This window comes from Triticum urartu, chromosome 3 (assembly GCF_003073215.2).
Source record: "Triticum urartu cultivar G1812 chromosome 3, Tu2.1, whole genome shotgun sequence".
Lineage (NCBI taxonomy): Eukaryota > Viridiplantae > Streptophyta > Magnoliopsida > Poales > Poaceae > Triticum > Triticum urartu.
Window position 1 is genome coordinate 711,750,782 of NC_053024.1, and position 72,089 is coordinate 711,822,870.

The following is a 72,089-nucleotide window of genomic DNA, read 5'->3' on the forward strand; positions in this document are numbered from 1 at the left end:
GGCAAGAAGGTCTACCAGTGTGGTGGTACGAAGCTCCCCCCCGTGCTGCCGACCCGCGATCAGAGGTGGTTGATTCAGCCTAACGGGGAGAAGTAAGTGCGTTTACCTGTTTAACCTTTGTCCTTCATGTTTCTTCAAATTAATATCTAATGTGTTGGCCTTGTCATACTGCAGGGGTTGGATACACCCCGATGGTGTCCGCAGGCCCAACCAGGTCCTTGGTACTCTAATCCAGCACCAATTCCCGGGGTGGGTCACGTTGCCCGGTGAGGGTCAGGCTCCACAGCTAGCAATGAGTTGGGAGCTGTACGTGGCTGCCCCGGCCCCGCCAGAGGAGAGCGTCGACTGTGTCATGTGCGAGACGGTGGCCGACATTGTGAGGTGACGGTTTTGTGTAATTTCTACTTTACGGAATTAAAAAACAACATTACCTAGTGATTGTACTAATCAGTCTTTTCTTGTTCGATTGCAGACCCTCTACAGGGTTGCTGAGGAACACGAGGCAGAGGCGGCTAGGGTTCTCGAAGCCGAGTGCAAGCGCCTACTTCAGAACTTATGGCACGAGGCTAGGGTGCTGTTGGGTAACGCAGTAATTTCAAAATATTTGCTACGCACACGCAAGATCATGGTGATGCATAGCAACGAGAGGGGAGAGTGTCGTCCTTGTACCCTCGTAGACCGTAAGCGGAAGCATTATGACAACGCGGTTGATGTAATCGTACGTCTTCACGATCGACCGATCCTAGTACCGAACGTACGGCACCTCCGCGATCTGCACACGTTCATCTCGGTGACGTCCCACGAACTCACGATCCAGTAGAGCTTCGAGGAAGAGTTCCATCAGCACGACGGTGTGATGATGGTGTTGATGAAGCTACCGACGCAGGGCTTCGCCTAAGCACCGCTACGATATGACAGAGGTGGATTATGGTGGAGGGGGGCACCGCACATGGCTAAAAGGTAAATGATCAATTTGTGTGTCTATGGGGTGCCCCCTGCCCCCGTATATAAAGGAGCACGGGGGGAGGCCGGCCGGCCCTAGGAGGGTGCGCCAAGAGAAGGAGTCCTCCACTATAAGAAATATGTCAACTTGTGACCTTAACTATTGGTCACTGAATGGTCATTATTTTTCATTTGTGACCTTTTTATGACCAAAAATAGATGGTCAAAAGCTGGCAGTCGTAAACTGAAATTAACGAACTTCTCTGTGAGAATGTCGTAGACGTTTACGACCAAAATATGCCTACTGTTTTGTTTTGGTCACTAGCAGCCTCCCCAGGCCACGTAGCATCCGACGTGGCAATCTGATGTGGCACAAGAATCAGCCCGGTCCAATTCGGTGTTTATATGGGCCGAGCCCATTAATTCGGCCTTTTTAATATTTATTTTTCCTATTAATTTTTGCTAGCTACATGGGCTGCCCCAGCAATTCGACCTTTTTATTTCTAGATGCGGCCTTTTTACAGCGTATGATCTTTTATTTTTTGCCATTTTATTTTCCACTGTTTTACATTTGTCCCAAGAGTTTCAGTTTTTCTTTTTCTTAGAAGATTGGTCCCAATTGTCAGTTTCTAGTAATAGGACCCGGTTGTCAGGATCAATTTCTTTAGATTTCATTTCATAGTAAATAAGTAACAAATATCTAAATCAGCACTGGCAAAATACACTGCTTGAAATAGTAGCCAGAATGGCAATCACAGTATTACAACGTGAATACATTTTTTTGTGGGTAAACGCGGATACATCATACAACACAAATACAATGGCAATGACAGTATTACAAGCTCTACTGCTTCTGTCGACCTTCTTCAACATGGACCTCCTTCAGTCCTTCTCCTTCTCCTTTCAACCTTCTTTTGCATGGAGCTATTGTGAGAGGAAATCTACAGTTAAGAACAAAATACGTATATAAGCAGTTGGGTACATATCACTTTCGAAAGCACAATATATCATTTGGCTGGACATGAATATCACTTGTGCATGGGACAGTAAAATGAATTACAACTAAACAACAATTCAACATGAATTGGTAAAATGAACTGGTAAAGAATGCACTGTCCAACTGATTCAGCATGAGAGTCCGACGGCGACAGCACCAAGCAAAATTCAGTAAAGCGTATAAATAGATTCAGACCAATTGGTAAAATGAAATCTACTCCATGAGATTTAGTCAACTTTAGGGAGCATCGCAGATTCAGACCAATATTTGCAAGCATGTAAATACTGATTCAACACTAGGGAGTACTGACTTTTTCTGGCAGCGAGAAAGCAACTCAATTTTGCAAGCAGTGCAATACCAAGTGAATTTAGTCAAACATTCAAGTGAATTTGGAGCAGTAGCACTAGGGACTAAGGACTGACAGCAGTAGCACTAGATTCAGTCAAGTGAAAGTGAATTTAGAGCAGCAGCAAAATCAGGGAACGTGAGAGAGGTAGATGGAGGCTCAACCATGAATTGTTGCTGCCCCATGGTTGGGTATGTAATTGTCGCCGCTCCTCCTTGTGGATGCCAAGGTCGGAGACGCCGGATCTGTGCGGGCATCCACCTCCTATCCGCACGAGCTGAAGCAAACCGTAGCAGGTAGTCCACCAGAACCTTCTTCCTCTTTGGTTGCACCAGCGGCGTCTGCAGATCCGCCATGGCCGGAGGCTGACTTCTGAAATGAAAAAGAGCACAATGAGATGTTAGCTTTGCCATGATGATATAGTAGTAACAGGGAAGCATACCAGGGACAAACTGTACACAGGGAAGACGATAAATAACAAAAGCAGTAGTAACATATTCTCATGACAACCAGGACATAACCATCCCAATTCCATTTTACCATGTACTGTACAGTTTAAAAGTGAAGCATATCAAGAAGAAATTGTACACAGGCAAGGCTGAAAAGAAGAACAGGACATTGTATCTTGCGGGCATGCAACAAGCTGTGCGGGCATATATAGTAAATCAACATTGTATCTTGCAAGTCAACAATTATCACAGAGAACAAGATACCATAAGATGAATGATGGCACTCAAATTCTAATCTCACATAGATAAAATTCACTGCCATAGTAACAGTACATCTTCACTTGGATATATCTGAAGTCCAGTTGGTTCTCATAAGCAAGTGTTCTCAGGTTTGCCTTAACATGATAGGTTAACTTATACTTAAATGTGAGCAAACAGTACATAACAAAATCATGGATTTGACTTCAAATAACCAAGAGACTAATTAATGTGTTACTGCCTGATACTGTCGACCAGAAAAGCATAAGCAACAAACAATATCCTGCATATCAGTGGATTCACTCAGTGGAAACAAGGTGACAAACTAATGTTCCAGGGAGGTAGTTTTACATAATAAAAACAAACTAGGCACCTGCATAATCACACGGCGGTAGTTTGAGATAATAAAAACTAATGTTCCCCGCATAGTCTGATTCAATGGCAAAACAAGCTAAGCTACTTATGATGCAGCAGCAGGTGACCATCCAATCAATGATACAGCAGGTGCAAATACAATATGATGTGAAGAAGAAGAAGCTAGATGGAGTGGTGGGGGATGACACCAAAATTACAAAGCATAGTCAGACCTCACATCAACACAGTTTTATGGTTTTATAACCAACTAGAAACTATGCAGAGCAGAGCAAGTCAGACAGTAAAAGAATTATCAAGCAGAGCAAAGCTGCAGCGGGACCATCAAGTCGTAGCCCTGAAGAAAGAAAGAACCAATAGTGTCAGCTGCTTATTTATTCAGAGTTGAGAGTTGAATAATCATCAGAAAACTAAAGATACTGCTCAGCCTACTAAATAACACATGATTCAGTCACACGGTATAATTCTGACTATAATATAACAAGAGAACTAAAGATACTACATACTTAGAACTCAACTAACAAGTGAGAATGATCCAATCCGATGCAAACAACTGATTTTATTTGTTGATATTACATAAGGAAGTGAATAAAACAATCTGCAGCAAACAAGCTTTGATTTGCTTCTCCAAATAAAGGACCCTGGGATTGGGGTGCTGATCACATAAGTAAATAATAGTGAATGACAAACAATCTGCATTTAAGATCGCACACACACCAACCAGCACCAAAAAAGTAAAGGGTAAAGAACAATCTCACACTATTATCACTAGTGCACAATTCTTCATAGAAGAAACACTGCCTAATACAGACCTACCTAGGAAATCAAAACATTGTAGGAATAGGTATATCCATATATTTTGAAGATGAACAACAACAAATTCATATACTTACATGCACACATGCAGTTTTAATTAATTAAATGAGCAGGCAACAAAGGAAATAAAAGATAATAAGTTATGCTAGACTATTGTTTCAAAGAAATATATTAGAATGTTAAATTTAACATGCTAGAAAATTAAAGGAGAGTGCCCCACACATACAGTGTAAGTAAGACTAGCATATAGTAGTTTGTCTTGTATAGAATGCTTCTAATCTAAGTAAGCATGAGAGTGTATGTGTTGGAGCTTTGTCATGCATGCAAATATTTTATGAGGAGAACTAGATACATGTATGCGACCATTAGAATGCATACGTGTGTAGGGGAGCTCCCCCGGCATCGCTGCTATCGTGATTGACCAATGAAACAAATGTTACATGGAGCTTTTAAGTAAAATCTGTTTGTGCACACAACAAATCTGAAAATGTGATCTCGGTATGCTCTCTACTAGTCTCCGGTGAGCTGATCCTGCTAATATATCTACGCAATGGTGGTTAGAGATGGGGATGACAGTCCAGAATATGATTCACAAAAAAGAAAAGAGCAATCTGTCCAAAAAATCATGTGCTAGATTATGAAGCAAGTGACCATAGTGGGGTTGTCGGGGTTGAAAACTTAACACGCACAAATCATCAGTTTACAAAGTAGGCTACTGCATTACTGCTTGAAATAAAGAGCAGCAACTGCTAATAAGCTATGCAATATGACAAACAAACTACAATTCATTGTGTAGGTAAGACTAAGTACCTATAAATTAAATGGCTAAGTACCAAGCTTCAGTTCTACATCTCTACATCTTCTATATTTACCAACCCACTTGCCCACAGACCGATTTAAAGTTTTTTTAGCTTAGGTGTAAACCAAGGTCAGCTCAGCACAACACAGCACACCACAGAGCAATAGCCATAGCCAGCAGCAATGGAGATAGAGTCAATCAAGTGTGGGTGTTGTGGCCTGAGGGAGGACTGCACCCAGGACTACATTCCGGCGATGATGTATCCCTCGACGGATCTGCATCCACAAGGCGAGGGGAGAGAAGGGGTTAGTTGCAGAGAGAGGAAATTTAGATAGGTAAATCAAAACAGAGAGATAGTGGGGGAATAGAGAGAAAGAGAGAGAGAGAGAGAGGAGGCCGACGGACCCTGACCAGGAGCTGGAGTGAGAGCACCTCGTTGATGTTGGTGGCTTCCAAGACACCTCTGTCGCCCGCTCCGCCATGCCACAACCGAACCACATCAGAACCCTAGCCGTCACCGGAGCAAGCAGCAAACCTGGACATCGAGATCTGTAAGGGAGGCAAGAAGAGGTGAGGAAGAGAGGGAGGTATGTGACGAAGAGGAGTGGAGAGACTCACTTGAGTCATCGGAGCCACGACGACAACATGCTAGCCACAACCCTAGCCGCTGGGAAGGGTTGCGCTTGGCCACTGGAGGAAGCGCGCGCCTGATCTGGCCCGATGGGAGGAAGGAGCGTATGCAGGAGGTCACGGTGGTGTGTTGGGCGCGCCAGAGAATGCCGGGGTGGGCTTGCCGGCCTCGACGACGACCCAGAGCACGGGCGGGCGGACGACGCACAACATCTGGCCCATTCGGCTGAGGTGAGACGAGGGAGAGATGGTGAGGGGAGGGAGGGACGAGGTCGGCGGTGGTGGGTGAGGAGGACGGCGAGGTCGGCGGTGAGTGAGAAGGACGACGAGGTCGACGGTGAGTGAGGAGGACGGCGAGGTCGGTGGTGGATCGGGAGGCGGTAGGGTGAGATTGGATCGGGAGGTGGCGGCGGCGAGCAGATGGGGGGAGAAGGGTGCGATGGGGGAAGGGGTGTGATGTGAGCTAGGGTTTGTGCTGCGGTGGGGTATCTCTTTTTCATTTTTTTATTTTTTTCTATAGATAGATGGACGGATGGATGTGGGATGGTGAGATGGATGGATGGATGGATGGGCGCCATGTCATCAATCCGTGGGAAGAGTCCCGATTGGTTCGGAAAACCAGTGATTTAAAAAAGTATCTAAGTACTAAAAATAGAGGCATTTTGTGAAGTGTCTATCAAAAATATTTTGCAAAATGGCACTACACAAATTTTCACTAGAGTTAGACCACATTTTATGGATAAGGACCAATTTCTATGCAGTTCTAATCTTTCTAGCTATTTTTAATCATTTTCCGAGTGCCCAAAATGAGTTTTTTTGTGAAGGACCTACCATATATTTGTTTCAAAATTGTACCAAATCAATTTTCTAAAATACTAGGAAATATTTAATTCACAATTGACCAAATGGTCGGGTGTCAAAAGTTTTGATCCACCTCTCGTGAAAAAGACAAATTTCCGCTGATTCGGTAGGAAGCGGGTAAAATTTGAACTGCAGCTGCCTCATAGTTTGCTCTTTATTTTTTTCAAAAATCATTTCTAGGTACACAAGTATCTATTTAATCACAGAAATATCAAAAGTTTTCCAAGATTCAACCTCTAGCTAGGAACGGTCAAGCCCGCCGATTTGACCGCATTTTGAAACAGGCATAAAAAATTTAAAAAAATAAAAAATTTGGAAAACCTTCGCATTGTGTCATTATATGTGACCAAGTTTCTAGGAAAAATAATAAACTTGTAATACGGCAATTATTTTAAAAAAGTGTTCTCAGAAATGAGCTATCACGCGTGAAGATTCAAGGTTTTCAAGCCAAATGATCAATCTTATGGCCACATTCATGGCATAATTTGTTCAAATGATCTCATATTGTGCACAAGGGTGCATCTTGGAATTCCAAACAATGTTTCCTAAGGGAGTTTTCATTTTCTTTGCACGGAAAATTCATTTTCCATTTTCTGAGTGCCCGAATTCAGTTTTTTTTGTGAAGGACCTACCATATATTTGTTGCAAAATTGGACCAAATCATTTTTCTAAAATACTAGGCCATATTTGATTCAGAATTGACAAAATGGTTCGGTGTGAAAAGGTTTGATCCACCTCTGGTGAAAAAGACAAATTCCTGCCGATTCAGCAGGAAGCGGGTCAAATTTGAACTGGAGCTGCCTCATAGTTTGCTCTTTATTTTTTTTTCCAAAAATCATTTCTAGGTACATAAGTATCTATTTAATCAGAGAAACACAAAAAAATTCCAAGATTTAGCCACTAGCTAGGAACGGTCATGCCCGCCGTTTTGATCGCGTTTTGAAACGGGCATAAAAAATTCAAAAAAAACAAAAAAAATTGGGAAACCTTCGCATTGTGTCATTTTATGTGGCCAAGTTTCCAAGAAAAATAATAAACTTGTAATACATCAATTGTTTTAAAAAAGTGTTCTCAGAAACGAGCTATCACGTGTGGAGATCAATGGCTTTCAAGCCAAATGATCAATCTTATGGCCACATTCATGGCATAGTTTGTTCAAATGATCTCATATTGTGCACAAGGGTGCATATTGGAATGTCAAACAATGTTGCCTAAGGAAGTTTTCATTTTCTTTGGACGAAAAAACCATTTTCCATTTTTCGAGTGCCTAAAAGGAGGTTTTTTTGTGAAGGACCTACCAAATAATTGTTGCAAAATTGGACCAAATCAATTTTATAAAATACTAGGACATATTTAATGCACAATTGAAAAAATGGTTGGGTGTAAAAAGTTTTGATCCACCTGTCGTGAAAAAGACAAATTTCCATCGATTCAGCTGGAAGCGGGTCAAATTTGAACTGCAGCTGCCTTATAGTTTGCTATTTTTTTTTCCAAAAATCATTTCTAGTTACATAAGTACCTATTTAATCATAAATACATGGTTTGGTGGCAATACGTCATGGTTTGGATGGTGGCCGAGGGCCCCAACTCTAGAGCGCGTAAACTCGCATGCCCGCCGCGTGGTCACCGCGTGACCGTGGCGTTGCCATGTGTTCTGGGCTGCCTAGGCATGTCTAGTGGGTTGGGCACTCCCTAGGTAGGTGCTAGGAATAAAATCACAATAGAAGATTCTCACGAGGAGACCGATCGATGCTCAAACATGAATAAGCAGCCAAGTGTTTGATTAGCGGTATGGGAAATCCACATGGCTAATGGGTTTGAGTTTTGACTGAGGATGATCAATTATTGAGAAGACCGTCTTCACAAATTTTCACCTCAAAAGGAGGAGCCTAGATGGTACTTGCTTTGCAAAGTACCACACTGGACATAAGTACGAATGTTGAAGCCGGGCTCAAAATAATGAATGGACTGAGCTGGCATTTGGTGGAGGATGGTTATTTGGGTAGAGGAAAGCACTGTAGAAAATGGATACCATTTGGACATGCTAAAATGGTACTTCCTTCACAAAGTGTTTCTCTAAACAGAATAGGAAAACGAATATTTTTGAATTATTTTTGAACTACGCAAGGAAGGTTTTTTTTACATATTTGACGAAGATATGACCCAAGGAATTTATGAGATTTTTTTGGGAATTTTGGGAATGATAGAAATATAGGTTGCTTCACAACCTAGGGCAAAAACTTCCACATGGACATGACACATAGGCAAAACTGATGAGGTGGCGCCTAGTCATAGCAACCCACCACAATTTACAAGGTTATGACCATCTATATTGGTCATGATCAGCTAGAAATAAGGCAGCGGACTAGTGCTATCTGCTTTATGACCATTTCGTGTAAGCAAATTACGACCTTTCTGACCAAAATGGTCGTTATAGTTTAGGGTTTGGAGCCCCCCGAACAACTTTTGACCAATTGGTATAAAATGGTCATATTTCTAAGACCAATTCTTACAGGGTCACTGACAGAAGGTCACTAGTTTACATATTTCTTGTAGTGCTCCTCCTAATGGGATTAGGACTCCCCTTTCCTAGTCCCAGTAGGAGGGGGAAGGAAGGAGTGGGAGAGGGGAAAGGCAAGGTGGGCGCCGCCCCCCTTCCTTGTCCTATTCGGACTCAAGGGGAGGGGACGCGCGGCTTGCCATGGACGGCTCCTCTCTCTCTCTCTCCACTAGGGCCCATCAAGGCCCATTAGCCCCGGGGGGGTTCTGGTAACCCCTCTGACACTCCGGTTTTCTCCGAGATCACCAGAAACCCTTCCGGTGTACTAATATAGCCGTCCTATATACCAATCTTTATGTCTCGACCATTTCGAGACTCCTCGTCATGTACGTGATCACATCCGGGACTCCGAACTACCTTCGGTACATCACAACACATAAACTCATAATACCGATCGTCACCGAACGTTAAGCATGCGGACCCTATGGGTTCGAGAACTATGTAGACATGACCGAGACTCATCTCCGGTCAATAACCAATAGCGGAACCTGGATGCTCATATTGGTTCCTACATATTCTACGAAGATCTTTATCGGTCAAACCGCATAACAACATACGTTGTTCCCTTTGTCATCGGTATGTTACTTGCCCGAGATTCGATCGTCGGTATCTCAATACCTAGTTCCATCTCGTTACCGGCAAGTCTCTTTACTCGTTCCGTAATACATCATCCCGCAACTAACTCATTAGTTGCATTGCTTGCAAGGCTTATAGTGATGTGCATTACCGAGAGGGCCCAAAGATACCTCTCCGACAATCGGAGTGACAAATCCTAATCTCGATCTATGCCAACTCAATAAGTACCATCGGAGACACATGTAGAGCACCTTTATAATCACCCAGTTACGTTGTGACGTTTGGTAGCACACAAAGTGTTCCCCCGGTATTCGGGAGTTGCATAATCTCATAGTCATAGGAACATGTATAAGTCATGAAGAAAGCAATAGCAATATACTAAACGATCAAATGCTAAGCTAACAGAATGGGTCAAGTCAATCACATCATTCTCTAATGATGTGATCCCGTTAATCAAATGACAACTCATGTCTATGGTTAGGAAACTTAACCATCTTTGATTCAACGAGCTAGTCAAGTAGAGGCATACTAGTGACACTTTCACTAGTAGAAAACAGGGCTTTGGTTCGGGCAGGGCAAGCCCATTAGTCCCAGTTCAGTCACAAACTGGGACCCATGGGGGAATTCGTCCCGGTTCTTTAGCCCAGGGGGCCGGCCGAGGCCTCGTGGGCATTGGTCCTGGTTCGTATGGACCCATTTGTCCCAGTTCTAGGCACGAACCGGGACCAATGGGCCTCGCTCCTGGCCCACAAACATTGATCCCGGTTCTTGGCTCGAACCGGGACAGAAGGCTGGGCTTTAGTCCCGGTTCCAGCCACGAACCGGGACAAATGAGTTGCCTATATATACCCCGTCGCCGCAGCAGAGCACTCCACCGTGCTCTGTTTTTTCTGGCCGGCGAGGAGAGGGCTTTTGGGTGCTCTAGCTCACCTCCTATGCACATGAGGTGTTTGATGCAATGCCCGAGCCACGCTAGTTAAGCTTTCTCCTCTCAAAGCTCGACCTCCAAGCTCCATTTTTCCCGAGATTTGTCTAGGTTTAGCAGTCCGTCACGTCCCGTCCCCGTCTTCACCGCCATCGATCGCCCGCGCCGATTTCGCCGTCTGCACCACCGTGGTGAGCCTCTCGTTCTTATCTTCTTCTGAAAGAAAAAAAATCTTACTTTAGATAGATACTTGCCTAATTTGCTTACTTTTATTATTGCTTGTTATTATATAGTGCGATGGTTTTGGTATCCGCCCACGCCGGCCCTCGTCCTGGCTATGATTCGGATGTGGTATATATATATATATTATCTTTTATAACTATTTGGTTCATTTATTGTTTATGATAATTATGCCCATCAAGTTGACATAGATTTTATTTATGTAGGAGGTAGTTGAACCGGAAATTCCAACCGACCCTATTGTCTTAGAGGTTAAATTTAGTTGAAGAAGAAAACAATTACTTGAAGGAAAAAATAAAAAAATTGAAGAGGAGAAGATGATATTGGAGTTGCATGTTGCAGATGTCGTCGATGATCACAAGATCAAGATGGATGCAATGCGGTTGAAGATTAGAAAATATGCCATTCATACCGAGGCTTGGTATCATTATGCCGTTGGATCAATTTTTACCTTCGTTGTGATTATGATCGCATTTGTTGTTGCATTGAAAGGTTTTACATAGTTTCAATGTATGGTTTAACTAGATGCTCTGGAGAGCTATATGTTGTTCAGTGAGAACTATGTATGTACTTTGTTTTTAATGTGATGAAGAACTTCTATTAATTTGGTCACTTATCTATTCATGAGAGCTATATGTACTAAATTGATGATGTGGCTTTGAATGGTGCATTTTAAACACAAAAAAACTATGGCATTCAAACAAGTTAAAAAAATGAAATCCCTTTGTAACAGACGAGTTTCCGTATGAAACCCTCATACTTCGAAAGAGATTGTCCATTTTGTACACGAAGTGCATCCAGTTTTTGCCGTAACCCTCTCTACTTTCTTGCACATGCTATGTGGGTGAAATGATGATACCATGCCAACTTTCAACCTTTTCAGAGTTCATTTGAAATGCTTTTCAATTTCAGGGTCTTATAGCTCAAAATAATCAGTAAATGCATGAAAAGTAACAAATTAAGTCAGAAAGGGTTGAAAATTGATGATGTGGATTTGAATGGTGCATTTTAAACACAGAAAAAGTCTGGAGTTCAAATAAGTTCAAAAAAATGAAATCCCTTTGTAACAGACGAGTTTCCGTATGAAACCCTCATACTTCGAAAGAGATTGTCTGTTTTGTACACGAAGTGCATCCAGTTTTTGCCGTAACCCTCTCTACTTTTTTGCACATGCTGTGGGTGAAATGATGATACCATGCCAACTTTCAACCTTTTCAGAGTTCATTTAAAATGCTTTTCAATTTCAGGGTCTTATAGCTCAAAATAATCAGTAAATGCATGAAAAATAACAAATGAAGTCAGAAAGGGTTGAAAATTGATGATCTGGCTTTGAATGGTGCATTTTGAACACAAAAAACTATGGAGTTCAAACGAGTTCAAAAAAAATGAAATCACTTTGTAACAGACGAGTTTCCGTATGAAACCCTCATACTTCGAAAGAGATTGTCCGTTTTGTACACGAAGTGCATCCGGTTTTTGCTATAACCCTTTCTACTTTCTTGCACATGCTATGTGGGTGAAATGATGATACCATGCCAAGTTTCAACCTTTTCAGAGTTCTGCTACCTCTTGAGCACTGCGTTGGATTTCCCCGAAGAGGAAAGGATGATGCAGCAAAGTAGCGTAAGTATTTCCCTCAGTTTTTGAGAACCAAGGTATCAATCCAGTAGGAGGTTGCGCGCGCGTCCCTAGTACCTGCACAAAACAAATAACTCCTCGCAACCAACGCGATAAGGGGTTGTCAATCCCTTCACGGTCACTTATGAGAGTGAGATATGATAGAAATGATAAGATAATATTTTTGGTATTTTTGTGATAAAGATGCAAAGTAAAATAAAGGCAAAGTAAAGAAGGAAAGGAAATAACTAAGTATTGGAAGATTAATATGATGGAGATAGACCCGGGGGCCATAGGTTTCACTAGTAGCTTCTCTCAAGAGCATAAGTATTTTACGGTGGGTGAACGAATTACTATTGAGCAATTGGCAGAATTGAGCATAGTTATGAGAATATCTAGGTATGATCATGTATATAGGCATCACGTCCAAGACAAGTAGACCGACTCCTGCCTGCATCTACTACTATTACTCCACTCATCGACCGCTATCCATCATGCATCTAGAGTATTAAGTTCATGAAAACAGAGTAACGCCTTAAGCAAGATGACATGATGTATAGGGATAAATTCATGCAATATGATAAAAACCCCATCTTGTTATCCTCGATGGCAACAATACAATACGTGCCTTGCTGCCCCTACTGTCACTGGGAAAGGACACCGCAAGATTGAACCCAAAGCTAAGCACTTCTCCCATTGCAAGAAAGATCAGTCTAGTAGGCCAAACCAAACTGATAATTCAAAGAGACATGCAAAGATAACCAATCATACATAAAAGAATTCAGAGAAGATTCAAATATTGTTCATAGATAATCTTGATCATAGACCCACAATTCATCGGTCTCAACAAACACACCGCAAAAAGAAGATTACATCGGATAGATCTCCACAAGCGAGGGGGAGAACATTGTATTGAGATCCAAAAAGAGAGAAGAAGCCATCTAGCTAATAACTATGGACCCGAAGGTCTGAGGTAAACTACTCACACATCATCGGAGAGGCTATGGTGTTGATGTAGAAGCCCTCCGTGATGGATGCCCCCTCCAGCGGAGCTCCGGAACAGACCCCAAGATGGGATCTCGTGGATACATGAAGTTACAGCAGTGGAATTAGGGTTTTGGCTCCGTCTCTGATCGTTTGGGGGTACATAGGTATATATAGGAGGAAGGAGTATGTCGGTGGAGCAACAGGGGGCCCACGAGGGTGGAGGGCGCCTGGGGGGTAGGCGCGCCCCTACCTCATGGCCTCCTCCTTTGTTTCTTGACGTAGGGTCCAAGTCTCCTAGATCATGTTCGGCGAGAAAATCACGTCCCCGAAGGTTTCATTCTGTTTGGACTCCGTTTGATATTCCTTTTCTTCAAAACCCTAAAATAGGCAAAAAACAGCAATTCTGGGCTGGGCCTCCGGTTAATAGGTTAGAACAAAAAATAATATAAAAGTGGATAAGAAAGCCCAATAATGTCCAAAACATTAGATAATATAGCATGGAGCAATCAAAAATTATAGATACGTTGGAGACGTATCAAGCATCCCCAAGCTTAATTCCTGCTCGTCCTCGAGTAGGTAAATGATAAAAACAGAATTTTTGATGTGGAATGCTACTTGGCATAATTTCAATGTAATTCTTCTTAATTGTGGCATGAATATTCAGATCCGAAAGATTCAAGATAAAAGTTCATATTGACATAAAAATAGTAATACTTCAAGCATACTAACTAAGCAATTATGTCTTGTCAAAATAACATGGCCAAAGAAAGTTCATCCCTACAAAATCATATAGTTTAGTCATGCTCCATTTTCATCACACAAAAATGCTCTCATCATGCACAACCCCGATGACAAGCCAAGCAATTGTTTCATACTTTAGTAATCTCAAACCTATAAACTTTCACACAATATATGAGCGCGAGGCACAGACATAACACTATGGGTGGAATAGAATATGATGATGGGGGTTATGTGGAGAAGACAAAAAGGAGAAAGTCTCACATCAATGAGGCTAATCAATGGGCTATGGACAGCCCATCGATTGATGTTAATGCAAGGAGTAGGGATTGCCATGCAACGGATGCTCTAGAGCTATAAATGTATGAAAGCTCAACAAAAGAAACTAAGTGGGTGTGCATCCAACTTGCTTGCTCACAAAGACCAAGGGCACTTGAGGGGGCCCATTGTTGGAATATACAAGCCAAGTTCTATAATGAAAATTCCCACTACTATATGAAAGTGACAAAACAAAAGACTCTCTATCATGAAGATTATGGTGCTACTTTGAAGCACAAGTGTGGCAAAGGATAGTAGCATTGTCCCTTCTCTCTTTTTCTCTCATTTTTTTGGGCCTTCTCTTTTTTTGTATGGCCTTTCTTTTTTTCTTTTTTTATATATTCCTCACTTGGGACAATGCTCTAGAAAATGATGATCATCACACTTCTATTTATTTACAACTCAATGATTACAACTCGATACTAGAATAAGAGATGACTCTATATGATTGCTTCCGGCGGTGTACCGGGATATGCAATGAATCAAGCATGACATGTATGAAAATTATGAACGGTGACATGTACCGGGATATGCAATGAATCAAGAATCTATGAAAAACAGAACAGTCTGTAGTAATCTGGATCAAACATATACGTCTGGAACTCATAAAATTCTCGAATAAATTTGTGGACCCGAGGAATTTATCTATTAATCATCTGCAAAAAGAATTAACTAAATAGCACTCTCCAATAAAAAATGGCAGCAATTCTCGTGAGCGTTAAAGTTTCTGTTTTTTACAGCATGATCATAAAGACTTCACCTAAGTCTTCCCAAAGGTTCTACTCGGCACAAACACTAATTAAAACATAAAACCACATCTAAACAGAGTCTATATGAATTATTTATTACTAAACAGGAGCAAAAAGCAAGGAACAAAAATAAAGTTGGGTTGCCTCCCAACAAGCGCTATCATCGTTTAACGCCCCTAGCTAGGCATGATGATTTCAATGATGCTCATATAGTAGATAAGAATTGTAACATAAAGAGAGCATCATGAAGAATATTACTAGCACATTTAAGTCTATCCCACTTCCTATGCATAGGGATTTTGAGAGCAAACAACTTATGGGAACAAGAATCAACTTGCATAGGAAGGCAAAACAAGTATAACTTCAAAACTTTAAGCACATAGAGAGGAAACTTGATATTATTGCAATTCCTACAAGAATATGTTCCTCCCTCATAATAATTTTCAGTAGCATCATGAATGAATTCAACAATATAACCAGCACCTAAAGCATTCTTTTCATGATCTACAAGCATAGAAATTTTATTACTCTCCACATAAGCAAAATTCTTCTCATTCAGAATAGTGGGAGTATCATAAGATACTCGAATACAATAAATTGTTTCCACATTAAAAGAGTAATGTTCAGAAAAGGGGTAACCATAATCATGACAAGTTTTATAAATATAATCACTACTTTTTATAGCATAAGTATCTTCACAATAATCATCATAAGTAGGAGGCATGCTATCATCATTATAAATTTTCAAATCAAAACTTGGGAGACTAAAAATATCATCTTCATTAAACGTAGCATCCCCAAGCTTGGGACAAACATTAATTGCAGCAAATTTATTCTCGAAAACATCATCTTCATCAAACATAGCATCCCCAAGCTTGGGCCTTTTCATATCATAAGCATAATCACTCTCATCATTAATAGTATGGATAGCACCAATAGTATAGCAATTATCATATTCTTCCAAACAAGTGCCAAAAAGATTTCCAAGATCATAAGAAGTATCATTATCTTCCACAATTATATTTTCATCAGGCACAATAGTAACAGGAGCAGCATTATTTGGGAGAGATATCTTTTTACCTCTCTTCCTTTTTCTTTTCTTCTTCTTCACCTCATCATGTGTGGGTTTAATCCTCTTTTTGGAGCTCCTTATTAATGAGATTGGTTGAATAGGAGGCTTCTCCTCATTACCCGATTCATCATAAGAAATAATAGGAGGATATTGGGAAGTCTCTTCCCTTTCATTAGTATTATCTTCATCTTCTATTTGTTTTCTTTTCTTTATGTAATTGGCAATATAAAGATTTTCAATGCAATTCACTGCACAATACATATAAATTTCCTCTAGATCAAAATGAAGAACTCTATCAAGGGCAAAATTTGGAATATCCTTAGTTATACGTTTCATTTCTTCATCACCCAAGAGGAAATTAAATTCATTATGATGTGCAAGGGAAATCAAGTCATCACAATTTTTGGACACGATACGATCATGAAACAATTTGCATTGGGTACTGAAATGATCATGTTCATTGCAAATTCAGAAGTATGTCTAAGAAAGTTTAAATTTTCAGCGCACACATCTAGCATTTCTTGCAACCATTTAGTTTCTAAATGCTTATGCCTCTTGCAATATCTATCTTCCCTATTTGGTGTGTACTTGCAAACCCAATGTACTCCACAAAAATTGACATGTTTATAGGAGACATTATCGTCATGACTTGTGCAATCATCATCAGTACCATGGATATTCAAGGAGTTCATACTAACAACATTGCAATCATGCTCATCACTCAAAGATTTAGTGCCAAACATTTTAATGTATTCTTCTTCTAACACTTCGGCACAATTTTCCTTTCCATCATACTCACGAAAGATATTACAAAGATGAAGCGTATGAGACAAACTTAATTCCATTTTTTTGTAATTTTCTTTTATAGACTAAACTAGTGATAAAACAAGAAACAAAAAGATTCGATTGCAAGATCTAAAGATATACCTTCAAGCACTCACCTCCCCGGCAACGGCGCCAGAAAAGAGCTTGATGTCTACTACACAACCTTCTTCTTGTAGACGTTGTTGGGCCTCCAAGTGCAGAGGTTTGTAGGACAGTAGAAAATTTCCCTCAAGTGGATGACCTAAGGTTTATCAATCCGTAGGAGGCGTAGGATGAAGATGGTCTCTCTCAAGCAACCCTGCAACCAAATAACAAAGAGTCTCTTGTGTCCCCAACACACCCAATACAATGGTAAATTGTATAGGTGCACTAGTTCGGCGAAGAGATGGTGATACAAGTGGTATACGGATAGTAGATAAAGGTTTTTGTAATCTGAAAATATAAAAACAGCAAGGTAACTAATGATAAAAAATGAGCGTAAACGGTATTGCAATGCTAGGAAACAAGGCCTAGGGTTCATACTTTCACTAGTGCAAGTCCTCTCAACAATAATAACATAATTGGATCACATAACTATCCCTCAACATGCAACAAAGAGTCACTCCAAAGTCACTAATAGCGGAGAAGAAACGAAGAGATTATGGTAGGGTACGAAACCACCTCAAAGTTATTCTTTCCAATCAATCCGTTGGGCTATTCCTATAGGTGTCACAAACAACCCTAGAGTTCGTACTAGAATAACACCTTAAGACACAAATCAACCAAAACCCTAATGTTACCTAGATACTCCAATGTCACCTCAAGTATCCGTGGGCATGATTATATGATATGCAGCACACAATCTCGGATTCATCTATTCAAGCAACACATAGAACCTCAAAGAGTGCCCAAGGTTCCTACCGGAGAATCACGACGAAAACGTGTGCCAACCCCTATGCATAGGTTCATGGGCGGAACCCGCAAGTTGATCACCAAAACATACATCAAGTGAATCACGTGATATCCCATTGTCACCACATATACGCACGGCAAGACATACATGAAGTGTTCTCAAATCTTTAAAGACTCAATCCGATAAGATAACTTTAAAGGGGAAACTCAATCCATTAGAAGAGAGTAGAGGGGGATGAGAAACATCATTGGATCCAAATATAATAGTAAAGCTCGCGATACATCAAGATCGTATCACCTCAAAAGAACACGAGAGAGAGAGATCAAACACATAGCTACTGGTACATACGCTCAGCCCCGAGGGAGAACTACTCCCTCCTCGTCATGGAGAGCACAGGGATGATGAAGATGTCCACCGGAGAAGGATTGCCCCCCTCCAGCAAGGTGCCGGAACAGGTCTAGATTGATTTCGGTGGCTACGGAGGCTTCTGGTGGCGGAACTCCCGATCTATTGTGTTCACCGATCGTTTTAGGGTATATGGAGATATATAGGCGGAAGAAGTACGTCAGGGGGGCCACGAAGGGCCCACGAGGGTAGAGGGCGCGCCCAGGGGGGTGGGCGCGCCCCCTACCTCGTGGCTTCCTCGAAGCTTCCTTGACGTGGAATCCAAGTCTCCCGGTTTGCTTTCCTTCCAAAAATAAGTTCCGTGAAGTTTCAAGTGAATTGGACTCCGTTTGATTTCCCTTTTCTGCGATACTCTAAAACAAGGAAAAAACAGAAACTGACACTGGGCTCTGGGTTAATAGGTTAGTCCCAAAAATAATATAAAAGTGTACAATAAAGCCCATAAACATCCAAAACAGAAGATAATATAGCATGGAGCAATCAAAAATTATAGATACATTGGAGACGTATCAGCATCCCCATGCTTAATTCCTGCTCGTCCTCGAGTAGGTAAATGATAAAAACAGAATTTTTGATGCCGAGTGCTACTTGGCATAATTTCAATGTAATTCTTCTTAATTGTGGTATGAATATTCAGATCCAAAAGATTCGAGATAAAAGTTCATATTGACATAAAAATAGTAATACTTCAAGCACACTAACTAAGCAATTATGTCTTCTTAAAATAACATGGCCAAAGAAAGTTTATCCCTACAAAATCATATAGTTTAGTCATGCTCCATTTTCGTCACACAAGAATGCACTCATCATGCACAACCCCGATGACAAGCCAAGCAATTGTTTCATACTTTAGTAATCTCAAACCTATAAACTTTCACGCAATATATGAGCGCGAGGCATGGACATAGCACTATGGGTGGAATAGAATATGATGATGGGGGTTATGTGGAGAAGACAAAAAGGAGAAAGTCTCACATCAAGGAGGCTAATCAATGGGCTATGGATAGCTCTAATGCAAGGAGTAGGGATTGCCATGCAACGGATGCACTAGAGCTATAAATGTATGAAAGCTCAACAAAAGAAACTAAGTGGGTGTGCATCCAACTTGCTTGCTCACAAAGACCTAGGGCACTTGAGGAGGCACATTGTTGGAATATACAAGCCAAGTTCTATAATGAAAATTCCCACTACTATAACAAAGTGACAAAACAAAAGACTCTCTATCATGAAGATTATGGTGCTACCTTGAAGCACAAGTGTGGCAAAGGATAGTAGCATTGTCCCTTCTCTCTTTTTCTCTCATTTTTTGGGCCTTCTCTTTTTTGTATGGCCTTTCTTTTTTTCTTTTTTTATATATTCCTCACTTGGGACAATGCTCTAGAAAATGATGATCATCACACTTCTATTTATTTACAACTCAATGATTACAACTCGATACTAGAACAAAAGATGACTCTATATGATTGCTTACGGCGGTGTACCGGGATATGCAATGAATCAAGAGTGACATGTATGAAAATTATGAACGGTGACATGTACCGGGATATGCAATGAATCAAGAATCTATGAAAAACAGAACAGTCTGTAGTAATCTGGATCAAACATATACGTCTGGAACTCATAAAATTCTCAAATAAATTTGTGGACCTGAGGAATTTATCTATTGATCAGCTGCAAAAAGAATTAACTAAATAGCACTCTCCAATAAAAAATGGCAGCAATTCTCGTGAGCGCTAAAGTTTCTGTTTTTTATAGCATGATCATAAAGACTTCACCTAAGTCTTCCCAAAGGTTCTACTTGGCACAAACACTAATTAAAAAATAAAACCACATCTAAACAGAGGCTAGATGAATTATCTATTACTAAACAGGAGCAAAAAGCAAGGAACAAAAATAAAGTTGGGTTGCCTCCCAACAAGCGCTATCATCATTTAACGCCCCTAGCTAGGCATGATGATTTCAATGATGCTCATATAGTAGATAAGAATTGTAACATAAAGAGAGCATCATGAAGAATATGACTAGCACATTTAAGTCTATCCCACTTCCTATGCATAGGGATTTTGAGAGCAAACAACTTATGGGAACAAGAATCAACTTGCATAGGAAGGTAAAACAAGTATAACTTCAAAACTTTACGCACATAGAGAGGAAACTTGATATTATTGCAATTCCTACAAGCATATGTTCCTCCCTCATAATAATTTTCAGTAGCATCATGAATGAATTCAACAATATAACCAGCACCTAAAGCATTCTTTTCATGACCTACAAGCATAGAAATTTTATTACTCTCCACATAAGCAAAATTCTTCTCATTCAGAATAATGGGAGTATCATAAGATACTCGAATACTATAAATTGTTTCCACATTAAAAGAGTAATGTTTAGAAAAGGGGTAACCATAATCATGACAAGTTTTATAAATATAATCACTACTTTTTATAGCATAAGTATCTTCACAATAATCATCATAAGTAGGAGGCATGCTATCATCATTATAAATTTTCAAATTAAAACTTGGGAGACTAAAAATATCATCTTCATTAAACGTAGCATCCACAAGCTTGGGAGAAACATTAATTGCAGCAAATTTATTCTCAAAAACATCATCTTCATCAAACATAGCATCCCCAAGCTTGGGCCTTTTCATATCATAAGCATAATCACTCTCATCATTAATAGTATGGATAGCACCAATAGTATAGCAATTATCATATTCTTCTAAGCAAGTGCCAAAAAGATTTTCAAGATCATAAGAAGTATCATTATCTTCCACAATTATATTTTCATGAGGCACAATAGTAATAGGAGCAGCATTATTTGGGAGAGATATCTTTTTACCTCTCTTCCTTTTTCTTTTATTCTTCTTCACCTCATCATGTGTGGGTTTAATCCTCTTTTTGGAGCTCCTCATTAATGAGATTGGTTGAATAGGAGGCTCCTCCTCATTACCTGATTCATCATAAGAAATAATAGGAGGATATTGGGAAGTCTCTTCCCTTTCATTAGTATTATCTTCATCTTCTATTTGTTTTCTTTTCTTTATGTAATTGGCAATATAAGGATTTTCAATGTAATTCACCGCACAACACATATAAATTTCCTCTACATCAAAATGAAGAACTCTATCAAGGGCAAAAATTGGAATATCCTTAGTTATACATTTCATTTCTTCATAACCCAAGAGCAAATTAAATTCATTATTATGTGCAAGGGAAATCAAGTCATCACAATTTTTGGACATGATACGATCATGAAACAATTTGCATTGGGTACTGAAATGATCATGTTCATTGCAAAGTTCACAAGTATGTCTAAGAAAGTTCAAATTTTCAGCACACACATCTAGCGTTTCTTATAACCATTTAGTTTCTAAATGCTTATGCCTCTTGCAATATCTATCTTCCCTATTTGGTGTGTACTTGCAAACCCAATGTACTCCACAAAAATTGACATGTTTATAGGAGACATTATCATCATGACTAGTGCAATCATCATCAGTACCATGGATATTCAAGGAGTTCATACTAACAACATTGCAATCATGCTCATCACTCAAAGATTTAGTGCCAAACATTTTAATGCATTCTTCTTCTAACACTTCGGCACAATTTTCCTTTCCATCATACTCACGAAAGATATTAAAAAGATGAATCGTATGAGACAAACTTAATTCCATTTTTTTGTAATTTTCTTGAAAATGACGAAAATAGTGATAAAACAAGAAACAAAAAGATTCGATTGCAAGATCTAAAGATATACCTTCAAGCACTCACCTCCCCGGCAACGGCGCCATAAAAGAGCTTGATGTCTACTACACAACCTTCTTCTTGTAGACGTTGTTGGGCCTCCAAGTGCAGAGGTTTGTAGGACAGTAGCAAATTTCCCTCAAGTGGATGACCTAAGGTTTATCAATCCGCAGGAGGCATAGGATGAAGATGGTCTCTCTCAAGCAACCCTGCAACCAAATAACAAAGAGTCTCTTGTCGCCGCAACACACCCAATACAATGGTAAATTGTATAGGTGCACTAGTTCGGCGAAGAGATGGTGATACAAGTGGTATATGGATAATAGATAAAAGTTTTTGTAATCTGAAAATATAAAAACAGCAAGGTAACTAATGAGAAAAAATGAGCGTAAACGGCATTGCAATGCTAGGAAACAAGGCCTAGGGTTCATAGTTTCACTAGTGCAAGTCCTCTCAACAATAATAACATAATTGGATCACATAACTATCCCTCAACATGCAACAAAGAGTCACTCCAAAGTCATTAATAGCGGAGAACAAACGAAGAGATTATGGTAGGGTACGAAACCACCTCAAAGTTATTCTTTTCAATCAATCCGTTGGGCTATTCCTATAGGTGTCACAAACAACCCTAGAGTTCGTACAAGAATAACACCTTAAGACACAAATCAACCAAAACCCTAATGTTACCTAGATACTCTAGTGTCACCTCAAGTATCCGTGGGTATGATTATACGATATGCATCACACAATCTCAGATTCATCTATTCAACCAGCACATAGAACCTCAAAGAGTGCCTGTAACGCCCTCGATGCGGCTATATCTCCCACGTGTCGAAGCACGACTTAGAGGCATAACCGCATTGAAAGCAATGTCGCAAGAGAGGTAATCTTCACACAACCCATGTAATACACAAGGGAAAGAGATACACAGTTGGCTTACAATCGCCACTTCACACAATTACATGAATAAAGCATTACAACATCCAAATACAATCAAGGTCCGACTACGGAACCAAAATAAAAGAAGAACCCCAAATGCGACAAAGGTCCCCGATCGACCCCAACTGGGCTCCACTACTGATCAACTAGAATGGAACAACACAAAGGACAAGATCTTCATCGAGCTCCTCCTGAGCTGGGTTGCGTCATCTGCACGGACTCATCGGCACCTGCAAACTGATTTTGGAAGTATATGTGAGCCACAGGGACTCAGCAATCCCGCACCCTCGCGATCAAGACTATTTAAGCTTATGAGTAAGGTAAAAGTATGAGGTGGAGCTGCAGCAAGCGACTAGCATATATGGTGGCTAACATACGCAAATGAGAGCGAGAAGAGAAGGCAAAGCACGGTCGACAAAAGTATGATCAAGAAGTGATCCTATAGCAACCTACGTCAAGCATAACTCCAACAACCGTGTTCACTTCCCGGACTCCGCCGGAAAGAGACCATCACGGTTACACACGCGGTTGATCCATTTTAATTAAGGTCAACTTCAGGTTTTCTACAACCGGACGTTAACAAATTCCCATCTGCCCATAACCGCGGGCACGGCTTTCGAAAGTTCAAATCCCTGCAGGGGTGTCCCAACTTAGCCCATCACAAGCTCTCACGGTCAACGAAGGAATATTCCTTCTCCCGAAGAACCCGATCAGACTCGGAATCCCGGTATCAAGACATCTCGACAATGGTAAAACAAGCCAGCAAGACCACCGATGCCGACAAATCCCGATAGGAGTTGCACATATCTCGTTCTCAGGGACACCGGATAAGTAAGCTACGAGACCAGACGTAACCCAAGTTGCAAGGATGGCCCGCACGGTGCTCTGGTTGGACCAACACTTAGACAAGCACTGGCCCGGGGGGGTTAAAATAAGATGACCCTCGGATGCGCGACTCCAAAGGGAAAAAGGCTAGGTGGCGAATGGTAAAACCAAGGTTGGGCCTTGCCGGAGGAGTTTTATTCAAAGCGAACTGTCAAGGGGTTCCCATTATAACCCAACCGCGTAAGGAACGCAAAATCCGGGAACATAACACCGATTTGACGGAAACTAGGGCGGCAAGAGTGGAACAAAACACCAGGCATAAGGCCGAGCCTTCCACCCTTTACCAAGTATATAGATGCATTAATTAAATAAGAGATATTGTGATATCCCAACAAGTAAACATGTTCCAACAAGGAACAACAACTCCATGTTCCAACAAGGAACATACTTCAATCTTCACCTGCAACTAACAACGCTATAAGAGGGGCTGAGCAACACGGTAGCATAGCCAAACAACGGTTTGCTAGGACAAGGTGGGTTAGAGGCTTGGTTCAACAATATGGGTGGCATGATAAGCAAGTGGTAGGTATCGCAGCATAGGCATAGTAAAGAGCGAGCAACTAAACAAAGCAAAGATAGAAGTGATTTCGAGGGTATGATCATCTTGCCTAAGATCCCGCAAGGAAGAAGAACGAGTCCATGAAGAAGACAAACGGACGTAGTCGAATGGTTCCTCACAAACGTGACGTTATCGGAACCAACCCGAAGAAGCAACACCGGAAAGAAGCACAACAACAAAGTAAACAACCATCACATAAGCATGGCACGATGCGCAAACAAGTATGATGCATGTCCGGTTTAATGAAGCATGGCATGGCAAAATGCACAAACAATCCTACAAATTAAGTGGAGCTCCACATGCAACGCCGTTGCATATTGACGAAACACCGCATTCGAGTTATTTAGTTCGATCTCGTTTATGTACCCCATAATATTAAATGTTGTTAAACATGGCAAGAGGGTGAAGAAAAGTAAAACTACCTATCTAGTCAAGTTTAAATGAGGCCGGAAACAACGAACAACAATTCCGGAAACTCCTCATATGCATATATTAGGTTTGGTACTGTTCTGTCCTAAACCATATTTTAGAGTTGTTAAACATGCAAAGTGAGCCCACCATGTTAAACTAGGCAAAATTCTACCCCATTTACATATAAAGATTATTTAATTCGGAGCTACGGTTATTTAGTTATGAATTAAATCATTTTAGCATGGCATAGGAGCAAATTTAAACAAACATCATTTTAAACATTTCAAACATGGATGAAAGTTACATATTATTAAACTAGACAAAATTCTGAGCAAGTTTCATATATTAAGTTTTTACATTTGATGCATGGTGGGTGAGTTATTAAATGCATGAAGAATAGGGACTTTTCTGTAAAACAGTCATCTCTGGAATAATTAGGAAATTCATAGGTCTGGAAAAAAAACATGGATGGGCCAAAATAGAGGCCGGCCCAACAAGCAACAGGGCGGGGGCTGCTCACTTCGGGCTGAGGCCCAGATCTGTTGAGAGGGAGGCCGGTTGAAGGGGAGGCAGAGGTGGGCGCTGGGCCTGAGGCTGAGCGAGGCCCACCAGGGTGAGGGGGCGGCCTGGACGTCGTCCTCGTCTCGCGCCCGTACGAGCAGAGGACCATGGCGGCGGCGTAGCAAAGCTCCGGCGAGGGAGGGTCCGGTGGCGCTCGCGAGGACTGGAACGGGTTGTTGGGCGGCGTATCCGGCCTCGGGGTGTCTGATGTGGTCGGTGGCGAGGCGAGACGGCGGGGAGGCGCGGATCTCCACCGACGACGACGACCTGCGGGAGAGAGAGGATGAAACAGGGAGGAGAGGGACAGGTCAGGGAGGAGGGAGAGGGCGACGGGGCTCCTGCCTGGGGTTCGCCGGCGAGGGTGGTGGCTTTCGAGGACTTGGCCGGCAAGGAGGGATCGAGGAGCTCGGGCTCCTACCTCCTGGACGCGAGGTCCCTTGCTCGGCTGCTGCACGCACGGGAACGAGGAGGCAAGGGGATCAGTCGTCGGGGCCGGAACCGATGCAGAGGAGGTCACAGGCGAGGCGGGGGAAGACGACGGCAGCTGCTGCTTGCGAACACAGCGCCCATGGTTGTTCCCGTTGCAAGAAGAGAACGAGGGAGATGAGCACCAGAGAGAGAACCAGGGAAGAACGGAGAGATGGAGCGGGGACACGGGGTCCTGCTGGAGCGGCGGCTTGCTGCGGTGGTGGATCGGGCAGAGCGAATCGGGGAGGAGCAGTGGGGAGCGTTGGTTAGTGGGTGGAGGAAAACGAGGAGAATGGATCCCGAGGTGGATCGAGACCGGGTGGCGGCGGCTGAAAGGAATGATGGGACAGTTCCCCTAGATTTTAGGGTTTGTCCAAAATAGTCTAGGAGTGGACTATATATATGGCAAAGAGGGAAGTTTAGGGGCTAATCCGTCCCTTCAATTAAAATCGAGCGGTCGAGAATAAAACACTAGGAAGTCCAAATAGAAAAACGATGACGTTTTGTAGATGTTTGGGGTTGATCCGGACACAGCGGTAACGACTGTCCGGGTCGAGTTCGGGACAACTTTCGGATGCGCGCGCGAGGAGCTGCGGGCTGACGAGAGAGGTTAGGTTGGAACTGGCGGTAGGTAGTGAGCTGTGTAGACAGTCTCGAGCTGAGAGAAGAGAAGAGAGGGAGGCCCGGCAACAGTTTTCGGAGGCCGAAAACATCCGATGTTAGACCGGCTATACTGCTGCTATAGTTATTCGTTGGGGCGTCAAACGGACTCCGAACGCGATGAAACTTGGCAGGCGGCCTACCTACAACAAAACAACACCGCACGCCAACTTTCATCCCATTCCGAGAACATTTTCCGGCCACTTATAAAATACTATTTCGGACATGCCTCGGGCGCGTGCAAGTGTGTCTGGGCTCAGAATGGACAACGAAAAGAACTGGGGGAAACCCGGATGTATGCATGTTTTGAAAACATGATGCTGCAATGCACATGATGACATGACAAGATGCAACACGCAAGCAAATGACATGGCAACAGCAGCGAATAACTCGAAGACACCTGGCACATCGGTCTCTGGGCGTTACAACACTCCACCACTACGAGAGGATCTCGTCCCGAGATCTAGAATGGCACCGGAGGGAAAAATGGAAGAGAAAGAGAAGAGGTAAACTAAGTTGCTTCTTGACAAAAGAGTGAAAACAAAGAACCTTGCGAGGTTGAGCAAAAGACAGAAAGAAAGCAACGGAGATGAACGAAGTTGAAAACACTCCGTTAGGAAAGAGGAACGAGGAAGAACAAAGTCGGACAACACTCCGGTTGAAAAGTGATACAAGACTTGATAAGATGAAAAGAACTGAGCAGAGGGCACAACTCTCCGGTTAAATGGATAGGCATGAAAAGAACATGATCTTTAACAAAACGAGATGATGGGTGAAAATAACAACATCGCAATACCTCCGGAACGAAAGAATAGAAGATAGATAATAGAAATAGGAGAATGGAGAAGAAAATGCCAACTTCTGCCACAAAAGATTTTGATAAGGCATCTTTAGGAGAAGGGTTGAATGGGGTTGTTGGAAAAACCTCCAACGAAAAGAATAAGGTTGATATGGTCTTATGGAATACATCTCAAATTATGAGGTGACAACCTGCCACTCACGGGAAGAAGAATTGGATTGACAAGAACAAGGAGACAAGAAACTATTTTACCGGGAGGATAAAGAAGAGCTTGGATCATTTATGAGCACCATAGATAGCAACAGTCCTTAGGGATGGCTTTAGGTGAAATATAACCCAAGATAGCTCCAATGACGAGATTGGTGGATTTAAAATATCCCAATCTTGACAGCATGTGAATCATTAAAACATGAACTCAAATTATCAAGAATGACATAATACCACCTCCAATGATACAGTAGACAGAAATGCACTCCGGATTGCAAGATGAAGAATGCTTGAGCTCCTCTGAAAAGAATCTCGATGAACACTTCGAGAAAGAATTAAATCCTTGATGAACCATCATGTAGAACCTTCATGAAGAAACTCCGGTAATAAAAGAATGATCCAAAATAATTGACTGGTGGAAAGAATAAGATTGAAGCCTCGCAATGATTTAGATGGATCTCTGTGGTGATAAAATTGCGAGAGCTAGGAACTCCGGGAAAGAAAAGATGAGAATCTCGAACTGAGAATGTGATACGATGAACCACTCCGGAAAAGAAATTGAATAAACTTGATGAAACAAGAATAAGAATTATGTTATGCGTATCCTTCACCAATTTAATTGATGACGAGCAAATGGATTTGGCACACAACTTATTCTCGTAGCAAGGATAGCGCAAACTTGAGAAGGTCTTCAACGAACCACCGGTAGAATTTGAAAAGCACAAATGCATAGATATGATACATTAAGGGATATGATACACGAAGGAAGAAAAACTCTTGAACGAACCACCGGTAGAATTGAAAATGAACGTAGTAGGGGTGAATCACCGGTAAGAATTAACAAATGAACGAAGGTGCTTGAGACAAACTAGATGCATGAGAACAAAGAGATCAAGAACTGATTAGAGGATATTTGATTGATGCACCGGCAAGATAGGAGAATGATAACTGACAGCTGAGAATGAATAAACCTGAATAGATGGACTCCGGATAACAAACTGAGAAGACTCTTGAATTGCTCCGGATGGATAAAAAGGATTCTCACAATCAAACAATTATGAGAGGATGGCAGAGAATGGGGTAAGATTTGAAAGAAACTCTTCTTCGGTCTTCAAATGATGAGAAAGACAACGAGAAACACCACCAAGAATTATTGAGGCACACCGGAAGAATCAAAAGCGAAGAGGTTGAGCCAACTATGAAAAGAATTTGACAGATCTTGGAGAAAAGCATTTGACTGATGATAACTCATTCTTACGTCAAACTTGGAGAAGAATTTAGGATAGCTCCGGGAAAATAGAAGAGTCAGGTAAGATCCTGGGAAAAGACCTGTGGGTTAGGACCCACTCAAAATAAGCACCGTTGGAATGATTACTTGAAAGATATTGCACCGGTTGAATTAAATGACTTGAAAGAGATAACAACCTCGAAATAGGTTGAACTGATCTTGAATGAAAAAAAACGAGCCTTCTGAGATATCTTGAGCACTCCGGGACAATAGAATAGCGAGAGGTGAACGATTAAGAATTGCACCGGCATGAGAAAGTATTTGAAACAAGGAAAAGAATATGAGATCAACACCAAAAGCTTGATTTGAATCCATCGGGGGAGAAAACGAGTGAAGAGTGACGAACTTGAAGCTTCGTTGGCATCTTCTTGAGAATCAACGGATAAGAACATTGACGGAAAAGAATGGGGAGACTTCACATGAATAAAAGGATACTTGAATAAGAAATATGGTTCCTCGAAGAAACAAGGGTGGGCGGGAGGGAAAAACAAAGGCAGCTTGGGACGAATTAAACAAACACCATTGAGAAGAAGTGATAATTGATCTTGCGGGAGTTGAAATGATCGGATCCACTTGAAGAGAAACACGCCGGTTTAAAAGAAATTGGCATGACAATCTCGATTATCCAGAAGGATTAGTATTCACATAGGAATATGAGAACACCATTTAGGAAAGGTATGGAATCAACACTTGACATTGAAGCAACTCGAATACCACAACTCAAAACAAAACAAAGGATTGGCTTGCAGAATAAGCCGGAACAAACATATGATAGAGATTTCGTCCGAAGTTTTTGTGGTGGGGCCTACACGGGCTCGATCGTACAGCACCATCATGTACAAGGCAGTGCACATGACATACGAAGCGTCCCCGAGTCGGCATAGCCAAGGACTCTTTAAGACACAACGAGACCACTGTAAAATTGACCGTGAATAGGCGGACCACTAGACGTCGAACCCCAATTTCATATCATACATTTGTCGGAAAGATATCCTAAGAGCTACTTGAATTCCCACCTATGAAACTCCCGAAATTTTCCGGTTATGCAATCAGGTGTTGGGGATACAGGGGAAGCATAATATCTCAGCCAAACTAGCAAATCCTACATCCAGCTGTATCCATCCTTCAACACATAACCAAGAAACCTTCGGAAACCATCTACCTCAACCTTCGAAAAGCATCCGTTATACAAGTTATGGCGATACTCCCGAACTCCCGCCCCAGTACTGGGTGGCGTCGAGGTTATCTCACCAACGAACTGCATAAAAGAGATTTTCGATGTCGGCGAAAATATCTCAAGTATTCCAGAAGTGGAACGATAAAAATTATGATGACAACACCTCAGAGCTCAACTCCCCGGGACACTTCCACAAAACCCCTGATAGGAGGCACCAAGACAATGTTCTCATCATAAAACCATCGAAACGATTCCAAGATACCCGCGTGATCCTAAATTTTTTTAGTGAAATTTGAGAAGAGAAGAGTCAAAACTCTACGTCAGGATGCCTTACGAGAGCGATGAGGAGACTGGGAAGTAAAAATAATTCCTAAGCTCTCCGATATATAATTCCTAGATGACTCAAAACATTTTTCTAGACACAACTCGGCCACTAAAAACGATCAAGCAATGGGGCTCCTAAGGTCGGGGAAGGCTCTGATACCAACTTGTAACGCCCTTGATGCGGCTATATCTCCCACGTGTCGAAGCACGACTTAGAGGCATAACCGCATTGAAAGAAATGTCGCAAGAGAGGTAATCTTCACACAACCCATGTAATACACAAGGGAAAGAGATACATAGTTGGCTTACAATCGCCACTTCACACAATTACATGAATAAAGCATTACAACATCCAAATACAATCAAGGTCCGACTATGGAACCAAAATAAAAGAAGAACCCCAAATGCGACAAAGGTCCCCGATCGACCCCAACTGGGCTCCACTACTGATCAACTAGAACGGAACAACACAAAGGACAAGATCTTCATCGAGCTCCTCCTGAGCTGGGTTGCGTCATCTGCATGGACTCATCGGCACCTGCAAACTGGTTTTGGAAGTATCTGTGAGCCACAGGGACTCAGCAATCTCGCACCCTCGCGATCAAGACTATTTAAGCTTATGGGTAAGGTAAAAGTATGAGGTGGAGCTGCAGCAAGCGACTAGCATATATGGTGGCTAACATACGCAAATGAGAGCGAGAAGAGAAGGAAAAGTACGGTCGACAAAAGTATGATCAAGAAGTGATCCTATAGCAACCTACGTCAAGCATAACTCCAACAACCGTGTTCACTTCCCGGACTCCGCCGGAAAGAGACCATCACGGTTACACACGCGGTTGATTCATTTTAATTAAGGTCAACTTCAGGTTTTCTACAACCGGACGTTAACAAATTCCCATCTGCCCATAACCGCGGGCATGGCTTTCGGAAGTTCAAATCCCTGCAGGGGTGTCCCAACTTAGCCCATCACAAGCTCTCACGGTCAACGAAGGAATAGACCTCCTCCCGAGACATTCCGATCAGACTCGGTATCCCGGTACTCCAAGACATCCTCGACAATGGTAAAACAAGTCCAGCAAGACCACCCGATGCACCGACATCCCGATAGGAGTTGCACATATCTCGTTCTCAGGGCACACCGGATAAGCTAAGCGTACGGGAGCCAACGTAACCCAAGTTGCCAAGGGACGGCCCCGCACGGTGCTCTGGGTTGGACCAACACTTAGACAAGCACTGGCCCGGGGGGGTTAAAATAAAGATGACCCTCGGGATGCGCGACTCCCAAGGGAAAAAGGCTAGGTGGCGAATGGTAAAACCAAGGTTGGGCCTTGCCGGAGGAGTTTTATTCAAAGCGAACTGTCAAGGGGTTCCCATTATAACCCAACCGCGTAAGGAACGCAAAATCCGGGAACATAACACCGATATGACGGAAACTAGGGCGGCAAGAGTGGAACAAAACACCAGGCATAAGGCCGAGCCTTCCACCCTTTACCAAGTATATAGATGCATTAATTAAATAAGAGATATTGTGATATCCCAACAAGTAAACATGTTCCAACAAGGAACAACAACTCCATGTTCCAACAAGGAACATACTTCAATCTTCACCTGCAACTAACAACGCTATAAGAGGGGCTGAGCAACGCAGTAACATAGCCAAACAACAGATTGCTAGGACAAGGTGGGTTAGAGGCTTGGTTCAACAATATGGGTGGCATGATAAGCAAGTGGTAGGTATCGCAGCATAGGCATAGCAAAAGAGCGAGCAACTAAGCAAAGCAAAGATAGAAGTGATTTCGAGGGTATGATCATCTTGCCTGAGATCCCGCAAGGAAGAAGAACGAGTCCATGAAGAAGACAAACGTACGTCGTCGAACGGTTCCTCACAAACGTGACGTTATCGGAACCAACCCGAAGAAGCAACACCGGAAAGAAGCACAACAACAAAGTAAACAACCATCGCATAAGCATGGCACGATGCGCAAACAAGTATGATGCATGTCCGGTTTAATGAAGCATGGCATGGCAAAATGCACAAACAATCCTACAAATTAAGTGGAGCTCCACATGCAACGCCGTTGCATATTGACGAAACACCACATTCAAGTTATTTAGTTCGATCTCGTTTATGTACCCAACAATATTAAATGTTGTTAAACATGGCAAGAGGGTGAAGAGAAGTAAAACTACCTATCTAGTCAAGTTTAAATGAGGCCGGAAACAACGAACAACAATTCCGGAAACTCCTCATATGCATATATTAGGTTTGGTACTGTTCTGCCCTAAACCATATTTTAGAGTTGTTAAACATGCAAAGTGATGCCACCATGTTAAACTAGGCAAAATTCTACCCCATTTACATATAAAGATTATTTAATTCAGAGCTACGGTTATTTAGTTATGAATTAAATCATTTTAGCATGGCATAGGAGCAAATTTAAACAAACATCATTTTAAACATTTCAAACATGGATGAAAGTTACATATTATTAAACTAGACAAAATTCTGAGCAAGTTTCATATATTAAGTTTTTACATTTGATGCATGGTGGGTGAGTTATTAAATGCATGAAGAACAGGGACTTTTTTGTAAAACAGTCATCTCTGGAATAATTAGGAAATTCATAGGTCTGGAAAAAAAACATGGATGGGCCAAAATAGAGGCCGGCCTAACAAGCAACAGGGCGGGGGCTGCTCACTTCGGGCTGAGGCCCAGATCTGTTGAGAGGGAGGTCGGTTGAAGGGGAGGCAGAGGTGGGCGCTGGGCCTGAGGCTGAGCGAGGCCCACCAAGGTGAGGGGGCGGCCTGGACGTCGTCCTCGTCTCGCGCCCGCACGAGCAGAGGACCATGGCGGCGGCGTAGCAAAGCTCCGGCGAGGGAGGGTCCGGTGGCGCTCGTGAGGACTGGAACGGGTTGCTGGGCGGCAGATCCGGCCTCGGGGCATCAGATCCGGTCGGTGGCGAGGCGAGATGGCAGGGAGGCACGGATCTCCACCGACGACGACGACCTGCGGGAGAGAGAGGATGAAGCAGGGAGGAGAGGGACAGGTCAGGGAGGAGGGAGAGGGCGACGGGGCTCCTGCCTGGGGTTCGCCGGCGAGGGTGGTGGCTTGCGAGGACTTGGCCGGCAAGGAGGGATCGAGGAGCTCGGGCTCCTACCTCCTGGACGAGGGGAAGGATCGGGCGCGAGGTCCCTTGCTCGGCTGCTGCACGCACGGGAACGAGGAGGCAAGGGGATCAGTCGTCGGGGCCGGAACCGATGCAGAGGAGGTCACAGGCGAGGCAGGGGAAGACGACGACAGCTGCTGCTTGCGAACACAACGCCCATGGTTGCTCCTGTTGCAAGAAGAGAACGAGGGAGATGAGCACCAGAGAGAGAACCAGGGAAGAACGGAGAGATGGAGCGGGGACGCGGGGTCCTGCTGGAGCGGCGGCTTGCTGCGGTGGTGGATCGGGCAGAGCGAATCGGGGAGGAGTAGTGGGGAGCATTGGTTAGTGGGTGGAGGAAAACGCGGAGAATGGATCCCGAGGTGGATCGAGACCGGGTGGAAGCGGCTGAAAGGAATGATGGGACAGTTCCCCTAGATTTTAGGGTTTGTCCAAAATAGTCTAGGAGTGGACTATATATATGGCAAAGAGGGAAGTTTAGGGGCTAATCCGTCCCTCCAATTAAAATCGAGCGGTCGAGAATAAAACACTAGGAAGTCCAAATAGGAAAACGATGACGTTTTGTAGATGTTTGGGGTTGATCCGGACACAGCGGTAACGACTGTCCGGGTCGAGTTCGGGACATCTTTCGGATGCGCGCGCGAGGAGCTGCGGGCTGACGAGAGAGGTTAGATTGGAACTGGCGGTAGGTAGTGAGCTGTGTAGACAGTCTCGAGCTGAGAGAAGAGAAGAGAGGGAGGCCCAGCAACAGTTTTCGGAGGCCGAAAACGTCCGATGTTAGACCGGCTATACTGCTGCTATATTTATCCGTTGGGTCGTCAAACGGACTCCGAACGCGATGAAACTTGGCAGGCGGCCTACCTACAACAAAACAACACCGCACGCCAACTTTCATCCCATTCCGAGAACATTTTCCGGCCACTTATAAAATACTATTTCGGACATGCCTCGGGCGCGTGCAAGTCTGTCTGGGCTCAGAATGGACAACGAAAAGAACTGGGGGAAACCCGGACGTATGCAGGTTTTGAAAACATGATGCTGCAATGCACATGATGACATGACAAGATGCAACACGCAAGCAAATGACATGGCAACAGCAGCGAATAACTCGAAGACACCTGGCACATCGGTCTCGGGGCGTTACAGTGCCCAAGGTTCCTACCGGAGAATCATGACGAAAACGTGTGCCAACCCCTATGCATAGGTTCATGGGCGGAACCCGCAAGTTGATCACCAAAACTTACATCAAGTGAATCATGTGATATCCCATTGTCACCACAGATACGCACGGCAAGGCATACATCAAGTGTTCTCAAATCTTTGAAGACTCGATCCGATAAGATAACTTCAAAGGGGAAACTCAATCCATTAGAAGAGAGTAGAGGGGGATGAGAAACATCATAGGATCCAAATATAATAGTAAAGCTCGCGATACATCAAGATCGTATCACCTCAAAAGAACACGAGAGAGAGATCAAACACATAGCTACTGGTACATACCCTTAGCCCCGAGGGAGAACTACTCCCTCCTCGTCATGGAGAGCACCAGGATGATGAAGCTGGCCACCGGAGAAGGATTGCCCCCTCTAGCAAGGTGCCGGAACGGGTCTAGATTTGTTTTCGGTGGCTACGGAGGCTTCTGCTGGCGGAACTCCCGATCTATTGTGTTCCCCGATTGTTTTAGGGTATATGGAGATATATAGGCGGAAGAAGTACGTTAGGGGGGCCACAAAGGGCCCACGAGGGTGGAGGGCGCGCCCAGGGGGGGGGGGGGGGCGCCCCCTACCTCGTGGCTTCCTCGAAGCTTCCTTGACGTGGAATCCAAGTCTCTCGGGTTGCTTTCCTTCCAAAAATAAGTTCCGTGAAGTTTCAAGTCAATTGGACTCCGTTTGATTTCCCTTTTCTGCGATACTCTAAAACAAGGAAAAAACAGAAACTGGCACTGGGCTCTGGGTTAATAGGTTAGTCCCAAAAATAGTATAAAAGTGTATAATAAAGCCCATAAACATCCAAAATAGAAGATAATATAGCATGGAGCAATCAAAAATTATAGATACGTTGGAGACGTATCAGCATCCCCAAGCTTAATTCCTGCTCGTCCTCGAGTAGGTAAATGATAAAAACAGAATTTTTGATGCGGAGTGCTACTTGGCATAATTTCAATGTAATTCTTCTTAATTGTGGTATGAATATTCAGATCCGAAAGATTCAAGATAAAAGTTCATATTGACATAAAAATAATAATACTTCAAGCATACTAACTAAGCAATTATGTCCTCTCAAAATAACATGGCCAAAGAAAGTTCATCCCTACAAAATCATATAGTTTAGTCATGCTCCATTTTCGTCACACAAGAATGCTCTCATCATGCACGACCCCGATGAAAAGCCAAGCAATTGTTTCATACTTTAGTAATCTCAAACTTTATAAACCTTCACGCAATACATGAGCGCGAGCCATGGATATAGCACTATGGGTGGAATAGAATATGATGATGGGGGTTATGTGGAGAAGACAAAAAAAGAGAAAGTCTCACATCAACAAGGCGAATCAATGGGCTATGGAGATGCCCATCGATTGATGTTAATGCGAGGAGTAGGGATTGCCATGCAACGGATGGACTAGAGCTATAAATGTATGAAAGCTCAACAAAAGAAACTAAGTGGGTGTGCATCCAACTTGCTTGCTCACGAAGACCTAGGGCACTTGAGGAGGCCCATTGTTGGAATATACAAGCCAACTTCTATAATGAAAATTCCCACTACTATATGAAAGTGACAAAACAAAAGACTCTCTATCATGAATATTATGGTGCTACTTTGAAGCACAAGTGTGGCAAAGGATACTGGCATTGCCCCTTTTCATTTTTTGGGCCTTCCTTTTTTTTATTTGGCCTTTCTCCTTTTTTTGGGCTTCCGCCCTTTTTAATTTGGCCTTTCTCCCTTTTTGGGGGACAATGCTCTATTAATGATGATCATCACACTTCTATTTATTTACAACTCAAAGATTACAACTCGATACTAGAACAATATATTCCTCTATATGAATGCCTCCGGCGGTGTACCGGGATTCCGATGAATCAAGAGTGACATGTATGAAAAATTATGAACGGTGGCTTTGCCACAAATACGATGTCAACTACATGATCATGCGAAGCAATATGACAATGATGATACGTGTCATAATAAACGGAACGGTGGAAAGTTGCATGGCAATATATCTCAGAATGGCTATGGAAATGCCGTAATAGGTAGGTATGGTGGCTGTTTTGAGGAAGATATAAGGAGGTTTATGTGTGACAGAGCGTATCGTATCACGGGGTTTGGATGCACCGGCGAAGTTTGCACCAACTCTCAATGTGAGAAAGGGCAATGCACGGTACCGAGGAGGCTAGCAATGATGGAAGGGTAAGAGTGTGTATAATCCATGGACTCAACATTAGTCATAAAGAACTCACATACTTATTGCAAAAATCTACAAGTCGTCAAAAACCAAGTACTACATGCATGCTTCTAGGGGGATAGATTGGTAGGAAAAGACCATCGCTCGTCCCCGACCGCCACTCATAAGGAAGACAATCAAATAACACCTCATGTTTCAAATTTGTTACATAACGTTTACCATACGTGCATGCCACGGGACTTGCAAACTTCAACACAAGTATTTCTCAAATTCACAACTACTCAACTAGCACAACTTTGTTATCACTACCTCCATGTCTCAAACAATCATCAAGCATCAAACTTCTCTTAGCATTCAACACACTCATAAGAAAGTTTTTACTAGTCTTGAATACCTAGCATATTAGGATTAAGCACATTACCATGCTGTTTAAGACTCTCAAAATAATCTAAGTGAAGCATGAGAGTTCATCTATTTCTACAAAATAAAACCACCACCGTGCTCTAAAAAGATATAAGTGAAGCACTAGAGCAAATGACAAACTACTCCGAAAGATATAAGTGAAGATCAATGAGTAGTCGAACAATTATGCAACTATATGAAGACTCTCTAACATTTAATAATTTCAGATCTTGGTATTTTATTCAAACAGCAAGCAAAACTAAATAAAATAAAATGACGCTCCAAGCAAAACACATATCATGTGGTAAATAAAAATATAGCTCCAAGTAAAGTTACCGATGAACGAAGACGAAAGAGGGGATGCCTTCCGGGGCATCCCCAAGCTTAGGCTCTTGGTTATCCTTGAATTTTACCTTGGGGTGCCTCGGGCATCCCCAAGCTTAGGCTCTTGCCACTCCTTATTCCATAGTCCATCGAATCTTTACCCAAAACTTGAAAACTTCACAACACAAAACTTAACAGAAAAATCGTAAGCTCCGTTAGTATAAGAAAATAAATCACCACTTAGGTACTGTTGTGAACTCATTATAAATTCATATTGGTGTACTATCTACTGTATTCCAACTTATCTATGGTTCATACCCTCCGATACTACTCATAGATTCGTCAAAATAAGCAAACAACACATCGAAAATAGAATCTGTCAAAACCAGAACAGTCTGTTGTAATCTGGATCAAACGTATACTTCTGTAACTCATAAAATTCTCAAATAAATTGGTGGACCTGAGCAATTTATCTATTAATCATCTGCAAAAAGAATTAACTAAATAGCTGTAACGCCCCGGACACACCCGCCGGTGGTCGTTACTCCTGGCGGGATCTAGACTGGCCCCACAGATCAATACTAGTATTTTCTGCGCACTTTGTCCTCACTCGTGCGCATCCGGGAGCAACTTCCCAGTCGGTCACCCATCCTGACACTACTCCAAGCTGAGCATGCTTAACTTTGGAGTTCTGTCCGAATGGGCTCCCGGAAAAGAAGGAATTCCTTATTGATATGAGTAGTCTATCATCCCTAATAAGCTAGGCCATCACATACACCCCCACTCAGAGGAACCGACGTCCTCGTCGGGCCACAGGAACGTTCCCTCTTGGCACATACGTCTGTGCTTCCAGTCCAGTACATGTGCCATGCCGTGTGCCACGACAGGTCACAAACGTCATGAACAACATGACCACGCACCTGTCCGCAACCATCCGTGTAACCGCGAGGGTCGGCTCTGATACCAACTTGTAACGCCCCGGACACACCCGCCGGTGGTCGTTACTCCTGACGGGATCTAGACTGGCCCCACAGATCAATACTAGTCTTTTCTGTGCACTTTGTCCTCACTCGTGCGCATCCGGGAGCAACTTCCCGATCGGTCACCCATCCTAACACTACTCCAAGCTGAGCACGCTTAACTTTGGAGTTCTGTCCGAATGGGCTCCCGGAAAAGAAGGAATTCCTTATTGATATGAGTAGTCTATCATCCCTAATAAGCTAGGCCATCACAATAGCACTCTCCAATAAAAAATGGCAGCAATTCTCGTGAGTGCTAAAGTTTCTGTTTTTTACAACATGATCATAAAGACTTCACCCAAGTCTTCCCAAAGGTTCTACTTGGCACAAACACTAATTAAAACATAAAACGACATCTAAACAGAGGCTAGATGAATTATTATTTATTATTAAACAGGAGCAAAAAGCAAGGAACAAAAATAAAGTTGGGTTGCCTCCCAACAAGCGCTATCGTTTAACGCCCCTAGCTAGGCATGATGATTTCAATGATGCTCATATAGTAGATAAGAATTGTAACATAAAGAGAGCATCATGAAGAATATGACTAGCACATTTAAGTCTAACCCACTTCCTATGCACAGGGATTTTGAGAGCAAACAACTTATGGGAACAACAATCAACTTGCATAGGAAGGCAAAACAAGTAAAACTTCAAAACTTTAAGCACATAGAGAGGAAACTTGATATTATTGCAATTCCTACAAGCATATGTTTCTCCCTCATAATAATTTTCAGTAGCATCATGCATGAATTCAACAATATAACTAGCACCTAAAGCATTCTTTTCATGATCTAAAAGCATAGAAATTTTATTACTCTCCACATAAGCAAAATTCTTCTCATTCAGAATAGTGGGAGTATCATACGAAACTCGAATACTATAAATTGTTTCCACATTAAAAGAGTAATGTTCAGAAAAGGGGTAACCATAATCATGACAAGTTTTTTTAAAATATAATCACTACTTTTTATAGCATAAGTATCTTCACAATAATCATCATAAGTAGGAGGCATGCTATCATCATTATAAATTTGCATATCAAAACTTGGGAGACTAAAATATCATCTTCATTAAACGTAGCATCCCCAAGCTTGGGACACACATTAATTGCAGCAAATATATTCTCAAAAACATCATCTTCATCAAACATAGCATCCCCAAGCTTGGGCCTTTTCATATCATAAGCATAATCACTCTCATCATTAATAGTATGGATAGCACCAATAGTATAGAAATTATCATATTCTTCCAAGCAAGTGCCAAAAAGATTTTCAAGATCATAAGAAGTATCATTATCTTCCACAATTATATTTTCATGATGCACAATAGTAGTAGGAGCAGCATTATTTGGGAGAGATATCATTTTACCTCTCTTCCTTTTTCTTTTCTTCTTCTTCACCTCACCATGTGTGGGTTTAATCCTCTTTTTGGAGCTCCTTATTAATGAGATTGGTTGAATAGGAGGCTCCTCCTCATTACCTGATTCATCATAAGAAATAATAGGAGGATATTGGGAAGTCTCTTCCCTTTCATTAGTATTCTCTTCATCTTCTATTTGTTTTCTTTTCTTTATGTAATTGGCAATATAAGGATTTTCAATGCAATTCACTGCACAATACATATAAAGTTTCTCTAGATCAAAATGAAGAACTCTATCAAGGGAAAATTTTGGAATATCCTTAGTTATACGTTTCTTTTCTTCATAACCCAAGAGCAAACTAAATTCATTATGATGTGCAAGGGAAATCAAGTCATCACAATTTTTGGACACCATATGATCATGAAACAATTTGCATTGGGTACTGAAATGATCATGTTCATTGCAAAGTTCACAAGTATGTCTAAGAAAGTTTAAATTTTCAGCACACGCATCTAGCCTTTCTTGCAACCATTTAGTTTCTAAATGCTTATGCCTCTTGCAATATCTATCTTCCCTATTTGGTGTGTACTTGCAAACCCAATGTACTCCACAAAAATTGACATGTTTATAGGAGACATTATCATCATGACTAGTGCAATCATCATCAGTACCATGGATATTCAAGGAGTTCATACTAACAACATTGCAATCATGCTCATCACTCAAAGATTTAGTGCCAAACATTTTAATGCATTCTTCTTCTAACACTTCGGCACAATTTTCCTTTCCATCATACTCACGAAAGATATTAAAAAGATGAAACGTATGAGACGAACTTAATTCCATTTTTTTGTAATTTTCTTTTATAGACTAAACTAGTGATAAAACAAGAAACAAAAAGATTTTATTGCAAGATCTAAAGATATACCTTCAAGCACTCACCTCCCCGGCAACAGCGCCAGTAAAGAGCATGATGTCTACTACACAACCTTCTTCTTGTAGACGTTGTTGGGCCTCCAAGTGCAGAGGTTTGTAGGACAGTAGCAAATTTCCCTCAAGTGGATGACCTAAGGTTTATCAATCCGTAGGAGGCGTAGGATGAAGATGGTCTCTCTCAAGCAACCCTGCAACAAAATAACAAAGAGTATCTTGTGTCCCAAACACACCCAATACGATGGTAAATTGTATAGGTGCACTAGCTCGGCAAAGACATGGTGATACAAGTGGTATATGGATAGTAGATAAAGGTTTTTGTAATCTGAAAATATAAAAACAGCAAGGTAGGTAATGATAAAAGATGAGCGTAAATGGTATTGCAATGCTAGGAAACAAGGCCTAGGGTTCATACTTTCACTAGTGCAAGTCCTCTCAACAGTAATAACATAATTGGATCACATAACTATCCCTCGACATGCAACAAAGAGTCACTCCAAAGTCACTAATAGCGGAAAACAAACGAAGAGATTATGGTAGGGTACGAAACCACCTCAAAGTTATTCTTTCCAATCAATCCGTTGGGCTATTCCTATAGTTGTCACAAACAGCCCTAGAGTTCGTACTAGAATAACACCTTAAGACACAAATCAACCAAAACCCTAATGTTACCTAGATACTCCAATGTCACCTCAAGTATCTGTGGGTATCATTATACGATATGCATCACACAATCTTAGATTCATCTATTCAACCAACACATAGAACCTCAAAGAGTGCCCCTAGGTTCCTACAAAAGAATCACGACGAAAACGTGTGCCAACCCCTATGCATAGGTTCATGGGCGGAACCCGCAAGTTGATCACCAAAACATACATCAAGTGAATCACGTGATATCCCATTGTCACCACAGATACGCACGGCAAGACATACATCAAGTGTTCTCAAATCTTTAAAGACTCAATCCGATAAGATAACTTCAAAGGGGAAACTCAATCCATTAGAAGAGAGTAGAGGGAGAGGAGAAACATCATAGGATCCAAATATAATAGTAAAGCTCGCGATACATCAAGATCGTATCACCTCAAAAGAACACGAGAGATAGAGAGAGAGATCAAACACATAGCTAATGGTACATACCCTCAGCCCCGAGGGAGAACTACTCCCTCCTCGTCATGGAGAGCACCGGGATGATGAAGATGGCAACCGGAGAAGGATTGCCCCCTCCGGCAGGGTACCGGAACGGGTCTAGATTGGTTTTCGGTGGCTACGGAGGCTTCTGGTGGCGGAACTCCCGATCTATTGTGTTCCCCGATCGTTTTAGGGTATATGGAGATATATAGGCGGAAGAAGTACGTCACGAGGGTGGAGGGCGCGCCCAGGGTGGGTGGGCGCGCCCCCTACCTCGTGGCTTCCTTGAAGCTTCCTTGACGTGGAATCCAAGTCTCCCGGGTTGCTTTCCTTCCAAAAATAAGTTCCGTGAAGTTTCAGGTCAATTGGACTCCGTTTGATTTTCCTTTTCTGCGATTCTCTAAAACAAGGAAAAAACAGAAACTGGCACTGGGCTCTGGGTTAATAGGTTAGTCCCAACAATAATATAGAAGTGTATAATAAAGCCCATAAACATCCAAAACAGAAGATAATATAGCAAGGAGCAATCAAAAATTATAGATACGTTGGAGACGTATCAGCCACTCATAAGGAGGACAATCAAAGAACACCTCATGTTTCAAATTTCTTACATAACGTTTACCATATGTGCATGCTACGGGACTTGCAAACTTCAACACAAGCACTTCTCAAATTCACAACTACTCAACTAGCACGACTTTGATATTATTACCTCCATATCTCAAAACAATCATCAAGCATCAAACCTCTCTTAGTATTCAAAACACTCATAGGAATTTTCTTACTAATCTTGAATACCTAGCATATTAAGATTATTTAAGCAAATTACCATGCTATTTAAGACTCTCAAAATAATCTAAGTGAAGCATGAGAGATCAATAGTTTCTATAAAACAAATCCACCACCGTGCTCTAAAAGATATAAGTGAAGTACTAGAGCAAAACTATATAACTCAAAAGATATAAGCGAAGCACATAGAGTATTCTAACAAATTCCAAATCATGTATGGCTCTCTCAAAAGGTGTGTAAAGCAAGGATGATTGTGGTAAACTAAAAAGCAAAGACTCAAATCATACAAGACGCTCCAAGCAAAACACATATCATGTGGTGAATAAAAATATAGCTCCAAGTAAAGTTACCGATAGAAGTAGACGAAAGAGGGGATGCCTTCCGGGGCATCCCCAAGCTTTGGCTTTTAGGTGTCCTTAGATTATCTTGGGGGTGCCATGGGCATCCCCAAGCTTATTCTCTTTCCACTCCTTGTTCCATAATCCATCAAATCTTTACCCAAAACTTGAAAACTTCACAACACAAAACTCAAAGTAGAAAATCTCGTGAGCTCCGTTAGCGAAAGAAAACAAAAGACCGCTTCAAGGTACTGTAATGAACTCATTATTTATTTATATTGGTGTTAAACCTACTGTGTTCCAACTTGTATATGGTTTATAAACTATTTTACTAGCCATAGATTCATCAAAATAAGCAAACAACACACGAAAAACAGAATCTGTCAAAAACAGAACAGTCTGTATTAATCTGTAGCTAGCGCAAGATCTGGAACCCAAAAAATTCTAAAATAAATTGCTGGAAGTAAGGAATTTATCTGTTAATCATCTTAAAAAATAATTAACTAAATAGCACTTCCAAATAAAAATGGCAGCAGTTCTCGTGAGCGCTTAAGTTTCTGTTTTTTACAGCAAGATATCAACACTTTCCCCAAGTCTTCCCAACGGTTCTACTTGGCACAAAGACTAATTAAACACAAAAACACAACCAAAACATAGGCTAGGTAAATTATCTATTACTAAAAAGGAGAAAAAAATCAAGGAATAAAAAATAAAATTGGGTTGCCTCCCAACAAGCGCTATCGTTTAACGCCCCTAGCTAGGCATAAAAAGGCAAGGATAGATCTAGGTATTGCCATCTTTGGTATTAGGAAAGAAAAGAGCAAACTTGCTATCTATGGAATTAATCCTTCTATTTTGATAAAGCGCATAGCTATTAATGGTAGAGGAAAGATTAAGTATGTTACGGAAATTTGTATCTAGGCTAGCCTTTATCTCTTTAATAGATTCGTTTTGGTAAGAGAGCAAAAGAGATGTAGATTCAACTTTCTCATTCATGGGGTGCCCAAATATGGTTTTCATTTTTTCATAAGTGTCTACGACATCCCCTTCAAGAAAACCTTCTTCAAATATAGAATCTAAGACATGCTTAAAAGAAGAAGGAAGGGCAATATAAAAGCTTTTTAAGTAGACTTCAATTTGGTATTGAGGCACATAGCTAGCCCTGATCCTTAATAGTCTATACCAAGCATATTTCAAAGATTCATCAAGTAAATAATGAAAAATTCCAGAATCATCTTCATCAAAATTATTAAGATTCTCATTGATAACTCCGGTAGGTTTTTCCATAGTATCCTTATTTATGAGCTTAGCGAGGATAGAAGGGTTGTCTAAAGTACTAAAACTTTTGAGAGAACCCCCAACCCTTCTTGATCCAGACATGGCGGAAGAAAGGTGAGTGAGAAGAGAGGGTGAATAAAACGGCAATGGTGAAGTGGGGGAGAGGAAAACGAGAGGCAAATGGCAAATAATGTAATGCGGGAGATAAGGGTTGTGATGGGTACTTGGTTTGTTGACTTTTGCGTAGATGACAGAAATGGCTCGTTGTTAGAAGTCAAATTTTGACTTTAGCGAACCTCCCTCGCAACGGCGCCAGAAATTCTTCTTGCTACCTCTTGAGCACTGCGTTGGATTTCCTAGAAGAGGAAAGGATGATGCAGCAAAGTAGCATAAGTATTTCCCTCAGTTTTTGAGAATCAAGGTATCAATCTAGTAGGAGGTTGCGCGTGCGTCCCTAGTACCTGCACAAAACAAATAACTCCCCGCAACCAACGTGATAAGGGGTTGTCAATCCCTTCACGGTCACTTACGAGAGTGAGATCTGATAGAAATGATAAGATAATATTTTTGGTATTTTTGTGATAAAGATGCAAAGTAAAATAAAGGCAAAGTAAAAAAGCAAAGGAAATAACTAAGTATTGGAAGATTAATATTATGAAGATAGACCCGGGGGCCATAGGTTTCACTAGTGGCTTCTCTCAAGAGCATAAGTATTTTATGGTGGGTGAACGAATTATTGTTGAGCAATTGATAGAATTGAGCATAGTTATGAGAATATCTAGGTATGATCATGTATATAGGCATCACGTCCAAGACAAGTAGACCGAGTCCTGCCTGCATCTACTACTATTACTCCACTCATCGACTGCTATCCAGCATGCATCTAGAGTATTAAGTTCATGAAAACAGAGTAACGCCTTAAGCAAGATGACATGATGTAAAGGGATAAATTCATGCAATATGATAAAAACCCCATCTTATTATCCTCGATGGCAACAATACAATACGTGCCTTGCTGCCCCTACTGTCACTAGGAAAGGACACCGCAAGATTGAACCCAAAGCTAAGCACTTCTCCCATTGCAAGAAAGATCAATCTAGTAGGCCAAACCAAACTGATAATTCGAAGAGACTTGCAAAGATAACCAATCATACATAAAAGAATTCAGAGAAGATTCAAATATTGTTCATAGATAATCTTGATCATAAACCCACAATTCACCAGTCTCAACAAACACACCGCAAAAAGAAGATTGCATCGAATAGATCTCCACAAGAGAGGGGGAGAACATTGTATTGAGATCCAAAAAGAGAGAAGAAGTCATCTAGCTAATAACTATGGACCCGAAGGTCTGAGGTAAACTACTCACACTTCATTGAAGATGCTATGGTGTTGATGTAGAAGCCCTCCATGATGGATGCCCCCTCCGGCGGAGCTTCGGAACAGGCCCCAAGATGGGATCTCGTGGATACAGGAAGTTACGGCGGTGGAATTAGGGTTTTGGCTCCGTCTCTGATCTTTTGGGGGTACGTAGGTATATATAGGAGGAAGGAGTATGTCGGTGGAGCAACAGGGGGCCCACGAGGGTGGAGGGCGCCTGGGGGGTAGGCGCGCCCCTACCTCATGGCCTCCTCCTTTGTTTCTTGACGTAGGGTCCAAGTCTCCTGGATCATGTTCGGCGACAAAATCGCGTTCCCGAAGGTTTCATTCCGTTTCGACTCCGTTTGATATTCCTTTTCTTCGAAACCCTAAAATAGGCAAAAAACAGCAATTCTGGGCTGGGCCTCCGATTAATAGGTTAGTTCCCAAAAATAATATAAAAGTGGATAATAAAGCCCAATAATGTCCAAAAAGTAGATAATATAGCATGGAGCAATAAAAAATTATAGATACGTTGGAGAGGTATCAAGTTCATTTGAAATGCTTTTTAATTTCAGGGTCTTATAGCTCAAAATAATCAGTAAATGCATGAAAAATAACAAATGAAGTCAGAAAGGGTTGAAAATTGATGATGTGGCTTTGAATGGTGCATTTTGAACACAGAAAAACTATGGAGTTCAAACAAGTTCAAAAAAATGAGATCCCTTTGTAAGAGATGAGTTTCCGTATGAAACCCTCATACTTCGAAAGAGATTGTCCGTTTTGTACACGAAGTGCATCCAGTTTTTGTCGTAACCCTCTCTACTTTCTTGCACATGCTATGTGGGTGAAATGATGATACCATGCCAACTTTCAACCTTTTTAGAGTTCATTTGAAATGCTTTTCTATTTCAGGGTCTTATAGCTCAAAATAATCAGTAAATGCATGAAATATAACAAATGAAGTCAGAAAGGGTTGAAAATTGATGATGTGGCTTCGAATGGTGCATTTTGAACACAGAAAAACTATGGACTTCAAACAAGTTCAAAAAATGAAATCCCTTTGTAACAGACGAGTTTCCGTATGAAACCCTCATACTTCGAAAGAGATAGTCCGTTTTGTACACGAAGTGCATCCAGTTTTTGCCATAACCCCCTCTACTTTCTTGCACATGCTATGTGGATGAAATGATGATACCATGCAAAAAGAAAATTAACTAAAAACTTTGTAAAACTCTAATAGCAAAAGGAATGAACTAAACAAGCTTTTAGAAACCTCTAGTATTTTTTAAACTAAAATTATATAAAATTCATGCCACTGAAATTATCAAAGTATTTTCTGTTCAAAACATGAAAAGCAGAAAGAAACAAAATAAACTTTAATAAATAAGTAGAAACAAAATTAAATAAATTAAAATTTAATAAAATAAATAAGTAGAAACAAAATAAAATAAAATAAACTTTAATAAAATAAATAAGTGGAAACAAAATAAAACAAATTAAAATTTAATACAATAAATAAGTAGAAACAAAATAAACTTTATAAAAGTAAAATAAATAAAAATAGCAACACTAAGTTTTTTGTTGTAAGTAGAAATAAAATAAAATAAATAAAGCAACAATTTTTTTAGAGTGCCAACTACTGGGCCACCACGGCCTGAATACGACTAGAAACCCTACCATGGGCCAGGATTTAGGCCCGTAAAAGGCCCAGTAGGCCCATCAGGCATAGCAGTGACAATTAGGCCTATAAGCCTGCAATCGAGCGGAGCTCGAGAGGGGTGCGGCAGTGGGGCTTATAAACCACTCCGCGCCCCTCTCAACTAGCGAGGTGGGACTAAAGTTTTGGACACGGGGAGCACGAGGCCTTTGGTACTGGTTGGTGCCACCAACCGGAACCAAAGGCCGCCGCTTCCTGCCTTTGGGCTGCCAAAAAGTGACCTTTGGTCACGGTTGGTGGCACCAACCGGGACTAAAGGGTGCATTTGTCCCGGTTTATGCTATGAACCGGAACCAATGCTCTGGGTATATAAACAGGACTTGTGAAAATTTTCACTTCTCATCTCGTAGTTCCGCCCCGACGACGCCGACGACATCGACACCGCCAGGCTACCACGCGCCCCCGTCCGCCATCTCCGTCGTCGCCGTCGCCCTTGTCCCGGCCTCGCCGCACCCTGCCCCGACCTTGCCGTCGCTGAGCCCTGCACCGACCTCGCAGCGCGCTGCCCGGCTCGACCTCGCCGTCGCGCACGCCGAGCGCCCTGGCCCGACCTCGCCGCCGCTCGCCTGCACTGTGAGTGCCTCACCGTGCCGTTCCCCCTCCTCTCCCCCTTCTCCCCCACACCCCAAAGCCGCGCCGCGCCTTCGCGCCCCAACGCCGCCGCCTGCCCCGACGCCGTCGACGCGCAGGCCCCCTGTGATCATATATATTTATTTTTTGTTCATATTGTAGTAGTAGTAGTAGTAGTAGTAGTAGATGATGATGATGATGATGTATGTATGTTCATACGCAAAAGTTAGGATTTTTTTCTATTCATAGATTTTGTTGGTGATATTATTGTAGAATATGCAAATGTTTGTATGTTCATATGCAAAGAATATGTCATTTTTTTATAAATTTTTTATGATTTTTTTCTTTTGTAATTTTGTTCATAGATTTTCTTTTGTTCATAGAATTTTTATTGTTTTTTCTGTTGTAATTTTGTTCATAAAGTTTTAGGATGAAAAGAAGAAGAAGAAGAAATAAAAAGGGAGGAGGAGAAGTTTCGTTTAGTTTTAGGATTATATTAGTTTATGTTTAGTTTAGGAAGAAGGAAAATAAAAAGGAGAAGAAGAGGAGAAATAAATAAGAAGAGGAAAAAAGGAAAAAAAAGAGGAGAAGAAGAAAGGAATAGAGGAGAAACTTCTTCTCCTCTATTCCTTTCTTCTTCTCCTCTTTATTTTTCTTCTTCTTCCTTTTCTTATTTTTATTGGGTATGTCGTTATCGATATACCTCCTCCCTGATAACTTCGACATGAGGGGGGGGGGGAGGGGGGAGGGGTCGCCGAGGGTTCGAGGGGCGAGGGTCGGGAACTAGCTAGGGTCGAGGGTCACCCAGGGGTTGAGGGTCGCTGAGGGTTCGAGCGTCGAGGGGTCGTCGTATGTTGTCATTGTCGATATACCCCCTCTCGACCGTGATAACTTATACCACGGGAGCACCCCCCGGCCCTCTCGCTCGACCAAAACTCTCGAGTACACCCAAACCCTAGAAAAAACTATGTCGGTCTCCTACCCCCTCCCGTCGCGCCCCTACCCGACAAACTCTCTCGAGGCCACCCAAATTTACCAAGTTAAAAGAGCGTTGTCGGCGAGGCCACCCCACACCCTTGAAGCATTGTCGAGGCCACGCCAAACCCTTTAAGCGTTGCCCAGGCCACCCCAAACCCTAGAGAAGCAGCGTCGAGGCCACTAATATGATTCCTTATTGTGATTAGCTAGCTAGTTCTACGTTTGCCACTAATATATCCATCTTTCATATTTGAATAATAATTGCCATGTTGTAAATATTTGCAGAAACTATGGAGCACCCCCGAGATGAAGCAACGGAAGGGGTGTTGGGGGACATAATCACACAAGGAAGTGATGCCGTCATGTCGTTTCTCAACGAAACCGATGGTCTGGAAGGACAGGGTGAAGAAGCAGGCTATGATTATGAAGGCTTTGGTGACACAATGCCGGTGCAAGAAGGAGACCTTGATGATGGCTCCGGTGACCCAATGCTGGTGCAAGAAGGAGACCGTGATGACGGCTCCGGTGACCGAACCGAGTCCGGCCAGGTATATATATTAGCTAAGCCTGTGCTGACTAGCTAATTGATGCATTCATTGTTTTAGTGTATGTACACATATTAATTAACTCTCCTCTTCTTTTTTCTAGCCCTCCGGATCAAGCACAACTTCGGTAAAGAGACGAGGCCCGAAGAAAAAGTTGCCCTCGGATGAAATGTTTGAGATCACAGCAATCGCGCGCAATGGCATGCCGATTGAACCCATCCGGACAAAGGAAGCATTTGTTGCTCAGTGTGGGGTTCTTGTTAGGGACAAGATCCCGATCAGTATCCACCAATGGTTAAAGCCTAAGAATGAAGACCCCGAGGTGTCTTATGTCTCCGATATGCAGAAAGATGATCTTTGGACCGCGCTGAAGGCAAATTTCACCCTACCGACAGAGGAGGATCCGGAGAAGCCAGTTAAAGAGCAATTGATCAAGTCTCATGCTCTTAAGAAGGTGGCAGATCTATTCATGAGGTGGAAGAATGAGCTGAAAATATTGTTTGTCGACAAAGACAAGACACCAGAATTCACCGGCCGGTATGAGAAGATCAGAGATCACTGGCCCGCATTTGTGGCCCATAAGATATCGGACAAGAGTAAGAAGATGTCAGTGAAAAACAAGAAAAATGCTGCGAAGAAGAAGTATCACCATCGCACGGGGTCAGGTGGCTACATCAAAGCCCGGCCGTTGTGGGCCAAGGCTGAGAATGACCTGCTTGATAAAGGGGTCGAACCAGAGACATTGCACTGGCCACACCATTGTCGGACTTGGTTCTTCGGGGTTGGCGGAAGCTTGGACCCTGTAACAGGGAAGTGCATTTGGACGAATGAGCAACTGCGAATACCCGTCACAAAGCTTCAGGAGTATATCGCCGCAGCGTAGGAGGGGACGTTCGTTCTAGACAGAGAGAACGACGAGCTCACAATGGCCCTCGGGAATCCTGAGCACCCTGGACGGACACGAGGCACGCCAGGCTCCGTTTCATGGAAGGCCGGGTTCCCAGACGCAGGCAGTTACAAATGTCAGGAGAGGAGGAAGAAAGTGGAGCAGATCCAAATTCAGGCGCTGCACGCAAGGATACAAGCGATAGAGCAACGAGAAGCAGATCGCAACAAGCGACCCACCGAAGCTTCCCCCGAAGCTACCCCGCCATCTCAGCGGAGAAGTAGCGTGGCTTCCACCGAGATACAATAGCTGGAGCCTGTCTTCACGGCTCCTGCTAGCTACCCCATGGACTTAATCACGGATTCTCAAAATTGCCACCTTGTGACGCAATGGAAGAATTTGAAAGTCAAGGCGGCTGTTGGCTCTGTTGCATCTCCTGAACCTGGCGCAACTTTTCACTGCCAGTCGATTCCAGAAGGATATGCTAGGGTGATGGTGGATGAAATAACGGACATATTCGAGGACCTCGAGCTTGACCACCCTACCGGTGAAGGGGAGACTCGGCTGGGTTCTTCTCTGAGGACTCCATGCCTATGGCGGAAGGAGCTCATCAACCTTCCGAATTGGACGCCTCCGCCTCCTCCTCCTCCTCCTCCGGCGAGTCAGGGAACTCCGCCTCCTCCTTCAGCGAGCGATCAGGGCACTCAGCCTCCTTCTCTGGCGCATGGAGGCACTCCGCCTCCTCCTCCGCCTGCGCCGGCGCGCCCGAGCAGCCAACCAACTCCTTCTTCGCCTCACCAGCAAGGACGGAAGAGACCCTCCATCGCTCCGGCTGCTCCGGTGCATCATAGTCCTTCTCCTCTGCCTCGTAAGCAAGCACGGAAGAAGATAGCCGCAGCCGCTCCGTCTGCTCCGGCGTCTAGCAGTACAGCCAGAGGCAGGAGGCAATACAGATTCGTTCCACCTCTCAAGCCTCTAGAGAAGTTACCATACGAGAGGACCGTGGAAGAAAACGCGAAGATTGTGGAAAAAGAAGTGAAGGACTTCTTTGAAGGGGTGAAAGCAAAGAGACATCCACCTCCGGAGGACAAGGTAGATCCGGTGAAAGCTCACCGCACTATCGATGCCCTGAGGAAACCACCAAAGTCTCCGCTGAAAAACAACTATGAGCGCATTAGTGCAAAGGTATATATCAAAGAGGAGTGGTCGGGAAATACTACTAGTGATCGAAGGTTAGCAGAACGACAAGTTGGGAAAAAAATTGCTCAGCTCGGCAAATAAGCAGACCAATCGTGCCCCCCCCGCCCGCTCAAGGTGTCTAGCGATATCGTTGTTAATGATCCGAGGATGGTGCCCGGTTATAGCAATCTTGGAGATTACCTGCCCGACGATGTACATTATGAGTTTTTGGAGGTGGAAGAACACAAATACCATTACGGGAAGCCTCTTGTCAAAGATGAAAAATCTCTAACAGCGATGATGCGAAGATTCCATGATTGGTACATGAAAACCTGCAGAGAGTCTGGGGGACGAATACTTTGTATCTGAGAGTTAAAGAGGAGCACGACCTCGTTGGAATTGGTTTGTTGACAGTTCCATTTGAGGAGTTCTTTTAGTTTTTCAATCAAAAGGCCCTCGATAAATTAACGGTCACTTGCTACTGTCTATAAGTACTACTTCTGTCATTAAGTCTCTATATATAGCTCAGCTCTTTCATTGCATGTATTTATAATTATTCTCACTATATTATGCAGATTGAAGATCGTTGAGTGCAGAAAAGCAGAAATGTATGATATTGGGTTCATTAACACAAATCTCATAGATGAATTTCAGGTTAAAAAGAGTGCCAAAGATGCCAAGGCCAACTTTCTCCAATCATTGAGAATAAATCAAAACAAAGATAAAATACTCTTTCCTTACAATTTCAAGTGAGTTTTACTGTCTTGTGCATATTCGGTTTCCCTTATTACTCGAGCGAGGTTATAGTAATGTAATTGATGAGTTATGCGTGCGTGCGCATCTTCCACTATGTTATCCTAGAGATTAAGCTTTAGCAGGACTAGTGACCGTCTTAGATTCGAGACGAAAAGAAGCCGAGACCTATGTGGACATGACTAAAATTCTCGACAAGTAAGTTCCTTCGATCATTATCACACCATATCGGGAACTTTTTGTTCATTTCCTGATATCTCAAGTAATAATTATTTTCTTTGTCTTTCAGGGTTTGGAAAAAGTTCACCGAAGAAGCTCCGGGACTGCCGAAGGAGCTGCGATATACATACCCGAAAGTAAGTACTACTAGCTAGCTTGTTCCGCGCATCTCCCGTTGATTCTAGCTACTTTCATCAATGCCATTTATAATGCTTCATTATCAGTTTAATTGATGATTCGTCTCCAATGTATCTATAATTTTTGATTACTCCATGCTATATTATCTACTGTTTTGGACTATATTGGCCTTTATTTTCCACTTTTATATTATTCTTGGGACTAACCTATTAACCGGAGGCCCAGCCCAGAATTGCTGTTTTTTGCCTATTTCAGTGTTTCGAAGAAACAGAATATCAAACGGAGTCCAAACAGAAAAATCCTTTTTGGAACATGATTTTCTTCTCGGATAAGACCCAGGAGACTTGGACCCTACTCCAAGAAGTACCGAAGGCGGTCACGAGGGTAGGGGGTGCCCCCCCCCTACAGGGTGCGCCCCCTACCTCCTGGGCCCCTCGGTGCTCCACCGACGTACTCCTTCCTCCTATATATACCCACGTACCCCCAAACGATTAGAACAGGAGACAAAACCTAATTCCACCACCGCAACTTTCTGTATCCACGAGATCCCATCTTGGGGCCTATTCCGGAGCTCCGCCGGAGAGGGCCGTCATCACGGAGGGCTTTTACATCATCATAGCCCCTCCGATGAAGTGTGAGTAGTTTACTTCAGACCTTCGGGTCCATAGTTAGTAGCTAGATGGCTTCTTCTCTCTTTTTGGATCTCAATACAATGTTCTCCCCCTCTCTTGTGGAGATCTATTCGATGTAATCTTCTTCTTTTGCGGTGTGTTTGTTGAGACCGATGAATTGTGTGTTTATGATCAAGTCTATCTATGAACAATATTTGAATCATCTCTGAATTCTTTTATGTACGATTGGTTATCTTTGCAAGTCTTTTCGAATTATCCGTTTGGTTTGGCCAACTAGATTGGTAGTTCTTGCCATGGGAGAAGTGCTTAGCTTTGGGTTCGATCTTGCGGTGTTCTTTCCCAGTGACAGAAGGGCAGCAAGACACGTATTGTATCGTTGCCATCGAGGATAAAAAGATGGGGTTTATTTCATATTGAATGAATTTATCTCTCTACATCATGTCATCTTGCTTAAAGCGTTACTATGTTTTTAACTTAATACTCTAGATGCATGCTGGATAGCGGTCGATGAGTGGAGTAATAGTAGTAGATGCAGAAACGTTTCGATCTACTTGTCTTGGACGTGATGCCTATATACATGATCATGCCTAGATATTCTCATAACTATGCTCAATTCTGTCAATTGCTCAACAGTAATTTGTTCACCCACCGTAGAAAACTTATGCTCTCGAGAGAAGCCACTAGTGAAACCTATGGCCCCCGGGTCTATTCTCATCATATCAATCTCCATCACTTTAATCTTGTTTTGTTTTTACTTAGCCTTTTACTTTTCACTTTGCATCTTTATATCAAAAATACCAAAAATATTATCTATCGGATCTCACTTCCGTAAGTGACCGTGAAGGGATTGAAAACCCCTAATCGCGTTGGTTGCGTTGAGCTCTTTGTGTTGTGTAGGTACGAGGGACTTGCGCGTGGCCTCCTACTGGATTGATACCTTGGTTCTCAAAAACTGAGGGAAATACTTACGCTACTCTGCTGCATCATCCCTTCCTCTTCGGGGAAAACCAACGCAAGCTCAAGACGTAGCAAGAAGGATTTCTGGTGCCGTTGCCGGGGAGTCTACGCAAAAAGTCAACATACCGAGTACCCATCACAATCCCTATCTCCCGCATTACATTAGTTGCCATTTGCCTCTCATTTTCCTCTCCCCCACTTCACCCTTGCCGTTTTATTCGCCCTCTCTTTCTCCTTCCCCTTCTCCTTCTCCGTTTGCCTTTTTCTCGCTTGCCTTTTGTTTTCTCGTGTGTTGGATTGCTTGTTTGTCGCGATTTCTCTACCAAATTTTGGTGATCTTCACTTTAAAAGGTTAGAGGAGATCGAAAACAACGTTAGGAAGTTTATGGTTTTGCAGTTTGAGCCTAATAATTTCTTTAGAAACGAGCTTAAGGAACAAAAAGGTTTTATGAGTTATATGAACAAAGAGCTCGATGATATGTCTAAAGAATTTGATGGTATCATATCCCAAATTGCTCGTCTTGAAAAGATGACTGCTGAAATTTCGATAATGCAAGCTACCTTAGTCAATAAGATGGCCGCAAAACCGAATACCTATGAAAATCAAGATGAAGATCTAAAAGTTATTGATGTGTCCCCTATCAAATCTTTGTTTTGCAATATGAATCTTGATGAAACTGAATATGATCTTCCTTTACCTAGAAGGCGTTCCAAAAATTCGGAGTATTTAGATCTTTATGATGAAATTGACGAAAGTGGGATTGAAAGAAATAAAAATTTAGATGTTGCTAAACCCACTATATTGGATTTCAAGGAATTTAATTATGAAAGTTGCTCTTTGATTGATTGTATTTCCTTGTTGCAATCCGTGCTAAATTCTCCGCATGCTTATAGTCAAAAGAAAGCCTTCACCGAACATATTGTTGATGCCTTGATGCAATCTTATGAAGAAAAACTTGAGTTGAAAGTCTCTATCCCTAGAAAACTCTATGATGAGTGTGAACCAACTATCAAAATTAAAATTAAAGATCATGAGTTTTATGCTTTGTGTGATTTGGGTGCTAGTGTCTCCACTATCCCCAAAACTTTGTGTGATTTGCTAGATTTCCGCGATCTTGATGATTGCTCTCTAAACTTGCATCTTGCGGATTCCACTATTAATAAACCTATGGGAAGAATTAATGATGTTATTATTGTTGCAAATAGGAATTATGTGCCCATAGATTTCATTGTTCTTGATATAGATTGCAATCCTTCTTGCCCTATTATTCTTGGTAGACCTTTCCTTAGAACGGTTGGTGCGATTATTGATATGAAGGAAGGGAATATTAGAGTCCAATTTCCATTAAAAAAGGGCATGGAACACTTTCCAAGAAAGAAAATAAAATTTCCATATGAAACCATCATGAGAGCCACTTATGGATTGCCTTCCAAAGATGGCAATACCTAGATCTATCCTCGCTTTTATGCCTAGCCAGGGGCGTTAAACGATAGCGCTTGTTGGGTGGCAACCCAATTTTCTTTTTTCTTTTTTGTGTTTTTCTTCTGTTAGGGAATAAATAACCCATCTACCCTCTGTTTGGATGTGGTTTGGTGTTTTAATTAGTGTTTGTGCCAAGCTAGACCTATTGGATCTTCTTGGATGATAGTTATTTGATCTTGTTGTAATTTCCAGAAACTTTGCGTTCAGTGCCCGAATTACTAAAAATCATCAGAACGTGATAAAATACTGATTCGAATTGCTGCTGATCAATAAACAAATTATCTAGGTCGTCTAATTTTGGTAGATTTCTTTGATTTCCAGAAGTTTGCTTTAGTTACAGATTACTACAGACTGTTCTATTTTTGACAGATTCTGTTTTTCGTGTGTTGTTTGCTTATTTTGATGAATCTATGGTTAGTAAAATAGTTTATAATCCATAGAGAAGTTGGAATATAGTAGGTTTAACACCAAAATAAATAAAGAATGATTTCATCACAGTACCTTGAAGTGGTCTTTTGTTTTCTTTCTCTAACGGAGCTCACGAGATTTCTATTGAGTTTTGTGTTGTGAAGTTTTCAAGTTTTGTGTGAGTTCTTTTGATGGATTATGGAACAAGGAGTGGTAAGAGCCTAAGCTTGGGGATGCCCATGGCACCCCCAAGATAATCCAAGGACACCAAAAAGTCAAAGCTTGGGGATGCTGAAGGAAATATGCCCTAGAGGCAATAATAAAGTTATTATTTATTTCCTTATATCATGATAAATGTTTATTATTCATGCTAGAATTGTATTAACTGGAAACATAATAGATGTGTGAATACATAGACAAACAGAGTGTCACTAGTATGCCTCTACTTGACTAGCTCGTTAATCAAAGATGGTTATGTTTCCTAACCATGGACAAAAGAGTTGTTATTTGATTAACGAGGTCACATCATTAGTTGAATGATTTGATTGACATGACCCATTCCATTAGCTTAGCACCCGATCGTTTAGTATGTTGCTATTGCTTTCTTCATGACTTATACATGTTCCTATGACTATGAGATTATGCAACTCCCGTTTGCCGGAGGAACACTTTGTGTGCTACCAAACGTCACAACGTAACTGGGTGATTATAAAGGAGCTCTACAGGTGTCTCCAAAGGTACATGTTGGGTTGGCGTATTTCGAGATTAGGATTTGTCACTCCGATTGTCAGAGAGGTATCTCTGGGCCCTCTCGGTAATGCACATCACTTAAGCCTTGCAAGTATTGCAACTAATGAGTTAGTTGCGGGATGATGTATTACAGAACGAGTAAAGAGACTTGCCGGTAATGATATTGAACTAGGTATTGGATACCGACGATCGAATCTCGGGCAAGTAACATACCGATGACAAAGGGAACAACGTATGTTGTTATGCGGTCTGACCGATAAAGATCTTCGTTAGAATATGTAGGAGCCAATATGGGCATCCAGGTCCCGCTATTGGTTATTGACCGGAGACGTGTCTCGGTCATGTCTACATTGTTCTCGAACCGTAGGGTCCGCACGCTTAAGGTTTCGATGACAGTTATATTATGAGTTTATGAGTTTTGATGTACCGAAGGAGTTCAGAGTCCCGGATGAGATCGGGGACATGACGAGGAGTCTCAAAATGGTCGAGACGTAAAGATCGATATATTGGACGACTATATTCGGACTTCGGAAAGGTTCCGAGTGATTCGGGTATTTTTCGGAGTACCGGAGAGTTACGGGAATTCGCTGGGAGAAGTATTGGGCCTTGATGGGCTTTAGTGGGAAGAGGAGAAAAGGTCTACTGCGCCCCCCTCCCCTCTAGTCCGAATTGGACTAGGGAAAAGGGGGCCGGCCACCTTTCCTACTCCTCCACTTCCTTCTCCCTTCCTCCCCTCTTGATGGACTCCTACTAGGACTTGGAGTCCTAGTAGGACTCCCATCCTGGCCGCACCAATGGCCTTGGCCGGCCTCCTCCTCCTCCATCCTTTATATACTGAGGCAAGGGGCACCCCATAGACACAAGTTGATCCTTGTTGATCGTTCCTTAGCCGTGTGCGGTGCCCCCTGCCACCATATTCCACCTCGATCATATTGTAGCGGTGCTTAGGCGAAGCCCTACGACGGTAGAACATCAAGATCGTCACCACGCCTTCGTGCTGACGGAACTCTTCCCCAACGCTTTGCTGGATCGGAGCCCGGGTATCGTCATCGAGCTGTACGTGTGCTAAGAACTCGGAGGTGCCGGAGTAACGGTGCTTGGATCGGTCGGATTGGGAAGATGTACGACTACTTCCTCTACGTTGTGTGATCGCTTCCGCAGTCGGTCTGCGTGGGTACGTAGACAACACTCTCCCCTCTCGTTGCTGTGCATCACCATGATCTTGCGTGTGCGTAGGAATTTTTTTGAAATTACTACGTTCCCCAACAGTGGCATCCGAGCCTAGGTTTTATGGTTTGATGTTATATGCACGAGTAGAACACAAGTGAGTTGTGGGCGATATAAGTCATACTGCCTACCAGCATGTCATACTTTGGTTCGGCGGTATTGTTGGATGAAGCGGCCCAGACCGACATTACGCGTACGCTTACGCGAGACCGGTTTCCCCGACGTGCTTTGCACATAGGTGACTTGCGGGTGACTGTTTCTCCAACTTTAGTTGAACCGAGTGTGGCTACGCCCGGTCCTTGAGAAGGTTAAAACGGAGTCTATTTGACAAACTATCGTTGTGGTTTTGATGCGTAGGTAAGATTGGTTCTTGCTAAGCCCGTAGCAGCCACGTAAAATTTGCAACAACAAAGTAGAGGACGTCTAACTTGTTTTTGCAGGGCATGTTGTGATGTGATATGGTCAAAACGTGATGAGTTATAAGTTGTTGTATAAGATGATCATGTTTTGTTGAAGTTATCGGCAACTGGCAAAAGCCTTATGGTTGTCTGTCTATTGCATAAGATGCAAGCGCCCAATAATTGCTTTACTTTATCGCTATGCGATAGCAATAGTTGCAAGAGCAATAGTTGGCAAGACAACCATGTGATGACATATTGATATAGATCAAGATGATGGAGATCATGATGTCATGCCGGTGACGATGGAAATCATGACGATGCTTTGGAGATGGAGATCAAAGGCACAAGATGATGATGGCCATATCATGTCACATATTTTGATTGCATGTGATGTTTATCTTTTTATGCATCTTATCTTGCTTTGATTGATGGTAGCATTATAAGATGATCTCTCACTAAATTATCAAGAAGTGTTCTCCCTGAGAATGCACCGTTGCCAAAGTTCGTCGTGCCCAGACACCACGTGATGATCGGGTGTGATAAGCTCTACGTCCATCTACAACGGGTGCAAGCCAGTTTTGCACACGCAGAGTACTCAGGTTAAACTTGACGAGCCTAGCATATGTAGATATGGCCTCGGAACACGGAGACCGAAAGGTCGAGCGTGAATCATATAGTAGATATGATCAACATAATGATGTTCACCATTGAAAACTACTCCATCTCACATGATGATCGGTTATGGTTTAGTTGATTTGGATCACGTGATCACTTAGAGGATTAGAGGGATGTCTATCTAAGTGGGAGTTCTTAAGTAATATGATTAATTGAACTTTAATTTATCATGAACTTAGTCCTGGTAGTATTAGCATATCTATGTTGTAGATCAATAGCTCGCGTTGTTGCTTTCATATGTTTATTTTGATATGTTCCTAGAGAAAATTGTGTTGAAAGATGTTAGTAGCAATGATACGGATTGGATCCGTGATCTGAGGTTTATCCTCATTGCTGCGCAGAAAAATTATGTCCTTGATGCACCGCTAGGTGACAGACCTATTGTAGGAGAAGATGCAGACGTTATGAACGTTTGGCTAGCTCAATATGATGACTACTTGATAGTTTAGTGCACCATGCTTAATGGCTTAGAATTGGGACTTCAAAGACGTTTTGAACGTCATGGACCATATGAGATGTTCCAGGAGTTGAAGTTAATATTTCAAGCAAATACCCAAGTTGAGAGATATGAAGTCTCCAACAAGTTCTATAGCTAAAAGATGGAGGAGAATCGCTCAACTAGTGAGCATGTGCTCAGATTGTATGGGTACTACAATCACTTGAATCAAGTGGGAGTTAATCTTCCAGATAAGATAGTGATTGACAGAATTCTCTAGTCACCATCACCAAGTTAGTAGAACTTCGTGATGAACTATAATATGCAAGGGATAACGGAAACAACTCCCAAGCTCTTCGTGATGCTGAAATCAACGAAGGTAGAAATCAAGAAAAACATCAAGTGTTGATGGTTGACAAGACCACTAGTTTCAAGAAAAGGGCAAAGGGAAGAAGGGGAACTTCAAGAAGAACGACAAGCAAGTTGCTGCTCAAGTGAAGAAGCCCAAGTCTGATCCTAAGCATGAGACTAAGTGCTTCTACTGCAAAGAGACTGGTCACTGGAAGCAGAACTACCCCAAGTGATTGGCGGATAAAAAGGATGGCAAAGTGAACATAAGTATATTTGATATACATGTTATTGATGTGTACTTTACTAGTGTTTATAGCAAACCCTGAGTATTTGATACTAGTTCAGTTGCTAAGATTAGTAACTCGAAACGGGAGTTGCAGAATAAACAGAGACTAGTTAAGGGTGAAGTGACGATGTGTGTTGGAAGTGGTTCCAAGATTGATATGATCATCATCGCACACTCCCCTACACTTTCAGGATTAGTGTTGAACTTAAATAAGTGTTATTTGGTTTTTGCGTTGAGCATGAATATGATTTGATCATGTTTATTGCAATACAGTTATTCATTAAAGTCAAAGAATAATTGTTGTTCTGTTTACATGAATAAAACCTTCGATGGTCATACACCCAATGAAACAAGTTCGTTGGATCTCGATCGTAGTGATACACATATTCATAATATTGAAACCAAAAGATGCAAAGTTAATAATGATAGTGCAACTTATTTGTGGCACTGCCGTTTAGGTCATATTGGTATAAAGCGCATGAAGAAACTCCATGCTGATGGGCTTTCGGAATCACTTGATTATGAATCACTTGATGCTTGCGAACCATGCCTTTTGGGCAAGATGACTAAAACGCCGTTCTCCGGAACAATGGAGCAAGCAACAGATTTGTTGGAAATCATACATACTGATGTATGTGGTCCGATGAATATTTAAGGCTTGCAGCGGGTATCATTATTTTCTGACCTTCACAGATGATTTGAGCAGATATGGGTATATCTAGTTAATGAAATAGAAGTCTGATGCATTTGAAAAGTTCATATAATTTCAGAGTGAAGTGGAAAGTCATCGTAACAAGAAAATAAAGTTCCTACGATCTGATCATGGAAAAGAGTATTTGAGTTACGAGTTTGGTCTTTAGTTAAAACAGTGTGAAATAGTTTCACTACTCACGCCACCTGGAACACCACAGCATAATGGTGTGTCCGAACGTCATAACCGTACTTTATTGGATATAGTGCAATCTATGATGTATCTTACCGATCTACCACTATCGTTTTGGGGTTATGCATTAGAGACAGCTGCATTCACGTTAAATAGGGCACCATCAAAATCCGTTGAGACGACGCCTTATGAACTATGGTTTGGCAAGAAACCAAAGTTGTCGTTTCTTAAAGTTTGGGGTTGTGATGCTTATATGAAAAAGTTTCATCCTAATAAGCTCAAACCCAAATCGGAGAAATATGTCTTCATAGGATACCCAAAGGAAACTGTTGGGTACACCTTCTATCACAGATCCGAAGGCAAGACATTCGTTGCTAAGAATGGATCCTTTCCAGAGAAGGAGTTTCTCTCGAAAGAAGTGAGTGGGAGGAAAGTAGAAAACTTGATAAGGTAATTGTACCTTCTCCCTTATTGGAAAGTAGTTCATCACAAAACCTGTTCTTGTGACTACTACACCAATTAGTGAGGAAGCTAATGATGATGATCATGTAACTTCAGATCAAGTTACTACCAAATCTCGTAGGTAATCCAGAGTGAGATCCGCACCAGAGTGGTATGGTAATCCTGTTCTGGAAGTCATGTTACTAGATCATGACGAACTTGCGAACTATGAGGAAGCGATGATGAGCCCAAATTCCGCGAAATGGTTTGAGGCCATGAAATCTGAGATATGATCCATGTATGAGAACAAAGTTTGGACTTTGGTTGACTTGCCCGATGATCGGCAAGCAATTGAGAATAAATGGATCTTCAAGAGGAAGACGGACGCTGATAGTTGTGTTACTATCTACAAAGCTAGCATTGTCGCAAAAGGTTTTCGACAAGTTCAAGGTGTTGACTACAATGAGAGCTTCTCACTCGTATCTATGCTTGAGTCTGTCCGAATCATGTTAGTAATTGCCGCATTTTATGAAATCTGGCAAATGGATAAACAAAACTGCATTCCTTAATGGATTTATTAAAGAAGAGTTGTATATGATGCAACAGAAGGTTTTGTCAATCCGAAAGGTGCTAACAAAATGTGCAAGCTCCAGCGATCCATCTGTGGACTGGTGGAAGCATCTCGGAGTTGGAATATACGTTTTGATAGTGTGATCAAAGCATTTGGTTTTATACAGACTTTTGGAGAAGCCTGTATTTACAAGAAAATGAGTGGGAGCTCTGTAGCATTTCTGATATTATATGTGGATGACATATTACTGATCGAAAATAATGTAGAATTATTCTGTAAAGCATAAAGTAGTGTTTGAAAGGAGTTTTTCAAAGAAAGACTTCGGTGAAGCTGCTTACATATTGAGCTTCAAGATCTATAGAGATAGATCAAGACGCTTGATAAGCTTTTTCAATGAGTACATACCTTGACAAGATTTTGAAGTAGTTCAAAATGGAGCAGTCAAAGAAAGAGTTCTTGCCTGTATTACAAGGTGTGAAGTTGAGTAAGACTCAAAGCCCGACCACGGCAGAAGATAGAAAGAGAATGAAAGTCATTCCCTATGCCTTGACCATAGGTTCAATAAAGTATGTCATGCTGTATACCAGATCTATTATATACCCTGCACTGATTTGGTAAGGGAGTACAATAGTGATCTAGGAGTAGTTCACTGGACAGCGGTCAGAATTATCCTTAGTGAAATAAGGGTATGTTTCTCGATTATGGACGTGACAAAAAGGTTCGTCGTAAAGGGTTACGTCGATGCAAGTTTTTTGACACTGATCCAGATGATTCTAAGTCTCAATCTGGATACATATTGAAACTGGGAGCAATTAGCTAGAGTAGCTCCGTGCAGAGCATTGTAGACATAGAATTTTGCAAAATACATAAGGATCTGAATATGGCAGGCCCGTTGACTAAATTTCTCTCACAAGCAAAACATGATCACTCTTTGGGTATTAATCACATAGCGATGTGAACTAGATTATTGAATCTAGTAAACCCTTTGGGTGTTAGTCACATGGAGATGTGAACCAATCACATAAAGATGTGAACTATTGGTGTTAATCACATAGCGATGTGATCTAGATTATTGACTCTAGTGCAAGTGGGAGACTGAAGGAAATATGCCCTAGAGGCAATAATAAAGTTATTATTTATTTCCTTATATCATGATAAATGTTTATTATTCATGCTAGAATTGTATTAACCGGAAACATAATACATGTGTGAATACATAGACAAACAGAGTGTCACTAGTATGCCTCTACTTGACTAGCTCGTTAATCAAAGATGGTTATGTTTCCTAACCATGGACAAAAGAGTTGTTATTTGATTAACGAGGTCACATCATTAGTTGAATGATCTGATTGACATGACCCATTCCATTAGCTTAGCACCCAATCGTTTAGTATGTTGCTATTGCTTTCTTCATGACTTATACATGTTCCTATGACTATGAGATTATGCAACTCCCGTTTGCCGGAGGAACACTTTGGGTGCTACCAAACGTCACAACGTTACTGGGTGATTATAAAGGAGCATTACAGGTGTCTCCAAAGGTAGATGTTGGGTTGGCATATTTCAAGATTAGGATTTGTCACTCCGATTGTCGGAGAGGTATCTCTGGGCCCTCTCGGTAATGCACATCACATAAGCCTTGCAAGCATTGCAACTAATAAGTTAGTTGCGAGATGATGTATTACAGAACGAGTAAAGAGACTTGCCGGTAACGAGATTGAACTAGGTATTGGATACCGACGATCGAATCTCGGGCAAGTAACATACCGATGACAAAGGGAACAACGTATGTTGTTATGCGGTCTGACCGATAAAGATCTTCGTAGAATATGTAGGAGCCAATATGGGCATCCAGGTCTCCGCTATTGGTTATTGACGGAGACGTGTCTCGGTCATGTCTACATTGTTCTCGAACCCGTAGGGTCCGCACGCTTAAGGTTTCGATGACAGTTATATTATGAGTTTATGAGTTTTGATGTACCGAAGGAGTTCAGAGTCCCGGATGAGATCGGGGACATGACGAGGAGTCTCGAAATGGTCGAGACGTAAAGATCGATATATTGGACGACTATATTCGGACTCGGGAAAGGTTCCGAGTGATTCGGGTATTTTTCGGAGTACCGGAGAGTTACGGGAATTCGCTGGGAGAAGTATTGGGCCTTGATGGGCTTTAGTGGGAAGAGGAGAAAAGGTCTACTGCGCCCCCCTCCCCTCTAGTCCGAATTGGACTAGGGAAAAGGGGGCCGGCCACCTTTCCTACTCCTCCACTTCCTTCTCCCTTCCTCCCCTCTTGATGGACTCCTACTAGGACTTGGAGTCCTAGTAGGACTCCCATCCTGGCCGCACCAATGGCCTTGGCCGGCCTCCTCCTCCTCCATCCTTTATATACTGAGGCAAGGGGCACCCCATAGACACAAGTTGATCCTTGTGATCGTTCCTTAGCCGTGTGCGGTGCCCCCTGCCACCATATTCCACCTCGATCATATTGTAGCGGTGCTTAGGCGAAGCCCTACGACGGTAGAACATCAAGATCGTCACCACGCCTTCGTGCTGACGGAACTCTTCCCCAACGCTTTGCTGGATCGGAGCCCGGGTATCGTCATCGAGCTGTACGTGTGCTAAGAACTCGGAGGTGCCGGAGTAACGGTGCTTGGATCGGTCGGATTGGGAAGATGTACGACTACTTCCTCTACATTGTGTGATCGCTTCCATAGTCGGTCTGCGTGGGTACGTAGACAACACTCTCCCCTCTCGTTGCTGTGCATCACCATGATCTTGCGTGTGCGTAGGAATTTTTTTGAAATTACTACGTTCCCCAACAGATGCCCCGGAAGGCATCCTCTCTTTCGTCCACTTCCATTGGTAATTTACTTGGAGCTATATTTTTATTCACCAACATGATATGTGTTTTGCTTGGAGCGTCTTGTATTATTTGTGTCTTTGTTTGTTAGTATGCTACAATCATCCTTTCTGTACACACCTTTTGAGAGATCCATACTTGAATTGAAATTTGATAGAATACTCTATGTGCTTCACTTAAATCTTTTGAGCTATGTAGTTTTGCTCTACGCGCTTCACTTATATCTTTTGAGCGTTATAATTTTGCTCTATGTGCTTCACTTAGATCTTTTAGAGCACGGTGGTGGTTTGTTTTAAAGGAACTATTGATCTCTCATGCTTCACTTAAATTATTTTGAGAGTCTTAATAGCATGGTAATTTGCTTAATATAAATATGCTTGGTGTTCAAGATATGTGAAATTTTCTTTTGAGTGCGTTGAATACTAAGAGAAGATTGAAGCATGATAATTGTTTTGAGATATGGAGGTGATAATATTAGAGTTATGCTAGTTTAGTAGTTGTGAATTTAAAGAATACTTGTGTTAAAGTTTGTGATTCCCGTAGCATGCATGTATGGTGAACCGTTATGTGATGAAGTCGGAGCATAATTTATTTATTGATTGTCTTCCTTATGAGTGGCGGTTGGGGACGAGCGATGGTCTTTTCCTACCAATCTACCCCCCTAGGAGCATGCGCGTAGTACTTTGCTTTGATAACTTCTAGATTTTTGCAATAAGTATATGAGTTATTTATGAGTAATGTTGAGTCCATGGATTATATGCACTTTTTCCCATCCTTCCACCATTGCTAGCCTCTCTTATACCGTGCACCTTTCGCCGGTATCATACACCCACCATATACCTTCCTCAAAACAGCCACCATACCTACCTATCATGGCATTTCCATAGCCATTTCGAGATATATTGCCAGGCAACTTTCCACCATTCCGTTTATTATGACACGCTCCATCATTGTCATATTGCTAGCATGATCATGTAGTTGACATCGTATTTGTGGCAAAGCCACCATTCATATTCTTTCATAGATGTCACTCTTGATTCATTGCATATCCCGGTACACCTCCGGAGGCATTCATATAGAGTCATATTTGTTCTAAGTATCGAGTTATAATTGTTGAGTTGTAAGAAAAATAAAAGTGTGATGATCATCATTTTCTAGAGCATTGTCCCAAGTGAGGAAAGGATGATCGAGACTATGATTCCCCCATAAGTCGGGATGAGACTCCGGACGAAAAAAAAGAGGCCATAAAAAAGAGAGAGAAAAGGCCCAAATAAAAAAATGAGAGAAAAAGAGAGAAGGGACAATGTTACTATCCTTTTACCACACTTGTGCTTCAAAGTAGCACCATGATCTTCATGATAGAGAGTCTCTCGTTATGTCACTTTCATATACTAGTGGGAATTTTTCATTATAGAACTTGGCTTGTATATTCCAATGATGGGCTTCCTCAAATTGCCCTAGGTCTTCGTGAGCAAGCGAGTTGGATGCACACCCACTTAGTTTCTTTTGATGAGCTTTCATATACTTATAGCTCTAGTGCATCCGTTGCATGGCAATCCCTACTCACTCACATTGATATCTATTGATGGGCATCTCCATAGCCCGTTGATACGCCTAGTTGATGTGAGACTATCTTCCCCTCTTTTTGTCTTCTCCACAACCACCCTTCTATTCCACATAGTGCTATGTCCATGGCTCATGCTCATGTATTGCGTGAAGAATGAAAAAGTTTTGAAAAAGTTAGAGTATGAAACAATTGCTTGGCTTGTCATCGGGGTTGTGCATGATTTAAATACTTTGTGTGGTGAAGATAGAGCATAGCCAGACTATATTATTTTGTAGGGATAACTTTCTTTGGCCATGTTATTTTGAGAAGACATAATTACTTTATTAGTATGCTTGAAGTGTTATTATTATTTATGTCAATATGAACTTTTGTGTTGAATCTTTCTAATCTGAATATCCATACCACAATTAAGAAATTTTGCATTGAAATTATGCCAAGTAGCACTCCACATCAAAAATTCTCTTTTTATCATTTACCTACTCGAGGATGAGCAGGAATTAAGCTTGGGGATGCCTAATACGTCTCCAACGTATCTATAATTTTTTATTGCTCCACGCTATATTATCTACTGTTTTGGACTCTATTGGGCTTTATTTTCCACTATTATATTATTTTTGCGACTAACCTATTAACCGGAGGCCCAGCCCAGAATTACTGTTTTTTGCCTATTTCAGTGTTTTGAAGAAACAGAATATCAAACGGAGTCCAAACAGAAAAATCCTTTTTGGAACGTGATTTTCTTCTCGGATAAGACCCAGGAGACTTGGACCCTACTCCAAGAAGTACCGGAGGCGGTCGCGAGGGTAGGGGGCGCGCCCCCCTACAGGGCGCCCCCTGCCTCGTGGGCCCCTCGGTGCTCCACCGACGTACTCCTTCCTCCTATATATACCCACGTACCCCAAACGATCAGAACAGGAGCCAAAAGCCTATTTCCACCGCCGCAACTTTCTGTATCCACGAGATCCCATCTCGGGGCCTGTTCCGGAGCTCCGCCGGAGAGGGCCGTCATCACGGAGGGCATTTACATCATCATAGCCCCTCCGATGAAGTGTGAGTAGTTTACTTCAGACCTTTGGGTCCATAGTTAGTAGCTAGATGGCTTCTTCTCTCTTTTTGGATCTCAATACAATGTTCCCCCCTTCTCTTGTGGAGATCTATTCGATGTAATCTTCTTCTTTTGCGGTGTGCTTGTTGAGACCGATGAATTGTGGGTTTATGATCAAGTCTATCTATGCACAATATTTGAATCTTCTCTGAACTCTTTTATGTATGATTGGTTATCTTTGCAAGTCTCTTCGAATTATCCACTTGGTTTGGCCAACTAGATTGGTAGTTCTTGCCATGGGAGAAGTGCTTAGCTTTGGGTTCGATCTTGCGGTGTTCTTTCCCAGTGACAGAAGGGCAGCAGGACACGTATTGTATCGTTGCCATCGAGGATAACAAGATGGGGTTTATTTCATATTGAATGAATTTGTCTCTCTACATCATGTCATCTTGCTTGAAGCGTTACTCTGTTTTTAACTTAATACTCTAGATGCATGCTAGATAGCGGTCGATGAGTGGAGTAATAGTAGTTGATGCAGAATCATTTCGATCTACTTGTCACGGACGTGATGCCTATATACATGATCATGCCTAGATATTCTCATAACTATGCTCAATTCTGTCATTTGCTCAACAGTAATTTGTTCACCCACCGTAGAAAACTTATGCTCTCAAGAGAAGCCACTAGTGAAACCTATGGCCCCCGGGTCTATTCTCATCATATCAATCTCCATCACTTTAATCTTGTTTTGTTTTTACTTTGCCTTTTACTTTTCACTTTGCATCTTTATATCAAAAATACCAAAAACATTATCTATCGGATCTCACTTCTGTAAGTGACCGTGAAGGGATTGACAACCCCTAATCGCGTTGGTTGCGTTGAGCTCTTTGTGTTGTGTAGGTACGAGGGACTTGCGCGTGGCCTCCTACTGGATTGATACCTTGGTTCTCAAAAACTGAGGGAAATACTTACGCTACTCTGCTGCATCATCCCTTCCTCTTCGGGGAAAACCAACGCAAGCTCAAGACGTAGCAATTGACCTCTATTTCTCGTAAAGTGCTTGTGTCAGGAACAAGGGAATGATTACTGTGGATACTACGTGTGCGAGTTCATCTACAACGCGACTTGCAAAGATAAGCGGGGCTACTCTAAAAGACAATTAGATGTGCGTAAGCAATAATACTCACAATTTCATTTTATTACACCATCATTTCTATTGAGTTTCATTCCTATATATGTATTAACCCCCTTCTTCAAATTAGACATGGGAGATGTGGAATGAACTCCTACTAGAAGATCGCATGAAAGCAATTCAAGAGAAATTGGCAGATTCTTTCTTGACCACGTCATCAATAAAGCCGGAGAATACCACGTGGAACTTGATTTCAGATGCTAGGGGATTGTAAGAGATCTTACATATTGTATATGTATGTAGCCAGTAGTGTCGGATAGATAATACGAAAATTTGTTGTTCGACCAATCTCTCGGAGAAGGAGAGGTCGATCACTTCTCTTGGTATGCATGACGAACTTCTATACTTAATGGTTTCCTTCATTTTCTTACTAGCTAGCGTGTCGAGGGCCTCTCTATACATATAGTACGTAGCATCAACCAAGCACGGAGATAAGAGAGGACACTTCTCTCTATTAATTAATTAGCTACCTAACACAATATATGAAACACCTTAATTAACCATAAAAAACCACCAAATCCTCCCCCCTTTTTTAGAAAAAAACAAAACCCTATCCCTTGAAAAGCTGACGCGTGGATGCCTTTTGGTCCCAGTTGGTGCCACCAACCTGGACCAGAGGCCCTCCTGCCTGGGCTCGCAGCACCGGCCACGTGAAGGCCCATCTGTCCCGTTTCGTGTAAGAACCGGGACTAAAGGCCAAGGGAATTAGTAACGACCTTTTAGTCCCGGTTCCAAAACCGGGACAGAAGGCCCTTACGAACCGGGAAAAATGGCCCTTTTTCTACTAGTGTTTGTTTGTCTATGTATTCCCACATGTACTAAGTTTTTGGTTAATACAATTCTAGCATGAATAATAAACATTTATCATGATATAAGGAAATATAAATAACAACTTTATTATTGCCTCTATGGCATATTTCCTTCAGTCTCCCACTTGCACTAAACTCAATAATCTAGATTACAAAGTAATGATTCTAACACCTATGGAGTCTTGGTGCTGATCATGTTTTGCTCGTGAGACAGGCTTAGTCAATGGGTCTGCAACATTCATATCTGTATGTATCTTGCAAATCTCTATGTCTCCCTCCTTGACTTTATCGCGGATGGAATTGAAGCGTCTCTTGATGTGCTTGGTTCTCTTGTGAAATCTGGATTCCTTTGCCAAGGCAATTGCACCAGTATTGTCACAAAAGATTTTCATTGGACCCGATGCACTAGGTATGATACCTAGATCGGATATGAACTCCTTCATCCAGACTCCTTCATTTGCTGCTTCTGAAGCAGCTATGTACTCCGCTTCACATGTAGATCCTGCCACGACGCTTTGGTTAGAACTGCACCAACTGACAACTCCACCATTCAATATAAACACGTATCCGGTTTGTGACTTAGAGTCATCCGGATCAGTGTCAAAGCTTGCATCGACGTAACCATTTACGACGAGATCTTTGTCACCTCCATAAACGAGAAACATATCCTTAGTCCTTTTCAGGTATTTTAGGATGGTCTTGACCGCTGTCTAGTGATCCACTCCTAGATTACTTTGGTACCTCCCTGCTAAACTAATAGCAAGGCACACATCAGGTCTAGTACACAGCATTGCATACATGATAGAGCTTATGGCTGAAGCATAGGGAACACCTTTAATTTTCTCTCTATCTTCTGCAGTGGTCGGGCATTAAGTCTGACTCAACTTCACACCTTGTAACACAGGCAAGAACCCTTTCTTTGCTTGATCCATTTTGAACTTCTTCAAAACTTTATCAAGGTATGTGCTTTGTGAATGTCCAATTAAGCGTCTTGATCTGTCTCTATAGATCTTGATGCCCAATATATAAGCAGCTTCATCGAGGTCTTTCATTGAAAAACTCTTATTCAAATATCCTTTTATGCTATCCAGAAATTTACATCATTTCCAATCAACAATATGTCATCCACATATAATATTAGAAATGCTACAAAGCTTCCACTCACTTTCTTGTAAATAAAGGCTTCTCCAAAAGTCTGTATAAAACCATATGCTTTGATCACACTATCAAAACGTTTATTCCAACTCTGACATGCTTGCACCAGTCCATAGATGGATCGCTGGAGCTTACACACTTTGTTAGAATCCTTTGGATCGATAAAACCTTTAGTTGCATCATATACAACTCCTCTTCCAAAAATCCATTCAGGAATGCAGTCTTTACATCCATTTGCCAAATTTCATAATCATAAAATCTGGCAATTGCTAACATGATTCAGATGGACTTAAGCATCGCTACAAGTGAGAAAGTCTCATCGTAGTCAACTCCTTGAACTTGTCGAAAACCTTTCGCAACAAGTCGAGCTTTGTAGACAGTAACGTTACCATCAACGTCAGTCTTCTTCTTTAAGATCCATTTATTCTTGATGGCTTGTCGATCATCGGCCTAGTCAACCAAAGTCCACACTTTGTTCTCATACATGGATCCCATCTCAGATTTCATGGCCTCAAGCCATTTCGCGGAATCTGGGCTCATCATCGCTTCATCATAGTTCGTAGGTTCGTCATGGTCAAGTAACATGACCTCCAGAATAGGATTACTGTACCACTCTGGTGCGGATCTTACTCTGGTTTCCCTACGAGGTTTGGTAGTAACTTGATCTGAAATTACATGATCATGATCATTAGCTTCCTCACTAATTGGTGTAGGAGTCACAGGAACAGATTTCTGTGATGAACAACTTTCCAATAAGGGAGCAGGTACAGTTACCTCATCAAGTTCTACTTTCCTCCCACTCACTTCTTTCGAGAGAAACTCCTTCTCTAGAAAGGATCCATTCTTAGCAATGAACGTCTTGCCTTTGGATCTGTGATAGAAGGTGTAGCCAACAGTCTCCTTTGGGTATCCTATGAAGACACATTTCTACGATTTGGGTTTGAGCTTATCAGGTTGAAGCTTTTTCACATAAGCATCGCAGCCCCAAACTTTAAGAAACGACAACTTTGGTTTCTTGTCAAACCACAGTTCATAAGGCGTCGTCTCAATGGATTTAGATGG